At 42.9% G+C, this 72089-nt stretch overlaps 2 protein-coding genes across 7 annotated transcripts; one reads left to right on the plus strand and one right to left on the minus strand.

Moving 5' to 3' along the window:
• Positions 1-17381: 17381 nt before the first annotated feature.
• Positions 17382-25544, plus strand: alg13 (ALG13 UDP-N-acetylglucosaminyltransferase subunit). 6 transcript variants are annotated; one of them, XM_029670185.2, is made up of 24 exons: positions 17382-17663; positions 18005-18088; positions 18336-18386; positions 18492-18538; positions 18696-18768; positions 19141-19222; positions 19391-19559; positions 19744-19813; positions 19947-20055; positions 20287-20351; positions 20463-20563; positions 20799-20914; positions 21046-21277; positions 21512-21601; positions 21689-21845; positions 21948-22092; positions 22192-22227; positions 22488-22543; positions 22766-22897; positions 23067-23244; positions 23328-23447; positions 23554-23594; positions 24688-24841; positions 25040-25544. In XM_029670185.2, exons 1-24 carry the CDS (start codon positions 17544-17546, stop codon positions 25303-25305), a joined length of 2694 nt encoding a protein of 897 aa, XP_029526045.1. In that variant the 5' UTR covers positions 17382-17543; the 3' UTR covers positions 25306-25544. The 6 variants fall into 6 exon arrangements, with proteins under 6 accessions (XP_029526045.1, XP_029526047.1, XP_029526048.1 ...); XM_029670187.2 differs by having other exon boundaries at positions 21707-21845; XM_029670188.2 differs by having other exon boundaries at positions 21512-21595; positions 21707-21845.
• On the minus strand, positions 25512-46640 carry LOC115135473 (short transient receptor potential channel 5-like). Its single transcript, XM_029670191.2, has 11 exons — positions 46234-46640; positions 45694-46011; positions 45149-45352; positions 39518-39854; positions 39042-39181; positions 38580-38902; positions 37795-37990; positions 36873-37082; positions 35542-35583; positions 29789-29878; positions 25512-29628 (listed from the first exon to the last, which is right to left on the minus strand). Exons 1-11 carry the CDS (start codon positions 46621-46623, stop codon positions 28759-28761), a joined length of 3120 nt encoding a protein of 1039 aa, XP_029526051.1. The 5' UTR covers positions 46624-46640; the 3' UTR covers positions 25512-28758.
• Between the last annotated feature and the right edge of the window lie 25449 nt (positions 46641-72089).

A 72089-nucleotide genomic window follows, 5' to 3' on the forward strand; every position in this document is an offset into this window, starting at 1 on the left:
CCTCCTTACTCATCGCTCATTGAGACTCAGTTTGCAGGACCAAGAGAGAGCGGCCATCAACTACAATGAGTACAATACAGAGGAGACAACCTAATATGGACCACCTAACCACAACCTCCCTCTCTCTCCCTCTTCCTCCGTCCCCTCAGAGTCGAATGAACGGAGGACAGGGGTATGAGCAAGGTTCTGATCTCATTGCTCTGTCCTGTGATCTCGGAGATGAAAACATGCAATGGCATGTCCACAGAACATACAGAAGTCAATGAGTGATGAGTAAACAGCATGTGGGGGTGGGAACCCCCATAATTAGCGGGTGGCATATGCCAGGGCTGTCAGGCAGTGTTTCAGCAGCGCATTAACGCCTATCTGCCATCTGTCCCTGAGGAGCGGTGGACAGCGTCTGCCCCGCCCGGCCGTCGCCCCCACCACAACTTGGCTGAGGACGCCTCCAGGTCCCCTAACTATGATGAGCTGTACAGTTCAAATATTACTTGTGTAACGCCAAGGGACTTTAGAAACGAACAAAAATGTTCCCAAATCATTTCCCATACTCTGCTTTGCACCGTTGATCTGCCGTAAGGTCTATCAGACCGGAAGGTGATGCTTTCTCACCCCAGTTCATCTACATTTGGGGTTTTACGAAACAACAAAATGATAAGGAACAATATGGTTCCTTGATAATAGTTCTGGAGCCATGTATTTGGCTTGCTAATGACACAGACAACGCATTAGCCCACCGTCACATTTCCATGAACTCCACTCCACCTTCCCGGTCGACTCCAACGCAGGACTGTTTCCAAAGACTTTCCCGCCCTCAAACTAATCATGGAAAATGCATTAAGAGCTCTCAAGAAGCTTTCTCACGAGATGTATAAAAATACACGTTACAGAGACGGGGGAGGAGGACGATGCTGAGCGCACTGATTTGGCCCAAGAACACTTCCTCTCCGGAGGCACACGAGATGATTTCATGTGCAGCCATTCCAAATATATAAAAATATATTTGGAGAGGAGGCTATTTGAAGGGGGGGAAAATCTTCAGTCAACAACGTGATGTCTGAGAGAAGGACATGTGACAGCTGTCCCTTGAGAGTACCAGCAGCAAAGTAGCAGGGGACAGTTTGTGTTCTGTCCAAGGTAACGCCACTACTACTAATATCCGCATCATACTCTCACCTTGAGTATGGAAGGATGATGGATGATGATGGTTGAATGGCACATCCACCTCTATTTCTGATTCTTGGGCGATATTACAACTCAGTCATCATCTTTGTGACCGGTGCTCAAGAAAACAGTGCAGGGCACCCAATGCAATGACATGTTATCTTTAGGGCCATTTGAGGAGGTGTACATATTCCAGTCTATTGTTCTTGGATGCTCAGTTTCTGCTTTGACTACGTCCACACCATCCGTTTGACTGGAGTATGGGAGTGGATGGGGTGGGGCTTTCCAAAACAAGCGTTTGATGACAAAACGAGGAGCAGACGCTGTGCCTCCAATAAGTGCCTCTGTCTCCTATTTTTAGCACGGTGCCAAACCCATGACAAAATATTGTCCTTAGTTTATTCAGATGACTTCCTTCTTCTAGATAACAGAAGAAGGAAGTGGATTTAAAAGGGCATGCCAGGAGTACAAAAAAGTCTCAGATGTAAGTTTTAGCGTTATACATGATCGTAAGTCAAAAAGCAGGGATTTGACATATTCTGTCCCAGTTGGAGAGTGGGAACCAAGGTGAGTCTATTTTCATCAGAGGAGGTTGGTGGCACCTTAATTGGGGAGGACGGGCTCATAGTAATGGCTGGAATGGAATCAATGGAATGGTATCGAACTCATAAAACATCTGGTTTTCATGTGTTTGATACCATTCTCTCGGAGGACCTGAGCCCTAGGACCATGCCTCAGGACTACCTGGTATGATGACTCCTTGTTGTCCCCAGTCCACCTGGCCGTGCTGCTGCTCCAGTTTCAACTGTTCTGCCTGCGGCTATGGAACCCTGACCTGTTCACTGTGATTACTATTATTTTACCATGCTGGTCATTTATGAACATTTTAACATTTTAGCCATATTTTGTTATAATCTCCACCCGGCACAGCCAGAAGAGGACTGGCCACCCCTCATAACCTGGTTCCTCTCTAGGTTTCTTCCTAGGTTTTGGCCTTTCTAGGGAGTTTTTCCTAGCCAACGTGCTTCAACACCTGCATTGGGGTTTTAGCCTGGGTTTCTGTACAGCACTTTGATATATCAGCTGATGTACGACGGGCTATATAAATACATTTGATTCAATTTTTTGGATTTGATTCCATTGACTCCATTCCAGCCATTATTATGAGCCCGTCCTCCCCTCAGCAGCCTCTATAGTAGAGCTGAACCACAGAAGTCCAAGTGTAGCCAGTAAGTAAAGGAACGGAGTGCTAAACTACACTGCATGAGCGTTTAACAGGGAATAATTTGGCAGGTTTCTTGACGAGAGTGCCCCTTGTGATCTTGTTTAGCTTTTTCTTCTTTTTTTATCATCAGACTAATTAAGATTTAGTGAGGTGCGCTGAGGATTAATAACCTACAACAGGGCAGTAAAACTCAAAACAATCCTGCCGCTTTCAAGACAGTCAGCAGTGGTGCACCTTTGAAGTGCCATTTTACTGTACACATTCCCTTAACAAGACTCTGTAGTAAACCACGTGGAGAGAGCTTTTTTTTCAGCCTTTTGAAGTGGATGTGAGCAAATGGTGTCTGGCCAGTTCTGGAGACAATCCGTAGCTATGAACATTTTGTTTATACAGCCAGAATCATGTACTCTCCATAAACAACACAACAACAACAATAACAGAGGAGTCGCTAGGCAGGGCCAACGAACTGGAGTTTATTTTGCCATTGCCTTCACCTGTAAGCTACACTATTGTCCTATAGGACAGTGCCAGCACAAGTGGCAAATCCAGGAAGTAAAACAACACATTTTGTTCTACTTTTCTTTCCTTTCGATAAAGGCTCTCATGAAAAAAATGAATATTCCAACTTTATCAACCAGCTCAATCATTTTTGGGGAAATGACACCAACAAAGGGAGATGTTAATTTTGCTCGGCGACCACTAAATATCTGCAAAGGTCATCCATTAATAATGGGATAGGACTGTGGGGCACATGCCTGTCCCAGGCCCAACAATATATTACACCATGTCTCACTGACCTGCTCCTTTGTTATCTCTGCTAATTACCCACGATGCCCTGCTCTCCACAGCCTACTCCACAGGCTCTGGCTTAGCTCTGGAAATGCTGACATCCTCACCATGCTGATCTTCCTCTAGAGTGGATATAGAACACGTACATTTGTGTTTTCATTATATGTACAGTATATTACATGTATTTTCTGTGTAATAATGTCTTTCAACATTGTCAACACCATCTGCTTGCATAGTACAATGGTTATTTTATGTAGGGCAAGTGCAGCGTGTATTTGAAATGAAAATGAATGCAATGTGAAACACATGATGAAGTCCTTGTTTTCTTTTCATCTCAGAACAAATGTGAATGTATCTTTTTACGGTACTATTGAAGCTTGCATCTCTATGTCTGTCTATGTCACACTTCTTTCTCTAAAATCAAAGTGGCTTCAGTTTAATTGTTCATTTCTCTGGCCTTAGTGCTTCAGCTCATTCCTTTTGTACATGGGCAATTCCACGGAAATAGAATGATGTTGAGACTCAGATTTTTCACTTTAAAATGTATATGTCAAACGGAAAACAATGATTGCGAAGTCAAACACACCATACAACTCTATGCACAAGGACAACTTTTAACAATTTCCATTGAACATTTTACAAAAACACATTTACTTGAAGAACAGTGCGGATGCAACGTTTGGTAACAGAATGACGGCAGCAACAGCATGAACCATCATTCTGTTACCAAACTTTGCACTGCACTGTTCTTCAAGTAAATTTATCTTAGTAACATTTTCTGTGGAAATTGTTAAAAGTAGTCCTTGTTTAACTTTGCAATCATTGGTTGTTGTTCGACATACATTTAAAGTGAAAAGTCTAAGAATCATTGAGTGGCTGTGTAAATGCCAATACAATTCTGTTAAACCACACGTTTGTAAAGGAGAACGCAACTGGCGTCTGTTAAAAAATTCACTAGCCAGAAAGGGAATGGGACTGTTCAGCAAAGAGTTGGGGACCGGATAAAAGCAATATAAACACATGTCACCAGTGCACATTGAAAGGCTGCTAAATTGTGTTGGTAATGATGAATTTGCCTTAAATAAGTTTTGTACAGTCTGTGAGAAAATGCCAAGCGAACAACATTTCCCGAAATTGGACAAACATGGATACTGCAAGTTAGAGCTATTATTGTAAAAAAGAATGAACACATTGAGTGTGATATAAATACAGAACACTCAGTGGGTATGTGTGTGAGAAGACAGAGAGAGGGAGGGGATAGCTGTGAGAATGTCAGCTCGGTGAACTGTGCCTGGGATTATAGTGTGTGTGTGTGTGTGTGTGTGTGTGTGTGTGTGTGTGTGCGTGTGCATGTGTGCTTGTGGATGTGAATAATTCAAAAAAAGCTAGCTAAAAACATCATTTTGTTTTGTCAAGAATGTATTTTTAATATATGTACAATTTATTCTCTTCACTGCCTTGTGACACCATCTAAAACCAACAAACCGGCACACTCGGTGCCACCCCCAGAACTATGCATGCGTGGGAAAACCTGTTTGAAAAAGTTTTTTAAAAACTTCCTGCCGTACTTCAGCGAATGTGAATATTTCATGCTGATTAAAACTGCCCATCAAAAACCGAGTGTTCTTTTTATGCCACACTTTTTTTCTTTCAGCAATATTCTACTTTTCTTTTATGCAATGAAAACTATTTCAAATACAATACAACCCCTCACTGTCATTTTATTTACTTCTGAGGAGGAAATAAAGGTTTTCACTTTGGCTAAGAGATGTTTGTTCTCTAAATTATTAATTCCCCTCCATTGGAGAGCATGGAGTGGTTCTAGTGTGTCTGATGTCAAAAGGGGAAATAAACGCAGAGTGCTTGAAAGACCACTGTCTAGAGTGATTCTGAGCAGAGAGAGTGTTGGATTGCCGGTCAGGCTGCGCTCTCTCCACAGCACCCTTTAGGCTCAAGTCAACCAGCATACATCACTGTGGTTCAATTAGGCCTATTATATCCAATAGAATAATTTGTGTAACAATCTCACATGTCACCTGTAAAATTCACTCTGTTTCTATAGGAATACGAGACCTCTGGACTGAGAATAGGAGGACTACTGAACGTCCATGCTCTGCCTACAGTATAAGTTAAAATATTGTCATTGTCAGGGATCAATGATCAGACACGGGGCTCCAATGATGCAGTGATTTTGAGGTGTTTCTTTTTCACTGTGGGAGATGCACTGCCTATGTAGCCAAGAGACGTTCATTCCTTCAAATCAAGTGTGCTCAATTTATTTTTTCCTTTTACAGGCGGTGTATCATAATGTTTAACAAGGTTGGAGTGTAGGCCTACCAGCCTAAAATGTATACTATAATTAAAGATAAACTAGAAAAACGATATTGCGACTAAAGACAACTTAATGATGTATCTTCAAATACTCTCCTTCCTATTTTAAACAGTGTACTTTACTGTAGGCCTATTCAATAAAGGGAGCAGTTGACTGAGAGAAAAAGATGGGCGGTTGCCAAACATTTTTTAGATGGCTTGTTGTACGGAGGCAATCTGAAGATTAAAAACATCTCTTGAATTACAATGAAACGCCACAAAATAAAATTAATGCAGTATTTTCATTAAAATAATTGAGTCTTGGAGTGTTTCACTATCCATTAGATAAGGAGGTAGGGGAACACGAGAAAGTACCATGATGCTTGTGTCGGGTACGGCTTTTAGGCAAATACACAGCATCACACCGCGGCCCCGTGCAATTCAATCACACTTCCCTCGCCGAGGGGATGGTGAAGCTGCATACCAATGTGGGAATCTGGGGAAAAGTGTTGGAGCTGCCGAAAGAATAATTCAGTTATCCAACTAATATGCTACAATTGACTTGAGTTCACAAATACAGTAAGATTAATGTAATCTGTAAATTTGCCACAGGAAAAAGAAACAACCGTATAATGTAGACATATTTTATGGAAGATTCTACGCTAAGTTTTAATATAGGCTACAGTTCAGGATACAATTTTGGGAATATTGCAACCTCAATTTGGATTTTATTTTGTTGTCAAAGTGAGCTACTTTTCAAAGGGCACAGGTAGCAGATCAAATCAAATCGTATTTGTCACATGCGCCGAATACAACAGGTGTCACCTTACAGTGAAATGCTTACTTACAAGCACTTAACCAACAATGCAGTTTTAAGAAAAATACCTTTAAAAACAAAGTTATAAAAGTTGCAAATAATTAAAGGGCAGCAGTAAAATAACAACAGCGAGAGGGATATACAGAGATAACAGAAAGGGGAGGGGGGAGGGGGGAAATGCAAATAGTCTGGGTAGCCATTTGATTAGATGTTCAGGAGTCTTATGGCTTGGCAGTAGCTGTTTTAGAAGCCTCTTGGACCTAGACTTGGCGCTCCGGTACCGCTTGCCGTGCGGTAACAGAGAGAACAGTCTATGACTAGGGTGGCCGGAGTCTTTGACACTTTTTAGGACCTTCCTCTGACACCGCATGGCATAGACGTCCTGGTTGGCAGGAAGCATGTGATGTACTGGGTCGTACCCCTCCCAACTTCTCCAAAACTAACAGTGCACAACTCAATGAGGGCAATGAAACAACAGAGCCCCATTCATTTCCAATGGATGAAAGTGAAGTGGATGGAGAGACCATTGGGCGATGAGAGCATGGACGAGGGAGCAGAACAGGGTGGGACCAAAGTTGGGGAAAGCGGAACTTTATTCAAATCCCCTATTTGCGACGCTATTGACCAATGGAAGCTCACTATAGCTCACTATAGCTTCCATCCCCTACTGGATTGGCTGTTGATACCTAGCACTACCTACCTAGCCTGCTTGCTAGCACTCACGAGGGTGAAGCTAGCGTGGCTATCCGAATGATTGTCTTACATGGAAATGCACTGGAAGGCTGCTGTTCACCTAAAGTATATCAGAAACACAGTTGCATCTGAAAAGCTTTGATTTGAAACGTCTTCAATAGAGAACAGCCGGCCCCATTAACATAGTCTACATTTAAGTAGTTTTAATAAATACAGTCACAAGCACCTCTCATTGCAGTACCAGATAAAGGGCTGGAAAAAGCTTTAATTTGTGAATGGTTTTTAATCAACCTCTTTCAGATGGTAAAATATTTTCCAACAATTATTTTGTTCTTTATTATATTTACCAAGTATGCATACTATGTGCATAAGGGAACCAAACCATCTTGATACTCCTACAATTGAATTCACAAACAAACCATTTAACCTCATAATCAGACTGATTAAGCCTTTTACCTCGACATCAAAGCATGAGTTTTAATTAAGCAAAAATAATTATTTGATAAAAGGAAACGCACTGGTCTATACCACAGTTTAACTGTACTTCATCATGAGATCCTTTTTTTTAGGAATATGAAGCGCTATAGGCTATATTCAAATAGAACGGCTCAATATTAAAGTCATAAAAAATAAGGGGCATAAGTTTTATTGAGCTTTTTTTCCCTCCCTCATTTTCTTTTCTCTTTCAATTTGAGCACCTTGTTGCCAGATGTTCATTATCATGGCACAGAAGAAGAAGAAAAAAGATTAGGCAATTCACTCTCAACAAGGCCTGTTTTTTTGGAATCGAGAGACGGATGTATGCATAGCCCAATGCCTAACCTAATGCTTAATAAGAGACCACGTTTATGAAAGAAATACGTTGTGGAAGTACAGAAAACTACCATTAAGCCAACTTCTTGGAACACATGCTCCTTTGACCAGTAGGCTACGCTACAAGATTTGTGTTATTAGTGTCCTCGCAGTTGTTGTTTTTTTTTTGGGGGGGGTAGTCACCAATGACTGCTACATTTGAATATAAAGTATAGCACTAATAACGTTTTTTTTTTTTTAATTAGGCTATACATTAATTTCCTCAACGGTTTGTACAGCAGTAGGCCAAACAAATCAGTTCTCTGGCAATAGGCCTACATTGTGTATAATTAGGGCAATACACTCACAAATGTAAAACATACTTACGTTGTACATTTAGATGAGGTTTTCACTGGATTTGAGTAACAATTGATTTCTGGGTTACATTTTTACGAGTGCAAAATGTTGCACCTTTCTCAAAATGTCCGTTTTTTAAAACCGTATGGCGTTCCCTGAGAAAAAAAAACGAACGAGCCCGCGAAAAGGATGCTGAACCCTCACGAGACGCACTTCGAGGTTATCTTGAGCTTTCCCGCCACCGTGTGGAAATTTCAAGCAACTACCACATATTATTATTGTAATCTTCACGGTCTCTTTCTAATAACATATTATTTAACACAAACTTACAAAAAGCGCTACTTCAACTCAAAATAAAACATATTGACAGTGATTCTAATGTTCTGTTAAATGAACATCAAACTATATTTACTGGCGACACAATCTTCACACAGCAATCCACTATGTTTTGGATGGACCCAATGACCCAGCAAAAACAAAACTGTCACAGACTGGCCACGGCAGACATTATAACATTGTTTAAGTTATTATTTTTTATGAAAGTTCAAACATAATGTATATCCAAAGTATTTTGGTTTTGATAAAAGGGAGCCATGTTCTAAAAAAATCACTTGCGCAAAACAGGATTTAGGCCTGAACATTTTTAAGCTGAATAATGTGTATGGAGGCCACATAAAGTTTGTGAGGTATTCAGAAGTTGCAGTTCAAAGGACTGTACAAAACACAATATTTTGCCTTTCATTCTCATCAGCTTGTTGCCTTTAATTAGCTAGCAGTTGTTAATAAGCCATATTTTGAGCCCTTTAACTCATGTAAAACAAATTCATGCAGCACAGTAAATTGGTCTGCAATGTAGGTCCCATAATAAACACAATAATTACAAACTATATTTTGTAAGAACCTTTAAAATAAAAATGTTTGATCTTTAATGAGCCTTCTCAGCTCCCTTTTAATATTGCTAAGTATGATGAAGCACACAAATTAGTACTTGATATATGGTACACAAACAAGTTTAATTAATGGCTCTGCTTTTAACTACAGGCACCAACCTAAATATTCTGCAGATCATCTTACTCTCTCATTCTCTTTGCCTGTATTCGTTCTCTGTTCTTATCTAATGCAGCTTCCATCCCCTAAGGTAGCCCCTTACAAAAACAAAAGCCTATGTTATAAGCTAATTCCAAAAACTTTTAGTAAGTCCCTTTTAGATGCATGTTAATGTTTGTTGGCTAAATTTGTAGGCCTTAATTTGCCTTAATCGTCTCTAGACGGTGTTGTAGAGACACTGCTTTCTTTTCAATGATCAATGATCTCCCATCTTAAGGTGAAGGAAATTCATGAAAACGAAAAAGGCATACAATCTGAGTTTAGTAACCATAGTACACTTGTTTTATCTTTATAATAATCCAAAATATGAGGTTGTATTACTCAATTGCTTGTTTTTATTGTCATTTCAGTCTTTGTAAACAATCAATGTATAGCTTCAAAATACCTGTACTGTCTGTCCTTGCACCCAGAGCACTGTGAAGAATTTCAGTAATTTGATTGTCCAGTGATTTGAATTTGAGCGACACCTAGCCTCTTTTAGAATCTGAGAGTGAAATAATGACACATTAGTTTCTAACATGTAGGCTCAGCATTCCAGAACATTCCCATTCCAAATTACATGTTGAACAAACTTAATTTCAACTTACTTTACCTGTTGGCCGCTGCTTTTGTCCCTATGTCGGAGGTAATCTGATACAAAATATCCACATGGAAGTGTTATCAACCCGACATTCAGTATGCTGGTTTGTATATCGGTTGGTATTTCCATTTTTATTTTCAATACTGATACAATTCGCACGTGACAAACACTTGCACAATATGGCCGAACCCAACCAAACCACAGACCGAACAGCAAACACTTCCAGCTGGTTACCTGGAAACCTGCATTCAGCTATTGTTAACATATTGTGAATCACATGCAATGCATCACGGCATTGAAAATACAGCCGACAGAATCTACAGGAGTCTCAAAAATTCAGGGAAACAACCCTTTCCTGTGGATAACCTACAGTGCCTTCAGAAAGTATTCACACCCCTCAAATTTTGTTGTGTTACAAAGTGGTATTAAAATGGATTTAATTGTCATTTTTGTCAACAATCTACACAAAATACTCTGGAACGTAAAAATGTGTGGGGGGGGAATCTAACATTTATCAAATAAAATTTGAAAAATTATACACTAATACATCTTGATTAGATAAGTATTCACTCCCCTGAGATAATACATGTTAGAAACACCTTTGGTGGCGATTACAGCTGTGAGTCTTTCTGGTTAAGTCTCTAAGAGCTTTGCACACCTGAATTGTATAATTTTCTTTTTAAATTTTCAAGCTCTGTCAAGTTGGTTGTTGATCATTGCTAGAAAGCCATTTTCAAGTCTTGCCATAGATTTTCGAGACAATTTAAGTCAAAACTGTAACAAGGCCACCCAGGAATATTCAATGTCATCTTGGTAAGCAACTCCAGTGTAGATTTGTCCTTGTGTTTGAGATTATTGTCCGGCTGAAAGGTGAATTTGTCTCCCAGTGTCTGTTGTAAAGAAGACTGAACCTGGTCTTCTTTAAGCACAAGCACAGTTTAGTTAATTTTTATACTAAAAAGATACTCCTTAGTCCTTGCTGATGACATGCATACCAATAACATTATGCATGAGGCCAATGGAGAATTTGACACATTTGTTCTTTGCAGAAAATGTGGCAAAGAAATTAACTTTTTGTCCTGAATACAAAGAGTTATGGTTGGGGCAAATCCAACATAACACATAACTGAGTACCACTCTTCATATTTTCACGCATGGTGTTGACTGCACAGTGAAATCCCTGAGTGGTTTCCTTCAGTGCCTGTATCTTTGTCGTGACTGTGTGTATTGATACACCATCCAAAATGTAAATTATAACTGCACCATGCTCAAAGGGATATTCAATGTCTGCTTCTTTTTTTTAACCCATCTACCAATGGGTGCCCTTCTTTGCGAACCATCGTAAAACCTCCCTGGTCTTTGTGGTTGAATCTGTACTTGACATTCACTGCTGGACTGAGGGACCTTACAGAGATAATTGTATGTGTGGGGTACCGAGATGAGGTAGTCATTTAAAAATCATGTTAAACAATGTTATTGCACACAGAGTCCATGGAACTACATTTTTACTCCTTAACAGATTTAGGCTTGCCATAATAAAGCGGTTGAATACTTATCAACTTTTCATTTTTAAATAATTCCACTTTGACATGGGTATTGTCTGTAGATCAGTGACACAAAATCTAATTTTAATCCATTTTAAATTCAGGCTGTAACACAACAAAATGTGGAAAAAGTCAAGGGGTGTGAATACTTGAAGACACCGTATCTCCACCTCCTACCGGCAAAAGGACCAACAGCATGTGCAACCGGTGAAGTAAGTGTAAATATTATTTTAGCCATGTATTTTTTTTAGGGCAACTTCGGTCGGACTGAAAATCCATGGCATAACCATGGTAACAATCTGATGTTTAGGCTAAGTGATACCCAGCCCCATCCCTCGGCTTTAGGTTACCAAATGAAGTGGTGGGGCTGCCATTGGGTTGACACACAAACTCAGGATTGTGGCTTTAACCCCGAGTTAAACACGCAATCTAAGGCCTACACACTGGTAGGCTACAATGATCTATTAATATTTTATACATACAGTGCATTCGTAAAGTACTCAGAACCCTTCACTTTTTCCACATTTTGTTATGCTACAGCCTTATTCCAAAATTGATAAAATAAAAATTTTCCTCATAAATCTACACACAGTAACCCATAATGACAGAACAGAAATACCTTATTAATTGCCTTTAAATTGTTTAACTTGGGTCAAATGTTTCAGGTAGCCTTCCACAAGCTTCCCACAATAAGTTGGGTGAATTTTGGCCCATTCCTCCTGACAGAGTTGGTGTAACTGAGTCAGGTTTGTAGGCCTTCTTGCTCGTACATGCCTTTTCAGTTCTGCCCTCAAATTTTCTATGGGATTGAGGTGAGGGCTTTGTGATGGCCACTCCAATACCTTGACTTTGTTGTTCTTAAGCCATTTTGCCACAACTTTGGAAGTATGCTTGGGGTCATTGTTCATTTTGAAGACCCATTTGTAACCAAGCTTTAACTTTCTGACTGATGTCTTGAGATGTTGCTTCAATATATCCACATAATTTTCCTTCCTCATGATGCCATCTATTTTGTGAAGTGCACCAGGCCCTCCGGCAGCAAAGCATCCCCACAACATGATGCTGCCACCCCCATGCTTCACGGTTGGGATGGTGTTCTTCGACTTGCAAGACTCCCCCTTTTCCTCTAAACATAACGATGGTCATTATGGCCAAACAGGTCTATTTTTGTTTCAGCAGACCAGAGGACATTTCTCCAAAAAGTACGATCTTTGTCCCCATGTGCAGTTGCAAACCGTAGTCTGGCTTTTTTAAGGCGGTTTTTGAGCAGTGGCTTCTTCCTTGCTGAGCGGTTATGTCGATATAGGACTCATTTTACTGTGGATATAGATACTTTTGTACAGGTTTCCTCGAGCATCTTCACAAGGTCCTTTGCTGTTGTTCTGAGATTGATTTGCACTTTTTGCACCAAAGTACGTTCATCTCTAGGAGACAGAACGCGTCTCCTTCCTGAGGGGTATGACGGCTGCGTGGTCCCATGGTGTTTATATTTGCGTACTATTGTTTTTACAGATGAATGTGGGACCTTCAGGCGTTTGGAAATTGCTCCCAAGGATGAACCAGACTTGTGGACGTCTACAATTATTTTCTGAGGTCTTGGCTGATTTCTTTTGATTTTCCCATGATGTCAAACAAAGAGGCACTGAGTTTGAAGGTAGGCCTTGAAATAGATTCACAGGTACACCTCCAATTAACTCAAATTATGTCAATTAGCCTATCAGAAGCCTATAAAGCCATGACATAATTTTCTGGAATTTTCCAAGCTGTTTAAAGGCACAGTCAATTTAGTGTATGTAAACTTCTGACCCACTGGAATTGTGATACAGTGAATTATAAGTGAAATAATCTGTCTGTAAACAATTGTTGGAAAAATTACTTGTGTCATGCACAAAGTAGATGTCCTAACTGACTTGCCAAAACATTAGGTTGGTAACAAGAAATTTGTGGAGTGGTTGAAAAAAAGAGTTTTAATGACTAAATGCATGTAAACATCAACTGTAGAATGCTCAATCTTCTTCAAATTACTAAAATATTGCATTATTAGAATGCTATCTGAAAGCCAATAACCATTCACTTTGTTACTTTCACTAGTCTCCATAATCTGTTTCCTTCAACTAAGACCCTTCTACTCTTTCCAGTAGAAAAAAAACATTCTCAATCCCTACTCCTAATACACACGGATCACTCTCAAACAATGTTCTGCTTTACCCCTATTGCTAGGTTTAAAACAAAGCAAAACAAACATGATAGTTTGCTCCATATTGGAAGGCATTGTTAAAATATTTGCCTACTCTAACAATGTGTTGTAGTATCTGGGATCTACATCTGTTTATATTAGTTACTATGCTGTTACTAAGCAGTAATGTATTACGGCAGTGTTACGTTACTACACCTAATAGGAAATGCACATGCGCACTAGGGTCCCGAGAACTGTAGAGCACGAGGGGTTTGGACTAAACTAAAACTATCTGTCCCGTCTCCTGCCTGGTCATTTCTCCACAACACAAATATTACATGTTTCACGTTCTGACCTTAGTTCCTTTGTTTTGTCTTTGTTTTAGTATGGTCAGGGCATGAGTTGGGGTGGGCAGTCTATGTTGGTTTTTGTGTTCGGCCTAGTATGGTTCTCAATCAGAGGCAGGTGTCGTTAGTTGTCTCTGATTGAGAATCATACTTAGGTAGCCTTTTTCCACCTGGGATTCGTGGGTGTTTATTTTCTGTCTTTGTGTATGTCGCCAGACAGGACTGTTTCGGTTTTCGTTCATTCCCTTTATTGTTTTTGTATTTTCAGTGTTCAGTGTGATTCATTAAATATTTCATCATGAACACTTACCACGCTGGGTTTTGGTCCTCCGATCCTTCTCGCTACTCCTCCTCAGAAGAGGAGGATGAGATCCGTTACACAATGTTACTCAATATATTTATTTCAAATTTCTGTTGGATATTCACTTTCTGCTTCACACTTATTAAATGTTTAAAAAAATAAATAATTAAAAGATGAATATGTAACGTGCCAAATTTATCAAATTCATTAGTCAATTCAGAAGGGGAGAGATAAACAGTTATTATAACTGGGCTAGCACTGCCTATCAGTCCACTGTCATTGGAATGTTCTATCCATAATATTTCTGGCGCCTGAGACAAAATAAACTGGGAGGCAGTGTCAGACCCCCACTCCTCCTGGGGGAGTGGTTCAATTTGCCTGCTTACTCATTGGTTTAATATCTCATCGTTTGGGATATCAATAAAAACTACATCAGGAGTACAATAAATTGTAGCCTTAAGTTTAGTTAACAGACAACCATGTTCAACATTCATTGGTTCTATTTATAGTTTTATTGGTAAGTCAAGTCCCGTACAATGCTTTAACCTTATCATAGAAATTATCCGTAAAGGGACCACTCTGAACAATCCTCAGAATACTTTGTCACCACTCGTGGTATTATTATTATTTTTCTCGTCTTACTTCATCAGATCGCCATAATAACACATTATACTCCATATTATGGTACTTTATCTCTAGTAACCCATTATACACTTGTGTTACATCACAAATTCCTCCCCCTACACCAGTATTCTATTCATACAGTAGTTTGAATATCCACGCTAATGTTCTATTTAACAGCATATTCGGGAATAATACTCTCTTTTTTCATATCTCCATACAGAATCCCTTTATAACATTATACACCTTTAGGTTTTCACCTCCACAACGCAGCAACGATCACAGCGCAGCAGCCCGAGAGGTACACATTTTCATGCTCTTAAGGAAGTCTCAGTGTCCGGGGGCATCTCAGACCTTATCCATCTCAGCTGTTACCCTTTGAAACTTTTCAATGTCTTTTCCTGTCAGTGCTCACTACCTGTAGACCGATGGGCTGTGGTGGACAGAATCCTAGGTAACGTAATAGATGGGAAAACTCAGCTCACAAAGAACTGGTTGGGTTATCCATTATTTTCCCTATATAACTATACCTAGTTATTCACACCCACACCACTCCATATGCATCTATGCACCACATGCGTCTTCAACAATTCTAGTCTCCCAGCGACAGTGGTCCCAAACCACTTCCTGATATTACCTTCCAACAGGACAACGACCCTTAAGCACACAGCCAAGAACACGCAGAAGTGGCTTTGGGACAAGTCTCTGAATGTCCTTGAGTGGCCCAGCCAGAGCACGGACTTGAGCCCGATCGAACGTCCCTGGAGAGACCTGGAAATAGCTGTTAAGCGACACTCCCCATCCAACCTGACAGAGCTTGAAAGGATCTGCAGCGAAGAATGGGAGAAACTCCCCAAATACAGGTGTGAGATACCCAAGAAGACTCAAGGCTGTAATCGCTGCCAAAGGTGCTTCAACAAAGTACTGAGTATAGGGTCTGAATACTTATGTTAATGTGATATTTCGGGAGGGGGAGTTGTATACATTTGAACAAATGTCTAAACACCTGATTTTGCTTTGTCATTATGGGGTATTGTGTGTAGATTGATGAGGGAAAAAAAATAAGGCTGTAACATAACAAAATGTGGAAAAAGTCAAGGGGTCTGAATACTTTCAAATCAAATCAAATCAAATGTATTTGTCACATACACATGGTTAGCAGATGTTAATGCGAGTGTAGCGAAATGCTTGTGCTTCTAGTTCCGACAATGCAGTAATAACCAACAAGTAATCTAACTAACAATTCCAAAACTACTGTCTTATACACAGTGTAAGGGGATAAAGAATATGTACATAAGGATATATGAATGAGTGATGGTACAGAGCAGCATAGGCAAGATACAGTAGATGGTATCGAGTACAGTATATACATATGAGATGAGTATGTAAACAAAGTGGCATAGTTAAAGTGGCTAGTGATACATGTATTACATAAGGATGCAGTCGATGATATAGGGTACAGTATATACGTATGCATATGAGATGAATAATGTAGGGTAAGTAACATTATATAAGGTAGCATTGTTTAAAGTGGCTAGTGATATATTTACATCATTTCCCATCAATTCCCATTATTAAAGTGGCTGGAGTTGAGTCAGTGTCAGTGTCAGTGTGTTGGCAGCAGCCACTCAATGTTAGTGGTGGCTGTTTAACAGTCTGATGGCCTTGAGATAGAAGCTGTTTTTCAGTCTCTCGGTCCCAGCTTTGATGCACCTGTACTGACCTCGCCTTCTGGATGATAGCGGGGTGAACAGGCAGTGGCTCGGGTAGTTGATGTCCTTGATGATCTTTATGGCCTTCCTGTAACATCGGGTGGTGTAGGTGTCCTGGAGGGCAGGTAGTTTGCCCCCGGTGATGCGTTGTGCAGACCTCACTACCCTCTGGAGAGCCTTACGGTTGAGGGCGGAGCAGTTGCCGTACCAGGCAGTGATGCAGCCCGCCAGGATGCTCTCGATTGTGCATCTGTAGAAGTTTGTGTGCTTTTGGTGAAATGCACTGTATTATGCACTGTATTATTAACAGTAGGCAACAACATTTTAACTCACAATATTGATGTAGCCTATAATCTGTCTCCATTCCAGATGGGTGCTGTAGGTTCCAATCCAAGGCGGGGAAAAATAGGAATTAGAGAGGGGGGGAGAAGGAAGGGAAATACATTTGAGGCAAGACACTGTCTAATGTGACAGCATATTGTTTTCAGACTATAAACTGTTGTTCTTCAAATTTACCTTGACTAGTGATTAAATCAAGAAAACTTTGCTTTACTATGTTGTACCGCAGCCACATGTTGCCAGTTTGACAACATGTAGAAATTGTTTACAATTGTGTTTCCTCTAAATCAGGTTCATAATTCTCTTCCTACTGTGGAGTAGCCTTTTTTTTTTTTTTTTTTGTACTCATGGGAGACTACAAGTATATAGACACAATGGGCAATCATAATTGAATGTAGGGTACTATTTCGAGGATAAAGTATATATATATATATATATATATATATAAAGTTTAGTGTAACCAATCAAATACAAGAATGTTCAATAAGTTTTTCAACGGTTTGGCCGAGTGACGGCGAAATGACCTCGGCAATCAGGCTCATTTGTAGCAGCTGTTTTCTTATTGCGATTCGAAAGGAAACTTTCGACCGTCGTGTTCTTTATCGTCTACGCGTGAAGTTATGAAGCTTTGCAAAGCTATCGTTTTTTATTTGCAATCTCTTTAAAAAGATGCAGAAAGCTCTGAAGAAGTATTTTGTCAACATGGACGAGTATCTAGCCAGCATCGGTCTCTACCGGAAAATGATGGCAAGAGACGCGTCCTGTCTATTTCGAGCCGTCTCTGAGCAGGTAGGCTAAAGCCAATTTCGCAAACGTTACTCTACACTTTTTAAAAAACAAACAATTGCATTGCATTTCACGTCCAACGTTTTGAAAATAAAGAGAAAATATTACTGTTCATAACTTCGACTGAATTCATGGTGTGAAAATAGAAAAGTTGTATTTTTTTGTTGTTGGAATGTGTCGTTTGGGAACTCATGGGTTCATTAGGTTGACCGCTAAATTATTGATACTGATGAAGTGGCCAGAGTTGAAACATGGAATGCACACTAATGCTTCACAGGGCGCGAAGTGACCAAATACAAAAACATGTGGTAATAATGTACCGGTATTTCTTTCCTTTTCTCAAGCTTTATTACTCACAGAATTTTCAACAAAAGATAAGGAAAGATTGTGTCACCTTCATGAGGGCAAACCGATGCGATTTTGAACCTGTAAGTTGCAAGCACAATGTAATCACAGTACAGAACAAGTCTAGTTAAAAAAAATCAGTATTTAATTACATTATCGTGACATGCTTTATCAGTAGGCCTGGGCTGTGGCTTAGTTGGTAGCACATAGTACTTGCAAAGCCAGGGTTGTTCGATTCCCACGGGAGACCAGTACGAAAATGTATGCACTCACTATACTCTTAAGTCGCGCTGGATAAGGGCTTCTGCTAAATTACATGCTTTCTCTCAGTTTGTTGAAGGGTCATTCGAGAAGTATCTGGAACGTCTGGAGGACCCCACGGTATGTTTAAAACTACTATACAAGTTCATTGCACAATACATGGGTCAGATTCAGACCATGGACTGTATGAAAAGGGTCATACCCTTTAAATATATTTTTCTAAAGGAAACTGCTGGACAAGTTGAGATAAAGGCATTGTCGTTGTTGTACAGGTACGTGCTCCACAATGTATTGAGTTATACACCCCCAGGTTGTACTACCTTTGTTGGCTGACAGGACATTGTAAAATGAGATTTGTGAATTGCATTTTTTTGTTGCTTTTTATGGAACCTGAAATGAGTGTGTTCTCACATTTTCACTGTGTGGAAGGCGGTGCTTCCTCATATACAGGTACCCTGGAAAGCCACCAACTGAGATAACTGAGAAAGAGTACGTGGAGAAGGTAAGAATGTGTGTGGCTCAGCACCGCCCACTTTAACCCAGGCCCTGGCATCTCAAATGCCTTACTAGTGAAGTAATTACCAGGAAAAACTTAATCACATTGCTAATTAAAGCAGGTGTGTGAAAGGTGAGATGCCGTGTGAGACTTTGGTTTGTCCGCTAGATGGTGCTGCTCTCATTTTATCCTTTGAAGAATACCGTCATTTCAAAAAGTCCAATACTTCTACATTTTCAGTTTACCAGCTTCTATCTTTTCTTGCTTCCATCTCTATGTAGACAATCTGCGTCTATCATTTTCACCATTGAATGGTTAAACGAGTGATGGGGATAAAATGCATTACACTCCTGGACTCTGCTCTTGACTGTATTACAGATTTTGCTGTGTTGCTCCAACAATGGCCACTACGACATTGTGTATCCCAGGAACTACCCAATCGATGCAGCGCTGTGTCAGGGTCAGTACTCTCACAGTCCATCAGAATTCTGAGGAACCAGTGGATGTCTTCACTCTTAAGTCTTATAACTAGCTACTCATTGATTGTAGTCAGTCAAAATTGTAATGAGCAATAGTTCCATGTGTGGTCTAAAAGAAGTGTACTTTTCATTTTTTCAATTGAATCCAGCTCTGTTGTATGAACTGCTGTACACGCAAGTCCTTGGTGTTGAGGAGGGGGAGTTGCAGGGATCTTTGGAGGGGTTCCGTGGAGGAGGTCGTCGCTATAGGAACAGCCTATCAGTGTGCAGTGAGGACGCAGGCTATGACACCCCTGAGGACAGGGGTCAGGCTCAGAGGTGAAGTCTTGTTCTGCACAATCCTTTTGAATTACAGAAAGTCCTCCTGACTAAACCTGCCTTATGGTCTTCCAGTTACCTACAGTATGTATAAATTGCCCCTGAATCTATATATTGGAATAGTCATTGTGAATTTTTATTTTTACTTGCAATTTTTGTCAAGTATAATTGTTTACTCTTGTAGGGACGATTGGGAGCTCAATGGGTACAATCTCACAGAGGACAAAGCCAGGCCTGGAGCAGAGGAAGCAAAGGTGACAATGTTTTCTATGTTTTAGAAAGCGGTCTGGTTACCACCTCTGAGGTGTTGTAGTTTATAACATTACTGAGATAGACAGACTAGATTCTAGGAGCACATACAGTCTCTCCTCTCTTTCTCTTCCCAAGACTCCAGATGGACCAGCAAAACTTTCTCTCCCGTATAAGGTGCTCAAAGCACTGGATTCTGAGATGTACCGAAATGTAGAGTTCGATGTATGGCATGACAGTCGCAAAGGTATGCCATGTTGCCCCTTTTGGGATAACTTGAGTTGGAATTCTTGTGATAAAGTAGAACTGTTAAGGTGACATACTTTAGTTATAAAGAACATGTTTCAAGATCCATGCAGTGCAGAACTTATCTGTGCTGAATATTCACATGGGGTTGATATGCTCATACCACATGGTTTTTTTTTCACGTATAATTGGGCATTCTGGAATGGCATATAATGTCTTGTCTCTGAAACAGAAATGCAGAAGACTGATTACATGGTGTTTGCTGGAAGACAGTACTTCTTGGGAGATAAGTGTCAGGTAATCTAATTTATCCACTCATTTAAGATTCTTAGTGAGTTTTTTTTTTTGTGCAGACCGTACTCCGAACATACTCCATGACCGTAAGGTTAGCCCATGTCTCCTATGTAGGTTCGTCTCGACCCCAAAGGGAAGTATTACAATGCCTTCATTCAGGAGGTGGGCACTCACCCCAGTGCTGTGACAGTGTTCATCGAAGAGCTTGGAGAAAAGTGAGATACCTGTCTCTCTTTTAAAACACCCCAAATTGACTTACAAACAGGCACTACTGCACAGCACTCATCAATGTGTGCTTATTTTAGTATTCTGGTACATGAATGATTGCCAATGGCCTTGCATCATCCTATTGTCAGTCATACAGTATAGTGTATATATGGTGAATTACCTTCTACACAGTGCTGTTTTTAATATTTGATTTGAGACTTCTCTCTACCCCACCACTTTCAGACATCTTGTGTCTCTGACTAACTTGAAGCCTGTGAACCCTGTCCCTGCCTGGAACATCACCCCAAGCCGCAAGGGACCATCATACAGCAGGCCTGAGCAGTATCCTGGAGAGATGGGTCTGTATACCCTTTAACCTTTTTAGATGGTTTTAGCTAGTGAACTTCTAATAGCAGTGACATGTATTGGCTTCAGACCATTAAAGTTGACTTGTACAACTTTGTCTGTTACCTCTTCTCCCCTCCCCCAGACTCCGAGGTGAGAGGCCGGCGGCGCTTCTTTAAGAAGCCCAGAGGGAAGGAGATGCTGATGGTGACTTACAATCGATCCCAGCCTCCCCGCTTTCGGCCAGGCCCTGGCGGCATACCCCCTGGGCGTGCCCCTGGCATGTATGCCCCCGCACCACCACCAGGGACACTGCCCTATGAACAGTATCACCCACATCCTCCACCTAGGCCCCCGCGAGGATATGGCCCACCCAGGTCTGTGTGCTTGCTACTTAAATAGTAAAACAGCAGGTTTGAGAACTCATTCACACGGCTGCTGTTATACACAATTGAAAGTTCCTGTAGTGCACCATTACTTATTTTGATTCTATATACGCTTTTTTTTAAAATAAGGCCATGTTCCTTACCATTGATTTATCTAATTTTGGTATCTACTGAATGATGTTGCCAATCTGGGTTCTGTTCAAACGTTTAGTCTTTCTTGAACAGGCATCACTTTATTGGGCCAGAGGCAGCATACTACCCTCACCCAGGAAAACGCTGCTACCAGAGCTTCGACAACTACTCATTCAGGTCACGGTAATAGACTTCATTTAATCATCTCCTAAGCAATGCTGAGCAGTGACTGAGTGTTTGTGGTTATAAATGTATGTGTATTCACTTGAGCTCTTGCAGCCGAAGCAGGCGCCAGATGCATGCTGTCAACAAAGAGTGCCAGTTCAGCTATGTCCCCGAGGCTGACGAGGAGGCACAGGACATGGAAGGAACAATCACCTTCTACGAGATTGAGGAGGGAGATGAGACCCCTTTCCCTCCCTTGCCGGTAACGAAGTAGCACATAAGCCCTCAGGTTTCGGACTTCGATAGTTGGGAGCATGCGTATTCCACAGTCAACCTGCTGTCTGCTTTGTAACTTTCTCTTTAGGGACAGGCTGTAGCAAACCCCATGGTTCCAGCACCCCCTACCTACTGGATGCAGCGGGGGCTGAGCCCCATTCCCATGTCTGGCAAACAGGCCATGAACTCATCAGAGGAGGACGCTGATGAGAGGAGCAATGGTGGCGACCAGGGTAGGCCTGTCCGGTGACGCTGTCTTGATCAAATGTATTTGTTCAACTTGAAACCGGATTTGAATGTAAATGGAGAAAATCTATGTTTATCTGTCTCAGGTGAATATTCGGAGGAGTACATCTATACTGCTCAAGGTGAGTGACTTCACCTGCTGTGGAGTTTTCCATGAAGTACTTGGAGAGCCCTTAGGAAGAATTGGTAGGACAGTCCTTGTTAACCATTTTCATTATGATCTGTAGATGCATTATTTTAACTGGTTATGTAGAGACAGATTAGGCTATTCCATTTCCCAACTGATGCAATTTGGCAGCAGTAAAGGCTCATGATATGGAGACCCCTTGTACAATGTGGATAAAAGTGCACAATTATCTTTTGAAGTCTCTTCATCTTGCAGACCCAGGGTTCCAGAGCCCGTCTATGTATGCTGCGGCAGAGTCCACTGCCAACCTGGTACTCAAAATATCCATTGTACTCAATATGCCCATATATATCTCAAATTGCCCTTCACTTTTTTGTGGGGGTTGAAACTAAGGTTAATAAAAGTTCATTTCACACGTGGGATGATTATATGTATTGTGTAATTTCCAATTAATGTGCTTATTGGAGCTGATCTGTTTTGACTGCGTTCCTGTCTTTACATTTATTTATTTTTTTGCCTGCCTGCCTTTCTAGACCATTGAAGAGGGAGGATCTCGTGCCGGCTCGCCACAAGAGGGCGTAGCTACCTACAGCTACTCACAGCAGGTACTGGATCCCTCACCATCCGCTTTACAGAACTGTTGTCACATTTTGGCGGGAGAACAGGTGTTTAATTTATACGCAGCTGCTTTAAAACATTTTTATAAACTGTAGAATGTACGTCTTTGGATTAGGCAAAACTATTCTTAAATTATTATTTTTTAAACATGACATTGAATTTAAGCATGAATTGTCTGTTGTAGTCTGAGGGTTATTTAATGTTTTGTTTCCTCAGGTGGTGGTGAAGTCCGCAGTTATCACCTCTTCACAGGCTGTAAGCACAGCTCCAGCAGCTATCTTCACCACCAACTCCTCTTCCGCTAGCAGCTCTCAGATCCCCCCAGCACCAATGGCTCCACCCTCAAGCCATCCAGAGGGGGCTCCCATGCCCCCACACACTATGGGCAGACCAGGTACCCGCTCTATATAAGTTATGGTTGGACATAATGAGTTGGTTATGAGTTGTCTAACGGATATCTATTTTGCTTGTTTTTAGTTTTATCCATGCAGTTTCCTCCTTCCTCTCCCTGGTTTGTGAATGACATGGGGGAAGCAGTCAGCACCTCACCCCCTCCACCATACTCCTATGACCCCAACGGCAATGACCTTCCACGAGGTCAGAGAAACGCTGCCCCATAACTTTTGTGTTCAAGTTGTAAACTTCTAATGGTTGAATTTGAAAATGTGACAGTAATTGTAACTAAATGTATTTCTTTTTATAGATTGCAAGGTCATCCAATATTACTTTAATTTAGGAGTCCAAGTAAGTAAAGGGGATCAAATTAATATTTATTTAACTAGGCGAGTCGGTTAACAAATTCTTATTCACAATGACGGCCGAATATAGATAGATAGCAGGGTTCTCCAACCCTTGTCCTAAAGTCCTGTAGTTTTTTTTTTCTCCAACCCTAATCTAGCACACCTGACTCTAATAATTATCTGGTTAGTAAACTGTATCAGGTTGGAGTGAACCTACAGGAGGGTAGCTCTCCAGGAACAGGGTTGGAGGGCCCTGTATCATTTACTGTACAAAAATATAAACTCAACATGCAACAATTTCATAGATTTTTACTGAGTTACAGCTCATTTGAGGAAATTGGTCAATTGAAATAAACTCATTATACCCAAATCTATGATTTTCACATGACTGAGAATACTGATATGTGTATGTTGGTCACACATACCTTAAATAAAATGGGCCTCAGGATCTCGTCACGGTATTTCTGTGCATTGAAATTGCCATCGATAAAATGCAATTGGTTTCGTTGTCCGTAGCTTATGCCTGCCCATACCATAACCCCACCACGGGCTACTTTTTTTTCTCACAATGTTGACATCAGAAAACCGCTAGCCCACTCTAGACCATACACGTGGTCTGCTATTGTGAGGCTGGTTGGATGTATTGCCAAATACTCTAAAATGATAGCGGTGGCTTACGGTAGAGAAACATTAAATTCTCGCAACAGTTCTGGTGGACATTCCTGCAGTCAGCATGCCAATTGCACGCTCCCTCAACTTGAGATATCTGTGGAATTGTGTTGTGACACAGTTTTTGTGGCCTTTTTCCCCCAGCACAAGGTACACCTGTGTAATGACCATGCTGGTTAATCAGCTTCCTGACAGGTGTGGCATATCATGGATAAATTATCACTGAACGGCATGAAAACAAATTTGAGCAAAATAAGCTTTTTGTGCGTATGGAAAACTTCTGGGATCTTTTATTTCGGGTCATGAAACCTGGTACCAACACCGTTGTTGCATTTTTATATTTTTCAGTGTAGTATGGGTAACTAGTCATGAGACAAGACATGTCTTTTGAATGAAAACAGTGTGCCTATATTTCTGTGTTGAAACAGTGGTACCAGCAGAGCTACTGGCAATCCGTGGTGCAGATGCAGCAGGTGTATCAGCAGCCCGCTGCCTCCCCTCCCTCTGATCACACAGTCTCCCAGTCCTACCCAGAGCCTGGGAGAACTGGGCCTGATGGCCAGGGAGACATTCCTGCCAACGGTCAGTGCCACCCCTCTGCCTCAAACCTCTGCATTATGAAATGGCACATCTGCATCGAGTAAGATCTGACTTCAGTGTCAGATTTTGTCACGAGGATGTTAAGACCTCAAGTATCAAACGTGACTCTATGATCCATAGTTTTTTTTTTTTTCTTAATCTCACATTTGTCCTCACCCCCAACCTTTTCCTCCCTACCAGGCAACCCCCTGGTCATGGACCCTCCCTCAACAGGAGCCCCAGGCATAGTGTTCTACCCCTTGGTTCAGGACCAGTGCAGCCAACCCCCCCTCCACACCTACGAGCCTTATGTTCCGATGCTTTCTGCCACCTACCACTACCTCACACCCTGGAACTCAGGCCCTGCCCAACCCCGTGTGCTTGCATCCTACTGCCCCTCCAATCACCCAGTCAACTATGTCACTGCACCCACACACCAAGGGCACTTTATCCCTCCCAGCATGTAACCAAGCACTGGGGATGCGGGGAGGGAGTCAGGGTCCCTCTACTATTTACCCACTCACATTCACCCTATGCCTGTAAATGTTAATTTGTGTCAAGTTTATTCCATTGTTCCTCTGTTGCACTTTGCTAGTCAGTGGCTGTGTCTGAAATGGCATCCATAGGGCTGGTCAAAAGTAGTGCACTACGTTGGGAATGGGGTGTAATTTCAGACACAGCTGCGGTTCCATCCCCACATTGTTCAGGGATGTTTATGTTAATATTAATGTTTTTTTTTTTTTTTTTTTTTGCTTAATTAAAAAAAGTTATGTTACCCAGAAGTTGTAACAATTTGTTACCTTTTTAGAGCAGGGCTCCCCAATTTGTTCCTAGAGAGCTACACTCAGTCTAGGTTTTTGCTCCAACCCCTGTTGTAACTAACCTGATTTCATCTTATATATGAGCTGGTTATTAGAATCATGTGTGCTAGATTAGGGTTGGAGAGCCCTGCTTTAGAGAAGTCATTTGGTATGATGGTGGTATCTGAGGTTCCAGAACCCTGGCCAGCACAAGGCTGATGTTGCTACCCTTTGTCATGATCAGCACCATGGAAAGTGCTCACTGGTACTTGGGTAGTGTTAAAATGTGTAGTTTATAACTCAGTTTCGGGAGGAGAGCTGGCAGGGCTGAACTGAGTGCCTTGTTTTCAGCTTTGTCATTAAAGGCCCAGCGCAGTCAGTGTGAAAATATAACACATAGGAAAATCACGAAGGTTGGAATACTGTGAACATTATAATGTGCTAGTGTAATAATAATTTAGTGTAAGGGCTGTCGGAAAAGACCGCATTAAATTTCAGCCTGTTTTGGTGGTATGTAGTTTTGGCCTGCCTGGTGATATTACCAGATATTAGTTAATAGACAAATAAGAAAGGGTTCACTCCACCCTTGCATTTGATCGAATAATGTTCCGGAAGTAGTAATTAACTTCCCTCACTTGGTTGTCTAGCTCTTAATTGGAAGGGAAAAACTACAAACCTCCAGACAGTCGAATTTCCGTGGATTGAGTTTAGACACCTCTGCAGTATAGTGTCACCTACTGTATCCTAGATAATTTAACAGGTCTTGAAGTTGCCCAGGCTAGCCAATTTATTTCGCCAATTAGCTTCACTTGGCTGGTGTGCAACCCTGGCAGATTTGGTTTGACATAGGCTATCCAGTCTGTGGCGCTAGTTAGGGACCGTCAGTATATTACACAATGTAAATGGGACTACTTTTATGTATTTCTACAATTTTTAGTTTGAGGCTTAAGTCATTTAATTGTGGAGCGATTGACATTTTAAAATATTGTCCTGTGTACTTTGTGTAATTTACTGATTGTCCCTAACTAGCCCCATAGGGATATCCAATGTCAAATCAAATTGACCATGGGCATTACGATTGGGTCTTGTGCAGCTGCGCTCCGAATTGATGGTTACTTTGGTGCTGTGGGCAGGCGTGAAAACACAACCCAAAAACTGTTACGGTACATTTAATTCCGTTACATACAATATTTTCCTATCATTTCACAAATCTCAATTTTGGGACGATTCACTTTATCCTATTTACACTTTGTAATGGCAGTCATATTTTAAGCTTCAAAGGACTAGTCTAATCCACAGCATGAACTTCATTGTACTGTATAGGAATAGTATTTTCTGCATTGGAACTCTGTATGGGCCCAGACACCTATATCGTAATGCGGCATATCAGCAAGGAACTAGAGCCGTATATAGATTTAGCGCTGTTACCCACCTGAACTCCATGGCTTATTCAACCACCCTCATAGTATTTAATAAAAGCATGGGAACAGGTTAACGTTATTTTACGTTCCAGGCATTTTATTCCAGTCCCAGGAAAAAAAACGCAAAAAACCGTTCCAAGCTGTTCTTGACTTTATTTTGCTGGTCAGAACAGTGAAAACGGAACGATAATTATGGTTCTGTTCAGAACGAACCGATTGGAAAATATACTGAACAAAAATATAAACGCAACGTTCAACAATTTCAAATATTTTACTGAGTTAGTTCATATAAGGAAATCAGTCAGTTGAAAGAAATTCATTAGGCCCTAATCTATGGATTCCACATAACTGGGAATACAGATATGCATATGTTGGTCACGGATAGATACCTTTAAAAAAGGTAGGGGCGTGGATCAGAAAACCAGTCAGTATCTGGTGTGACCACTATTTGCCTGATGCAGTGGGACACATCTCCGTCGCATAGAGTTGATCAGGTCCGGATCCATGACCGGGGGCTGGCTTCCCCGACCACCGTCCACGCCAAAATACCAAACTTTTATCAACTACTGCTTCCTCAGATGACGAGAATCCGAACTCGTAAAAGTGTTAATTTTTAATTGATGAGACGGCACATTAAGGTAAACCATGAATACTGCAACTAGCGAATGCATTGCGCTGTCACAATTGCCCAGAGTATAGCTATTTTTGGACATTTCAGTGGCGTTTTGTGTGACCACAGTTAGACGCCATCATATTAGATGGCCCAATCTTGGAATCCTAGTTCTAAGAATCAGTCAAATGTAATGTATTTTAGATCATTCTCATTATCAAATAAATGTATTTGTATACAAGCTTGTTTTTGACAGCAATTAAACATTGTTTTCGTAGGTTCTCTCATAACTTGATCTTGAGTATTATAATTCACAGCCATCTTGAAAAATAAATTAGATTAAGAGTAAACATAAAACCATGGATAAATGTTACTCTGCTAATATCGTGCATTACCTGTCTCAATAGCCCAAAACTGGTAGTGTCTTATTTCCAAGAAAATATAGAAAAATACAACTTTCGTAGAAAAACAGAGAACAGTATTATTAGTTAATTGTCCAAAAACAACTTGTAAAGATTCAACCTGCAAGCCTGAAATAAATGACCTTGTCTACCATGATAATAACCGTTCATGTTTAGGTTATATGACATACCAAACAGAACACCCTGTAGGGGAAATTTGGCACATGAGGAAAACATGTGCATATGGATCAACACTGCAAAACAGTCTGGTAAAAGACAAACTTGCAACGAGATTAAACATATGTGTAAGAGAGTAGAAGTTTGGACAATGGTGATACCTCTGCTGTGTATATGAACCCATTTTAATCTCAAGTGATATTTTGATGAGTAAAATATAAATAACTGGGTCTGAACTGTATGAAAACAAGTGTTAAGAGAGGATGGTGAGCTTACAGACCCAATGATCTAAGGATCACAGGTAGGTGGCAGTATGCAAACGTAGTTATATTGCAATAGATAAAAGCTTTTTTTTTTCATTATATGTTTAGAATCTTCCTACTTTGCTATGATATCTTTGTGAAAATGAGTCCTGGGTTTTGTATACTTGGGTCAGCCACTTATTCTTTCTGTCCTTTCAGCAGAGTGACCTGAACATAGTAGTATTCTGTCATTATTCCTGGGGGGATCTCTAAAGCTGTGTTGTGATGGAGTCCTCTTGCTCAGCCCCCCCCTCAGAGGAGTCCAGCTCGTCACAAGGTCCTATCCAGCCCTCAAACATGTCCTCACTAGAGCCCAGGAGGACAGCCCGGGAGCTGGAGGCCGTGATGCTGGAAGCACAGTGCAGGGGTGGCAGGGAGTGGCCTGGCGGTGGTAAGGAGTGGCCCGCGGGTCGCAGGAGCAGACTGTCACTTCCGTTAGCCTGCTGGGGTGACCCCAATGGCAGGGCCTGGGGAGGGCCATGTGGTAGCTCGTTCAGGTTCACCCCCAGGTGGAACAGGCTGTGTGTAACCGGGGGATTGGGGGGGATCTGGATGTCCGGCCAGGTTGTGGGCTGCCGAAGCAGACCGCCTGAGATGCTGTAGGTGGGCTGGTGCATCCTGGGAGGAGGGGACCTGGGCTCTGGGACGTGTCCGTTCATGCGGGAGAAGAGCAGGCCCAGCCGCCTGATGGAGTCTCTTTTGGACTTGGAGAAGCGTTGCAGCCGGCCACTACTGCGGGTTAACGCAGCAGAGGGCGGGGGGGAGGAGGAGAACCTGAGCCCGTTGCACTTTGGTTTGTTGTCCACTGCCCCCTCTGCCCCTGACATGGACTTAAAGAGGGCGGAGACGCTGAACCCAGAGTCCTTGTTCTTCCTCTCAGCGATAGACGTGCTGAAGGATACCCCCTTAGCCCCTTGGTCCCTGGACTGACCCTGGGCCTGTCCAGCCCCTTCTTCCTCGTTGGCCTCGTCCTGCTGGGTAGCCTCACTGCTGGATGAGTAGGTCCTCCGCGGAGGCTTCCTGTCCCCCAACAGGTCTAACACCTCGTAGCGGAAACTGGAGATGTCCTGCTTGAGCTCCTATGGATCAGTTAAGAGGGGGTTAGAGGCGAAGGACAGATCCACAACAAGGGACAGTTAGATATTGCTCAATGACTATGATATATATATATATTATATACATACATACAGGCACATTTTGGGGATGAAAGCTTAAGTGCACAACCTCTGAGATACCGACCTTAAAATTCTCCTCTGTCAGACCCTCGTCTGTCTTAGCACTGCGGATCATGGCTGCTACATACCTCTTTACCAGGTTCCTGATCACCTCCTATACACAAAGACACACACAACAGAGAAACAATCACATGAGATACACCACTACAGTATGAAATGAGTGGTGAAGTCCTGGGCACATTCTAGAAACAAGCATATTTTTTCTTGGTAAGCTATTTTTGTATACTTGTACCTCCTTAAGTAGGAAATGATCTAAGATTTGGGGGAAAATGCTCTTCCTTCCATGCACGCACACATTTGCATGTTGTGTTTAATAAGGAAAAACTGTTTAGGCATATTCATGACATTTATAGTCGCTTGAGTTGAAAATCTGGACGTACATAACTTTGCATTAATTTGCATGTTTAGGACACAATGGACCAATGGTTGAAATAAAACCAGACTTTTTCTTTTACAGAACAATAATTTGGTGTAAAAATAACAATTTAATGAATTGTGGAGGTGTTTGTAGATCACATCTAATAGTTTGCACTGGAAGGGTAAGAGATACTTTTATATAGTGTATGTTGACACCCCTTCAGATTAGTGGGTTTGGCTACTGCGGCCACACCCGTTGCTGACAGGTGTATAAAATCGAGAACACAGCCAGTGCAATCTCCGTAGACAAACAAAGGCAGTAGAATGGTCTTACTGAAGAGCTCAGTGACTTTCATGGCACCGTCATAGGATGCCAGCTTTCCAACAAGTCAGTTCGTCAAATTTCTGCCTTGCTAGAGCTGCCCCGGTCAACTGTAAGTGCTGTTATTGTGAAGTGGAAACGTCTAGAAGCAACAATGGCTCAGCTGCGAAGTGGTAGGCCACACAAGCTCACAGAACGGGACCGCCGAGTGCTGAAGCACGTAAAAAATTGTATGTCCTCAGTTGCAACACTTACTGCCAATTTCCATACTGTCTCTGGAAGCAACATCCGCACAATAACTGTTCGCCGGGAGCTTCATGAAATGTTTTTCCATGGCCGAACAGCCGCACACAAGTCTAAGATCACCATGTGCAATGCCAAACTTCAGCCGGAGTGGTGTAAAGTTTGCCACCATTGGACTCAGTGGAAACGCATTCTCTGGAGGGATGAATCATGCTTCATCATCTGGGTTTGGCGGATGCCAGGAGAACACTACCTGCCCCAATGCATAGTGCCAACTGTAAAGTTTGGTGGAGGAGGAATAATGGTCTGGGACTATTGTTCATGGTTCGGGATAGGCCCCTTAGTTCCAGTGAAGGGAAATCTTAACGCTACAGGATACAATGACATTGTAGACAATTCTGTGCTTCCAACTTTGTGGCAACGGACTGGGGAAGGCCCTTTCCTGTTTCAGCGTGACAAAGCCTCTGTGCACGAAGCGAGATCCATACAGAAATGGCTTGTCGAGATTGGTGTGGAACAACTTGACTGGGCTACACAGAGCCCTGACCTCAACCCCATCAAACACATTTAGGATGAATTGGAACGCCGACTGCGAGCCAGACCTAATCGCCCAACATCGGTGCCCGACCTCACTAATACTCTTGTGGCTGAATGGAAGCTAGTCCTTGCAGCAATGTTCCAACATCTAGTGGAAAGCCTTCCCAGAAGAGTGGAGGCTGTTATATCAGCAAATGGGGGACCAACTCCACATTAATGCCCATGATTTTGGAATAAGATGTTTGACGAGCAGGTGTCCACATACTTTGGATCATGTAATGTACAGTGCCTTGCGAAAGTATTCGGCCCCCTTGAACTTTGCGACCTTTTGCCACATTTCAGGCTTCAAACATAAAGATATAAAACTGTATTTTTTTGTGAAGAATCAACAACAAGTGGGACACAATCATGAAGTGGAACAACATTTATTGGATATTTCAAACTTTTTTAACAAATCAAAAACTGAAAAATTGGGCGTGCAAAATTATTCAGCCCCTTTACTTTCAGTGCAGTAAACTCTCTCCAGAAGTTCAGTGAGGATCTCTGAATGATCCAATGTTGACCTAAATGACTAATGATGATAAATACAATCCACCTGTGTGTAATCAAGTCTCCGTATAAATGCACCTGCACTGTGATAGTCTCAGAAGTCCGTTAAAAGCGCAGAGAGCATCATGAAGAACAAGGAACACACCAGGCAGGTCCGAGATACTGTTGTGAAGAAGTTTAAAGCCGGATTTGGATACAAAAATATTTAAACATCCCAAGGAGCACTGTGCAAGCGATAATATTGAAATGGAAGGAGTATCAGACCACTGCAAATCTACCAAGAACTGGCCGTCCTTCTAAACTTTCAGCTCATACAAGGAGAAGACTGATCAGAGATGCAGCCAAGAGGCCCATGATCACTCTGGATGAACTGCAGAGATCTACAGCTGAGGTGGGAGACTCTGTCCATAGGACAACAATCAGTCGTATATTGCACAAATCTGGCCTTTATGGAAGAGTGGCAAGAAGAAAGCCATTTCTTAAAGATATCCATAAAAAGTGTTGTTTAAAGTTTGCCACAAGCCACCTGGGAGACACACCAAACATGTGGAAGAAGGTGCTCTGGTCAGATGAAACCAAAATTGAACTTTTTGGCAACAATGCAAAACGTTATGTTTGGCGTAAAAGCAACACCCTGAACACACCATCCCCACTGTCAAACATGGTGGTGGCAGCATCATGGTTTGGGCCTGCTTTTCTTCAGCAGGGACAGGGAAGATGGTTAAAATTGATGGGAAGATGGATGGAGCCAAATACAGGACCATTCTGGAAGAAAACCTGATGGAGTCAGCAAAATACCTGAGACTGGGACGGAGATTTGTCTTCCAACAAGACAATGATCCAAAACATAAAGCAAAATCTACAATGGAATGGTTCAAAAATAAACATATCCAGCTGTTAGAATGGCCAAGTCAAAGTCCAGACCTGAATCCAATCGAGAATCTGTGGAAAGAACTGAAAACTGCTGTTCACAAATGCTCTCCATCCAACCTCACTGAGCTCGAGCTGTTTTGCAAGGAGGAATGGGAAAAAATTTCAGTCTCTCAATGTGCAAAACTGATAGAGACATACCCCAAGCGACATACAGCTGTAATCGCAGCAAAAGGTGGCGCTACAAAGTATTAACTTAAGGGGGCTGAATAATTTTGCACGCCCAATTTTTCAGTTTTTGATTTGTTAAAAAAGTTTGAAATATCCAATAAATGTCGTTCCACTTCATGATTGTGTCCCACTTGTTGTTGATTCTTCACAAAAAAAATACAGTTTTATATCTTTATGTTTGAAGCCTGAAATGTGGCAAAAGGTCGCAAAGTTCAAGGGGGCCGAATACTTTCGCAAGGCACTGTATGTAGGCATACCACTCACCTCACCACATGCACTAAGAGTTGCCTCAGTGCATCCCTTTCTGCCCTATTTCCCCAAACTCCTTCATTTGGAGTGGCAGCTGTATTTTTTGAGCAGTTTTATTAGACAGCGCAGGCTCCAGTCAATGCATTCGGTTTTACAAGTCAGCTGAGGAGCCCCAGCAGCACAAGGCCTTAACTGGGGGAAATGAAGGGGAGGGGGAGAGGAGAGGAGGGCCGCCAAAAGGTTGAGCTAATTGCAGTTACTATGGTGAGCACGGACTAATAAACAAATGAACATCCCACTGGGCACACACTGGTTGAATCAACATCATCTGTCAACCTATTGTAACGTGGAATCTTCATCTTAAAGACGATGACTTAACCTGACTAACAAGTTGTTACATCAATCTTATTTCAACATGATTATCAGAACTGTGTAAAACGTTGAAATTGTGTTAAATTCCGCTTAGAAACGTTCAAAAATGTTCATCCTATCATCATTGCCTAGTTAAATAAAGGTTAAATACATTTTTTTAAATATATTTTTTATAACATTCAATATATATATATTGTTGGGTGGTTGAAATTGTTGATTAGACGTATTTTTACTGTATTTCAATGTCGATAGTAAAATGGTACGTTCGAATCGACGTCATTGTTTCAACAACATGCTGTATGTGAAAGTAAATTCAGAGTGAGGTTGGGTTTAAGTAGGCAACTTTGACATCTGATTTGCCCAAAGGACACCATCATTTCAACGTGAAGCTAGGAATATTATCATTCCTCCATTGCTGATTGGGATCTTTTGAAGTTTAGAAGTTGTGAATGTTAGCCTTTTAAATGTTACGCTAAATACACAATATCAATAACACATTTACCTTTGGATATTGTCTTTTATATGTGTTATTCATAATATCTACTGTATATACTATCCAAACAGAAGATACCTCTCCTTCAAAATGTTGATCTTTTGGTTGCGTTCACAATTAAATATCCAGTTTGTCTACAAATTAGTTATTGATATGTTGGATTCACGTCTCCATCTCAACCAACAATCTAAGTTAAAGAATAGCACTAAATCGAATCAAACTTGAAATGCACTTCAAATACAGTTTGATTTGATTTAGTCCTATTCTTCAACTTAGATGTTTGGCTGAGATGGAGACGTGAATCCAACATATTAATGATTAACTTAGACATTTGAAACCAACCAATCATCCTTCATATAGAAGACAATATCCAAAGGTAAAAGTGTATTATTAATATAATGAATTTGGCATCCTTTTTATAGGCCTAATGATACTTATAAACTTCCAAAGATCTAATTTAACCATGTTTGAATACCATACATAGTATAACATACATGTTGAAATTGATGGTGTCCTTTGGGCAAATCAGATGTCAATGTAGCTTACATAAACCCAACCTCACTCCAAATGTACACTCACCGACAGCATGTGTCAAATTTTTTTTTTTTTTAAAGTGATTTACTTTCAACTATTCTGTTATTTAGGGTGTCTACGCAAATGAGTATGGAAGCTGATAAGTGGTTAAATGTGTTGACGTAGTAGCTCAGCAGGGTACAGAGAGGCAGGTATCTGGATGGTAGACTTGTTCTCACTGATGTGCATTACCCCTCATAAACCTGCAGGAGTCACTGTTCAGGCAGGAATCGTTGGACTGTGGCTTTGTATTTTATTTCAAGATACCTCTTTATTTAGGTTGAAGACATGCCATTGAAACAATGACGTTGATTCAAACATTCCATTTACTATCAACATTGAAACAAGATCTAATGAAATATAAAATACAACAATTTCAACCAACTACTGTATATTGAATATGGGATGAAAAAGATTAAACATTTCTGTGTTGAATTTTAATTTAATTCTAATTTAAACATATACTGTACATAGTTCTGTGATTATGTTTAAATTTGATTGTCACAACCTGTTAGTCATGCGAAGTTATTGTGTTGAAATTTGACCCTAATTTCAATGTTTAAATTAGATTAAAACAGTACTGGTTGATTACTTTTTTTTCAAATCCAAATGTGTTTTTCCATGTAGATTCCACATCACAATTGGTTGAGAAATGATGTTAAAACAACATTGATTCAACTAGCGTGTTCCAATTGGGGCATGCCTGGGATCAAAATGAAACCTACCGCCAAGCTCACCACCACCATAACGACAACACATCCAGTAACTGACACCTGTTCCCCACTTTGCTGAAATGTCAACAGCGTAGTAATAGATTCTAATACACAGTGTGCAGTGCAAATGTCCTTCATGCAGCTCAATAATGAGGTGTCAAGAGGGTGTGTTTGTGCGTGCGTGTGTCTGTGTGTGTAGACATGCATACACTCTTGTCCATAGTTTTTAATGATAGCAGCTTTTTTACCTGATAATGCTGGTTCTGAATCAGGTTGTCAGCATGCCGCTCCTAGAACAAAATGAAAAAGCAGAAGAATGGAACTACTTTTGTTCGTGCGCTGCATTTATATTAGCCACACAAATGTATTGGTATCACTCTTGTGGTGTCTCTGCTGATGCCTGTTGCATTTGTACTGTGAGAGTGACGCAACACACATGTTCTAAACAGTGGTTAAAGAGCTAAGGAATTTATTAAGGTCCAGAATTATTTGGACAGTAATGTTTTTGTTTTGGATCTGTCCTCCAGTACTTTGGATTTGAAATGATACAATAACTCTGGGGTTGAAGTGCAGGATATTTTCATTTAGACATTGCTGCACTTTTTGTATATAGTCCCCCTCATTTTAGGGAACCAAAAGTATTTGGACAAATTCACTTATGTGTATTAAAGTAGTCAAAAGTGTACTATTTGGTTCCATATTCCTAGCGCGCAATGACTACATCAAGTTTGTGATTCTACGAACTTGTTGGATGCATTGGCTGCTTGTTTTGGTCGTGTTTGAGATTATTTTGTGACCAATTGAAGTGAATGATAAATAATGTATTGTGTCATTCTGCAGTCACTTTTATTGTAAATAAGAATATAATATGTCTCTAAACACTTCTACAGTAATGTGGATGCTACCATGATCACAGATAGTCATGTATGAATCTTGAATAATGATGAGTGAGAAAGTTAGAGGCAAAAATATCGCACCCATATAACAATCATTTCAGACTTTGTTCCACTATATTTTCTCCTCTTCAAACCAAACTTCTGATTCAAAAGAGTGCATATCCATTATTATCCAACGTTATATCCCAAAACATGTGTCTGTTGTGTTTGGTGAGTGGGTGAAGGTAACGCGAAAAGCCTCTGTGTAAAGCAGGAGTGTGGAGTAGAGCAGTAGAACGGTAGAACAGGCGATTGCAGCTGGTAGAGGAGAGAAGTTTAGCTGACTGGGAGACATCCAGTGAATTTGGAGCCTGATGAAGGGTTGCTTGGCAACATGTGCCTGCCCACTGCAGCTGGACAACCAGGAAATACAGCCCCTTGTCAGTAAATTCACAGCTGGGGGAAACTGATAGCCCTAACACTATTCTCAAGCTCTCCATAACATTTACAGGGCAAGGATCCCATAAAACGTATACGATTGTGTTATTATATAGAAATAGAGGAAGCAAGGCGATGATTGTAGTAAAGCAATCTCATGTCTTTCACTGATCTGACACAGCAAAAAGGAAACTGCCAGGTGAGAATTTAGTGAGTGTGTGTACACTATATACTATATTGACTGTACAGGTTTGTAAATGTTGTACCGTGAACTCCTTTAAGTTCTCGTGTTTCCTCGGGTTGTCAGGACTGGGATGGTCCCGTCCACACAGGCGGTTGTGCGTCCACACACACAGGTACCACACTGACTTGGGGCTGGGGACGATGTTGAAGGGCGGAGGGAGAGTTCCTCCCTCGTCAAAATAACTCATCCACAGCTTGGTGCGAGCAAACTTCCATTCAATGTCCGCATGATCCTGTGCAAGGGTATTTAGATATTAAAGGAGGGCTGCACCATCAGAATTACATTTCTCTTACATCCTATGCGATCACATTTACTATCACTGAGTGTGATGAAAAACCCACTTAATAGCAGGGCTAAATTAACATTTGATCTGCTTGAAATAAATGGTTTCTTTAACATGTAGTTACATCCTGTCTTCCCTTTCCCTAGATGTGCCTTAGGCAATGCGCTGTTCTCTGACGGGAGGGATGGGGTTTGGTTGGTGGATTGTAGGATCTGTGTGTGTGTGTGTGGTGTGTGTGTGTGTGTGTTTTGTCCCTGGGAGCTGTGCATTTTCACACAGTGAAACATGGGCGGGAGGCCCTCTACCATCGGCTTAAATAAGCTCTCACTGAAAGGTTAGTTGGAGGAAAATAAACAGATATAAATACGTCTCTGTGTGATGCCTGCAGCCCCATAACTACAAACTCTCAGAGATGTGTGACCTGCCTTTCATGATCTACAATACATTTTATCGCAATGACTCATTCCGGTTCTTATTCCTGCTGAGATTGAGAGACACTTTGCATAACTTCTTGAGATCAACTGCAAGCGCCGCTTGATCATTAAGCACCAGCAAGAGCTCCAGGAAAAAGATGGAAGGGCCATGTGACTTCCCCTGATAAAGGAGCTAGCAGACAGCTGAGAGAGAGCTGGACAGAGAGAAACGACGCCACGTGACTCACAGCGATGAGCTGATAGGAGTTGTTCATCATGGCGATGAGCATGTTGAGCAGCACCACCAGGGAGATAACGTTGTAGGTACCGAACATGGTGGCTCCCACAAACTCCGTGAACTCATGGCGTGCCTTCACGTTGGTCACGTACAGGTTGAGCAGGCCGAATATCGACCAGAACAGGGACTGTAACGTCTCAAACAGCCTGGGAAAGAACAAGATAAACCGATGTATTTTTTTTTTAAAGCCAAACAGCAGAAGCCTTTGAATCCTAAACAGATGTTTTGCATTACGGTTACTCAATGTAATATTAAAACCTAGAAAACAGATGGAGGCAAGCGATGCAAACTACTCAATCTCCAAAATGAATCAGGGGCTGGAGGAAGCAGGTGAGATTTAGTACACAGCAGTATCTTTTATTCATTACGGGACAGGGAGAGGATTATATGCATACTGCTGGTCTCTGTGTGAAACCTCGGGGAACACATGAAAAAGAGCTTTTCAATTCAAATAGGCATTGGAGTATCAGACCCTGTGTGGAACCTGACACCTATTCCAAACCTGCCACCCTCTTCCCGAACAATTCGTATCTCCTCATGTTCCGTCTCTGCTCCCCTCCCAATATCTTTCAAGCTCTTTCCTTTACCCTGCCCTCTACCTCTTCACTCCCCTCCTTGTCTCAGAAAGTGCTCGTCTCATTCATTTCTCCATCTGCTCTTCTTTCTCTGTCTATCCAAACCCCTCCTTTTGTCATGACACACTCTTTCTAGGACAAGGGCCCTCAAACGACTTACGTAGAGAAGGCGTTGTTCTGCTTCTCACAGCGGATGCCCTTGCAGTTGTTGGGCTCATCCGAGGCCTTGGTCTCGTAGTAGAAGTACAGCTGGTTGAGCCCGTTGGCGAAGGCCAGCAGCACCAGGCAGTAGATGAAGAGGAACTTGAGGATGTCCAGCAACATGCGTCCCAGGGAGATCTGCAGAGGCCCCAGGTGGGAGTTGGCTGTGAACAGGGAGATGAGGCGCAGGGAGCTGAAGATGTTGGCGATAGCAAACAGGCCCTCGGCGATCAGCGTCGGGTGCCACATCTCCCACTCCTCCCGCGGCCGAGAGCTGTTGTACTGTTGTTGAAACGGAGAGAGGCTGTTAGCTACCTGCCAGAAGGCCACGGTTATCATATTGCAACGTGTAAAGCGGGCAAAAAAGAAACAGACAGGGATTCCGTAGCCCTCATCTTGAAAAGATAAATGTGGGACTTACCTTGAAGTAAGCAACTATTTTGAGTGAGATGGTGGCCAAGTAGAGAGAGTTCATGGCAAAGTCCATCAGGTTCCACCAGTCATGGACGTACTCAGTGAAGCCGCCGTCCCACATCTCCTTTATCTCAGCCCAGATGAAGCCTGAAGGGCAGACAGGTGTCAAGTCAGTAAGACACATGGCACTGCACACTACAATTAATGTCACCTGCCATGATATTTTTTTTTCCTATCAGCACAACTAGTCCAAATCAGAAACAGATTAATGGCAGCAAATGCAGCATCCTATTTCTCAATATCCACCCAGTTACCAGTTAGATCCTGTTCGAGATGGATTATAATGATAAGGCCTGTGTGTGATCATGTAAAAAGGTACGACACTGACCGTTAAAGGATATCTCTCGAGCCCTACTCCTCTTTACAGTGCTGGACGCTATAAAATCTCCCCCATCACTGGCTGCCACCCCACCCCCTGCTCACCCAGCACCCAGGGAAGGATCATCCACTCCACCACGGTGGGCGGCGGGCCCTGGACGTGCAGGTCTGTTCTCACGATGTGCTGGGAGGCCAGGAGGAGGAGGAAAAGAAAAGTCAGGTAGGAGGCTGTGTGGCAGATGAACTTGATGAAGGGCTTCTTGATGAAGAGGCCCAGGGCACTCCTAGGGGCCAGCAGGTAGACCAGGGAGAAGATGGGGAAGAGCAGGCCGATGGTGAAGCAGGTGACCAGCTTGACCGCCCAGTGGCGTCTGCGCCACCCGGGGAAACCGTCGTACCACAGGGTGGCCAGAAGCTGCTGACAGTTTGGCTGGGACACAAACTGGAGAGGAAGAGAGTATCAGAGATGGAGGGAAGAACATCGGTAAGGCAAATCGAAACGGCAGTATCACCCTTGGCAAGTACTCAAGACTCAACCTATGCCACAACTCTCCTTCATTGGTAATAGATAACAGTTAAACGCCAGCCAACACGGGTCAAATTATTAGGTCAACAAATAGAATAGAAGTGCCTGGGGTAAGAATACCACGATGGATCTTGTACACATCTCAAATAGGCTTCTTCCAGTGCTTCGGATATAAAGTTGATGTGTGCTACAGATCATAAAGTTCCTGGCTCTTGCCAGCTTCCGTGCAGTAAAACTAACTTCCCAGTGTTAGTCCCCGGCGCTATCCTCCCACTGATGACCCCTGAGGTTGGCACTGCAGCTTATATCCCCAAAATACCCAAACAAACATCCCTGCAAGCTGCACAGGGAATAAAAATGAACAATACCCAAACAAACAGCCCTGCCAGTTGCACATGGAATGCAGCCGTGTGCAGAACTACTTGCTGTAGTTCGTATTTCTGATATCTGATATGTTATAAACAGCATTGGCTTGCTCATTCAGTAGTACTGGAAACAGGCTTGTTTCGGATAGTTTACTGTATCACAAATTCATCAGGACAAGATGAATCTATAACCCATCTACATTAACTCATATATAACCCATCTACATTAACTCATCTATAAACTCATCTATAACCCATCTACATAAACCTTCTATAACCCCATCTATAAACTCATCTATGACTCATCTATAACCCATCTATAACCCATCTATAAACTCATATATAGCCCATCTATAAACTCATCCATAACCCATCTACCTTAACTCATATATAACATTGATAAACTCATTTATAAGCCATCTATATTAACTTATCTATAACCATATATAAACTCATATGTAGCCCATCTATAAACTCATCTATAATCCATCTACATTAACTCATATATAACCATCTACATTAACTCATCTATAACCATCTATAAACTCATATATAACCCATCTATAACATCTATAAACCCATCTATAACCATCTACATTAACTAATCTATAACCATCTATAAACTCATCTATATCATCTATAAACTCATCTATAACCCATCTATACCTCAACTATAACCCATCTATAACTCATCTATAACCCATCTACAATAACTCAACTATAACCCATCTACAATAACTCAACTATAACCCATCTATAAACTAATCTATAACCCATCTATAACTCATCTATAAACTCATCTATAACCCATCTATAACTCATCTATAACCCAGCTAGAACTCATCTATAACCCATCTATAACCCATCTATAACTCATCTATAACCCATCTATATCCCATCTATAAACTCATATATAGCCCATCTATAAACGTATCCATAACCCATCTATAAACTAATATATAACCCATCTACAGTAACTCATCTATAACCCCATATATAAACTCAGCTATAACCCATCTATAAACTCATATAACCCATCTACATTAACTCATCTATAACCTGTCGTGGAAATTTCCTTAATTACCAAATGATGAGAGAGCAAATTACACACCAGTCAGAGTTATGCTTAATCTTCACCTTTAATAATAATTAAGCTTTTGCAATAGCATTTTGACTTTCAACAGTTCAGTATCTCTAATGAAAAGTTGAGAGTGGTCAACATAATGGCAACTGAGATCTTTTATAGCAAAGATCCACCCCCCCCTAGTCGACATGACAAACCACAGGTCTTAGGAACTTACACAAAGAAAGACTTTACTTCAGAGAGGAGTATCCCATAGCCAGACAGCATTGGCTATAAATTATCGTTCAGTTTGGTCTCCTAAACAAAGCTCTTATCTCGTTCTTGGTACATGGTTTAATATATACGTTTACACATGACGACAAGCTTGACCTCTCCCCTCTCTGCGGCCCAAGTAACTGAACCCTGACAGAGAACAGATAACTGCAAATGGCCACCACTATAGTACAACAAGATACATTCTGATGAGAAGTAAATCACAAGCATATAATGAAAATAAAACATCTTATCTATGTTACCCAACTAATTCTGATTTATCCCCAACAAACCCCATCTATAAACTCATCTATAACCCCATCTATAACCCATCTATAACTAATCTATAACCCATCTATACCTCATCTATAGCCCATGTATAATTAATCTATAACTCATCCATAACCCATCTATATCCCATCTATAAACTCATATATAGCCCATCTATAAACGTATCCATAACCCATCTATAAACTAATCTATAACCCATCTATATCCCATCTATAAACTCATCTATAACTTATCTATAACCCATCTATAAACTCATCTATAACCCATCTACGATAACTCATATATAACATCTATAAACTCATCTAAACTCATCTATAACCATCTACAAACTATATATATATAAACTCATCAATAACCCCTCTATAAACTCATCTATAAACTAATCTATAACCATCTATAACCTCATCTATAACCATCTATAAACTCATCTATAATGTCTATAAACTCATAAATAACCCCTCTATAAACCCATCTATAACTTACCTATAACTCATCTATAACCCATCTATATCCCATCTATATCCCATCTATAAACTCATCTATAAACTAATCTATAACCCAACTACATTAACTAATCTATAACCCCATATATAAACTCACCTATAACCCATCTATACCTTATCTATAACCCAGATATAACTCATCTATAACCCATCTACATTGGCTCATCTATAACCCCATCTATAAACTCATCTATAACCATCTATAACCATCTATAAACTCATCTATAACCATCTATAACCATCTATGAACTCATCTATAACCATCTATGAACTCATATATAACCCACCTATAAACTCATATATAACCCATCTATAACCATCTATAAATGCATATATAAACCATCTATAAACCATATATAAACTCATATATAACCCATATATAAACTCATCTATAACCCATCTACATTAACTCATCTATAACCCATCTATAAACTAAAATATTACCCATCTACATAAACCATCTATAAACTCATATATAACTCATTAATAACCCATCTATGGCCTATAACCCCTCTGTCTGTCAGATTTAAGAATGAAGAACCTCAACTTACTTCGAAAGTATGAAAATATATATTGACAAAATGTTTTGTTTAACTCCTCCTATTGTTCCATTGTTCTGTGTTCCTCTTTCCAACTAGATGTATTATTGAGTGTCACTTGGGATGAAATAATCGAATATTACCATGGAGTCTCCTGTCAGACCACCAACAAAAAAAAAGGGTTGACATAGACATTGAAATCCCTGGAGAGGGGATCCTGAGGGACCACTGAAAAGATAACACGGGAACTCTTTGTGAAGAGCGCTTCCCCCCTGCCATTTCTGAAGGTAAAGGGTATGAATAAATTACATGAGCCCTATTTTTACTTTCCGGAAAATAAATAAATTAAAGGTGGTTCTATGCATAAATGCCTGTGCGATTGTGGATGCATACGGATGAGGGACCAAGTACAGGCTTTTAATTACTTTACCTACTGTAGCATGCAATTAGGTAATCAGTCCCAGCAGAAAAGCTGGTTATAAAAGCCCAAACAGTAGTTCCCCCTTCTTCCTGATGTGTGAATATTTGATGCATATGCTGAATTAGACTAGTTTAAACCTACTGTCCTCTCCCCCTGTGTCCCCGGCCGCCATGTCCCCGGCCACCATGTCCCCGGCCGCCATGTCCCCGGCCACCATGTCCCCGGCCGCCATCTCCCCCGCTCGCTCTCTGACAACCAGGCCCTCATCTCCCACGTGACTGTGCTGTCCTGTTCTGCACAGAATCTCTATGCATCTCTACAAACCTACTATCTCTGGAACGATTGCTGTTTTGAACAAGGTAACTTTAGCCAATCATAAAATGTCAGAAGGCTGACTGAACTGATTGTTGACTGTAGTGGTCTGAGGATGAAGGATGAAAGGTCTGTACTTAATGACCGAGCCATGAGTATTCTACCTGGCCTTTTCCCAGGTTCGGTTGGTTAGGTTGTCTGAACAGCCCCGCAGAGCTCAAGAAGACTGAGTTAATTACAGTGCAGGAAAATATGGAGTTTTCAGCTCACAACAAAGGAGCAGCAGAATGCCAGTGTTCAAATCAAGACGAAGATGAAAGGTGTGTGTGTGTGTGTGTGCTATTGTGCGTGAGCACATGTACAGAGTATGTGTTTGTGAGAGTGTGCATGCATGCGTCAGACCTCTCCAGAGGGAGAACAAGGAGACTTTGTTATTTTTGTATTTTGTCGTGTTCAGTTTGTTCTATTAAATATGGACACTTACCACGCTGCGCATTGGTCCTCCTCTTCTCCTTCTTACGACGACCGTTACACCACCTGATCACCCAAACCTTTGACCTGCCTGTGTCTCGCACTTCATTGACACTAAATGCTGCCCTCAGTTCACCTCTAACCCTCTCAGAAAAAATCTCAACACCACTAAGACCAGTTGTGACTCACTTCTGGACTGGGAGACAAGGGGTTCATTTGAGTCATGGCTTGTGACGTTTCTATTGGTTTTGTTTGACCCAGAGACGATAGAGGAAGCAAGGCATCCTAATCCCTAATTTCTTCTGGTTCAATGGAAGTCAATTAACTAAGCAGACCAGACCAAGCTGCTATCTCATTGGTGTCTATGGCAGACCCACCCCGTTAAGAAGACCGGAACTGACCATTTTTTTCAATCGAAAAAGGGCCTGAATTAACTATCTTCATTTATCCACCATCTTTGGTTTGAACTGTGATTTCTGTTGCTAATTGTCCATTGCTTTGATTGGTTTCAGGTGTGCCTCTACCTGGAGTTTAAAAGAGCTGTGCATTTCCTGCTCTGGAAAATTGAGGGAAAGACGGGGGGGGGGGCTTTTCTGAATTGGTTTGCTCAAATCCTGCATCCTCTCTCGCCTCCTTTTGAAAAAACTCAAAGGAAATCGAGAAGAGGCGGCGAGGAGCGGCAAATTACGTTTACAGGGATGGGATCCCAAAAATAAACGTGTAAAGTGATAAAAACAAATTAAGTTAGTTGTGCAATACCTTTTGTAGATAAAACTATAAGTCACCTTTAGCCATGGCTTCATCCGTGTTCATATGCTATCTGGGAATGGGGGGAATGACAGGTTATTAGCTGTAAAATGTTATTCTTTTTCATTTTTGGAGACCCGTGGGCCCACCTGCCTAGGGGGGGGGCTGGGGGGTTTACCAGTGTTCACTATACTAGACCCCTTCTGCTCGGCCCTCTCAGCTCACCTCTTTCTGGTGGTACTTGATAGCTAGTTTGAGCTTGGCCAGGTCACGGCAGTCCTGTGGGTCTAGCTCCTCACTGAGGTCATCGCGGTGGTTGAGGATGGTCTCCAGCTCTCTAGAGCTCCTGGCCTGGTCCAGCAGGTCCTTGGCAAACAGCTTACACTGCTGGGACAGCTCCTCGTACTCCTGACGGAACTCGTTCTCCACCTGGAAGAGCAATAAACTTGTTATAAGCCCTTTATAAACCCTGCTGGGACAGCTCCTGGTACTCCTGACAGAACTCGTTCTCCACCTGGAAGAGCAATAAACTTGTTATAAGCCCTTTATAAACCCTGCTGGGACAGCTCCTGGTACTCCTGACGGAACTCGTTCTCCACCTGGAAGAGCAATAAACTTGTTATAAGCCCTTTATAAACCCTGCTGGGACAGCTCCTGGTACTCCTGACGGAACTCGTTCTCCACTTGGAAGAGCAATAAACTTGTTATAAGCCCTTTATAAAACCCTGCTGGGACAGCTCCTGGTACTCCTGACGGAACTCGTTCTCCACCTTGCTTAGCTCCTTCAGCTCCCAGCCCAGGCGGAAGGCAGTCAGGATGGGGTCTTCGCTGGACAGGGCGATGAGGGACGGGCTGGCCAGGGTCTTGTAGACGTTGAGGCGGGAGCGTGAGTGACGCAGGCTGTCCACCTCGGAGCTGGACACACAGGCCACGCAGTCGCAGCGGATCTGGTGGGGCCGGGGGATGGTCACCTTGCGCTGGACCAGCAGCTTGATGATCTCATAGTTGTTGGTGTGAGCTGCCAGCATGATGGGTGTGATGTCAGGGGTAAACTCTGAGAACTGGGTATCCATCATCAGGTTGGGCACCTGGAGAAGAGAACAGGGGGGTTGGGGAGGAGAGGGATTACTGAGTGGGCCCAGAGAAGAGCATAACCTGTACAACTTTACATCACATGTACATAACCGTGCTAACCTATACATAACATGTACATAGCCTGTCTGTCAAATCATGCTTATTGAGCTACAATAAGGACCGTGTAGGCCCACTAGCTGAAATATGCCTGTGCTATACCTAATGTCTTTACATACCTGTTTCTCTCTGCTGGACCTGCGATGGGACAGCAGCAGCTCCACGGCGCCCACCACCTCCTTGCGGATGGCGTAGAGCAGTGCGTCGCCCACGTGCACGCCGTGGTTGAGCAGCAGCTCCATCACCTCCAGGTTCTCGTTCTCGATGGCGATGAGCAGCGCGCTGCGCCCCAGCGGGTCCAGGCAGTTCACGTTGATGTTGTAGTAGATCTCCGCCTCCTGCAGGGCCAGCTTCACCCCGGCATAGTCGCCCTTCTCCACCGCCGTCAGGTACGCCCGCTCCTCCGCTGACAGCTCCGCTTCCGCCCGCACGATCTGCAACGGGATGCGGTCGCGGTACGGCGAGTAGCTCGCCTTCTTGTAGTACAGCTGGGCCATGGGATTCATCATGTGCACACGGTCAGCGTCACTCACGGCCTACTGGGGAATTGGAATCTGGGGCGAAAGAAAAACAGCATAGTTTTGTTCTCCACAAATTACACCTGAATCTAGTGTTGATAGCCTAATGGTGTTGAATTGCCAAATTAACAGCACAGTGAGCAATGTTTTTATTCCTGTGTTGAACTTCTATTCTATTAACATGACAATAGAGGGTTCCACTCCTGTTCCAAGCAGGCTATTGGACCCATAGTAATTCTGTCATTTCTTCAGCCTCCTCCTTTGATGTCACTCCACACAGCTGAATGTATTAGTAGGATAAACATTGTACGGGGTTCTCTGTTTGATCATTGCAAGCAGTGTTTTTGTTTTCCCCTTCAGGAAACTGACAGCCGAGGGGAAGAAGCCCATATGTGGCAGATCTAGTTTAGCCCCTCTGCCAAACCTCATCACCCTGGTTCTCATTAACCACCCACCCAGCCAGAGCCATTGCTGTGGTCCCACACGGCCCTGTAGGGCCTGCCATTTCTGAGACACATCCATATTCATGGCACCATGGGGAGGGAATGGAGGCACTGCGGCAGGGTAGCCTAGTGGTTAGAGCGTTGGTCTTGTAACCGGAAGGTTGCAAGTTCAAACCCCCGAGCTGACAAGGTACAAATCTGTCATTCTGCCCCTGAACAGGCAGTTAACCCACTGTTCCTAGGCCGTCATTAAAAATAAGAATTTGTTCTTAACTGACTTGCCTAGTTAAATAAAGGTAAAATAAATAAATATATAAAAAACACCATGGATGGAAGGGAAGTTAGAGCACATGAGGACTGTGCTTGCTTTTCCCTCAGCCTGTCTTACACGAGTGAGCCCTCTGCTTCAGGGGCTCTGCAGGAGATATGGGTCCGATCCAAGCTGAGTCACGGGTGATAAAACACTCTCCCACTGTATTTTCTGCAGTGTGTGGATGGCTGGGTTTAAGTGCTGCTGGTGGGAGCTTAATCTCCTGGGGATGGCCTTGGCAAGATGGTCACTACCTCTGATACCCGGGGACCTTCTCAAATCACTTAGATTTTTACAAACGCAGCAAAGGGATTGGTCAGCCAGAGAGGGTGGATATGTCCACACAGAAGCCAAACTTGCTAGCCCCCTGATCACTTCAAGTGGTAATCGAACCAACCATTGACTTAATCAATACAACTGTGTTTGACCTGCTGGTGTTGACTCTGTCCTCGTTACGCCAGTACTACATTCCCTGCATATTGGACCGGACCACTCCACATGGACAGAGACGTTCTTGGTCAAGGCATCTTGAGGAGGCACGCAAGAGTTCGATCTTGTTCGCGAACAAATTGCCCCCTTGGAAATGCGTTCCTGTGTCACCGGTCAATGAGGAGGGACGTGTATAGTATCACCTAGCAAAGACAAGCCGCAGAATACCGACATCAACCTCCATTTACACAAACTGGAGATTGTAATAAAACACAGCTATCAAATCTAATGCTAAAGCACTGTTCTTTCATGATAAGAATTGATATCACCCATTCCAGCATGGCTGTTTACTGTGCTGAAACGCCCATGCTGGTCTCCATCTCTTCATCGGACCAAGCTGGCAGCTGCAGTGCACAGACCGCACAGTTTTTCAATGTGAGTACTAATTGGCATTAAATGCGAGTAAACCAAGCCAACGACAACCTTCTGTCCATCTTTAGCACATATCCCCAATCTGTCCCAACGGAGAGGATTGAAGCCTCTCGAAACAATTACATCAATCGCCCCCTTTACAATGTCAGTTAACATCCCATATAAAATATGAACTGCTTAGTCCATGATGTCTATTGCCCCCCCTCCCCCTCCCAGGTCCATGATGTGTCCAACATCATTTTCTTTTACTTGAATTTGACAGGGCTTGGGGGGGCTTGGCTTCCACAGTGATTTTGCCCACGCACCACTACCGTGATGGAGAGTTTATTTTTTTTATTTTACTAGGCAAGTCAGTTAAGAACAAATTCTTATTTTCAATGACGGCCTAGGAACAGTGGGTTAACTGCCTGTTCAGGGGCAGAACGACAGATTTTGTACCTTGTCAGCTCGGGGGTTTGAACTTGCAACCTTTCGGTTACTAGTCCAATGCTCTAACCACTAGGCTACCCTGCCGCCGAGTGAAGGAGTCGGAGAGAGAATACACAATCACACACACACACACACACATGCACACACTCAAACACAGATACAGTGCCTCAAACACAGATACAGTGCCTCAAACACAGATACAGTGCCTCAAACACAGATACAGTGCCTCAAACACAGATACAGTGCCTCAAACACAGATACACAACCCTTGACTTTTTCCAGATTTTGTTGTGTTACAAGGTGGGATTAAAAAATGTTTACTTAAAAAAAAAAAATCGGACCGATCTACACAAAGTACTCTGTAATGTCAAAGTTAAAGAAAAATTGTAACGTGTACATTTTTCCCATAAATAAATAAATATCTTGATTAGATGCTGTAAATATTCAACTCCCTGAGCTGTGACTCTTTCTGGGTAAGTCTCTACAAGCTTTGTACAATTTGGCCTTGTGTTTTAAGTTATTGTCCTGCTGAAAGGTGAATTTGTCTCCTAGTGTCTGTTGGAAAGCAGACTGATCCAGGTTTTCCTCTACTATTTTGCCTGTGCTTAGCTATATTCCTTTTCTTTTTATCCTAAAAAACTTCTTAGTCCTTACCGATGACAAGTATACTGATAACTTGATGCAGCCACCACCATGTCACATGTTTTGCAGTTTTACTTTAGTGCCTTATTGCAAACAGAATGCATGTTTTGGAATATTTTTATTTTGTTCATGCTTAATTCTTTCCACTCTGTCATTTAGGTTAGTATTGTGGAGTAACTACAATGCTGTTGATCCATCCTCATCTTTTACCTATCGCAGCCATTATCGTGAAATCCCTGAGTGGTTTCCTTCCTCTCTGGCAGCTGAGTTAGGAAGGACACCTATATATTTGTAGTGACTGGGTGTATTCAAACACCATCCAAAGTGTAATTAATAACTTCACCATGCTCAAAGGGATATTCAAGTGCTGCTTTATTTGTTTGCACCCACCTACCAATAGGTGTCCTTCTTTTCGAAGCAACCTCCCTGGGCTTTGTGGTTGAATCCATGTTTGAAATTCACTGATCGACTGAGGGACCTTACAGATAATTGTATGTGTGGGGTACAGACATGAGGCAATCATTCGACAACCATGTTAAACACTATTATTGCACATCGACTGCACATTTAAGAACCTTTTTACTCCTGATCTTATTTAAACTTGACAAAGCAAAGGGGTTGAATGCTTACTGTCTCAAGACATTTCAACTTTTCATTTTTTTATTCATTTGTAAAGATTTCAAAAACATAATTCCACTTGGAGATTATGGTGTGTAGGCCAGTGACACACAAATCTAAATTTAAACCATTTAAGACTCAGGCTGTAACACAACAAAATGTGGAAAAAGTCAAGGGGTGTGAATAATTTCCGAAGGTACTGTACACTCGAGATCAACCAGGAGCGACCAAACCGTGCTCTGTGTTAATATGCTGACAAAAACACAAACGATTTGGACCTTTTCAAGTTGCCCATACAGGTATTGTCTTTGTTTTAGAGCCTCTTGAGCATCGCTGTGAGCATCCTTGTGTTTAGCCCATTATGCTTTCGTCCCTGGGAAGAATCTAGATGATGTCTGCATTATATAATCTATCCTCTACATCAATTGTAGTGTTGAAGGCAAAAGAAACGTGTTAGTCATCGTAAAAACGAAAGCAAATGACTCCTCGTCATCTATTGTGTGTCATCTTATAGCATAGTGGACCTTGCATAACTCTGCCACATTCATCTTGAAGGATGATTGTGTCCACAGTAAATGTTCAACTCTGCGGTTAGTGTTGTGACCAGGGTGGTAAAGTAATGGGTGATATTAGGCTACAGACTGTGAGGTATGTTATTGATCCTCCCTGTCCATGTGCACCAGTGACATGCAAGTCAGGGTTGGCAGGGTATGCCGTGCTTACCGAGCAATAATCAGATTTTTTTTAAAGCTGTTATGAAAAGCCAAATAAAAAACATTATTATATAGAAAAGTTTCTGTTATCTAATGTTTTTTTTTTTAAATCAAGGATTCTTGCGCTTTTGGTGTTTAAAATCTCAAATACTTCTATATTTAGTACTTCGTTTCAGATGTGATGGCCTAACCGCCGAACAAATCCAACGATGGGATTTCAAAATAAATGATCTTCTTAATTTTTTTAACTTATTTAACCTTTATTTAACCAGGTAGGCTAGTTGAGAACATGTTCTCATTTACAACTGAGACCTGGCCAAAATAAAGCATAACAGTGTGAACAAACAGCAACACAGAGTTACACATGGAGTAAACAGTAAACAAGTCAATAACACAGTAGATTTTTTTTATTTTTAAAGAGTCTATATACATTGTGTTACAAAAGGCATGAGGAGGTAGACAAATAATTACAATTTAGCAGATTAACACTGGAGTGATAAATGATCAGATGGTCATGTGCAGGTAGAGATACATGTGTGCAAAAGAGCAGAAAAGTAAATAAATAAAAACAGTATGGGGATGAGGTAGGTAAATTGGTTGGGCTATTTACCGATGGACTATGTACAGCTGCAGCGATCGGTTAGCTGCTCAGATAGCAGATGTTTAAAGTTGGTGAGGAAGATAAAAGTCTCCAACTTCAACGATTTTTGCAATTCGTTCCAGTCTCAGGCAGCAGAGAACTGGAAGGAAAGGCGGCCAAATTAGGTGTTGGCTTTAGGGATGATCAGTGAGATACACCTGCTGGAGCGCAGATGACCTGGAGCCAGTGGGTCTGGCGACGAATATGTAGCGAGGGCCAGCCGACTAGAGCATACTGGTCGCAGTGGTGGGTGGTATAAGCGGATGGCACTGTGATAAACTGCATCCAGTATGCTGAGTAGAGTATTGGAAGCCATTTTGTAGATGACATCGCCGAAGTCGAGGATCGGTAGGATAGTCAGTTTTACTAGGGTAAGTTTGGCGGCGTGAGTGAAGGAGGCTTTGTTGCGAAATATAATTAGATTTTGGATTGGAGATGTTTGATATGAGTCTGGAAGGAGAGTTTACAGTCTAGCCAGACACCTAGGTACTTATAGATGTCCACATATTCTAGGTCGGAACCATCCAGGGTGGTGATGCTAGTCGGGCGTGCGGGTGCAGGCAGCGAACTGTTGAAAAGCATGCATTTGGTTTTACTAGCGTTTAAGAGCAGTTGGAGGCCACGAAAGGAGTGTTGTATGGCATTGAAGCTCGTTTGGAGGTTAGATAGCACAGTGTCCAAGGAAGGGCCAGAAGTATACAGAATGGTGTCGTCTGCGTAGAGGTGGATCAGAGAATCGCCCGCAGCAAGAGCAACATCATTGATATATACAGAGAAAAGAGTCAGCCCGAGAATTGAACCCTGTGGCACCCCCATAGAGACTGCCAGAGGACCGGACAACATGCCCTCCGATTAGACACACTGAACTCTGTCTGCAAAGTAGTTGGAGAACCAGGCAAGGCAGTCATTAGAAAAACCGAGGCTACTGAGTCTGCTGATAAGAATATGGTGATTGACAGAGTCAAAAGCCTTGGCCAGGTCGATGAAGACGGCTGCACAGTACTGTCTTTTATCGATGGCGGTTATGATATCGTTTAGTACCTTTAGCGTGGCTGAGGTGCACCCGTGACCGGCTCGGAAACCAGATTGCACAGCGGAGAAGGTACGGTGGGATTCGAGATGGTCAGTGATCTGTTTGTTGACTTGGCTTTTGAAGACCTTAGATAGGCAGGACAGGATGGATATAGGTCTGTAACAGTTTGGGTCCAGGGTGTCTCCCCCTTTGAAGAGGGGGATGACCACGGCAGCTTTCCAGTCCTTGGGGATCTCAGACGATATGAAAGAGAGGTTGAACAGGCTGGTAATAGGGGTTGCGACAATGGCGGCGGATAGTTTCAGAAATAGAGGGTCCAGATTGTCAAGCCCAGCTGATTTGTACGGGTCCAGGTTTTGCAGCTCTTTCAGAACATCTGCTATCTGGATTTGGGTAAAGGAGAAGCTGGGGAGAATTGGGTGAGTAGCTGCGGGGGGGGGGGGGGAGCTGTTGGCCGAGGTTGGAGTAGCCTGGAGGAAGGCATGGCCAGCCGTTGAGAAATGCTAGTTGAAGTTTTCGATTATCATGGATTTATCAGTGGTGACCGTGTTACCTAGCCTCAGTGCAGTGGGCAGCTGGGAGGAGATGCTCTTGTTCTCCATGGACTTTACAGTGTCCCAGAACTTTTTGGAGTTAGAGCTACAGGATGCAAATTTCTGCTTGAAAAAGCTGGCCTTTGCTTTCCTGACTGACTGCGAGTATTGGTTCCTGACTTCCCTGAACAGTTGCATGTCGCGGGGACTATTCGATGCTATTGCAGTCCGCCACAGAATGTTTTTGTGCTGGTCGAGGGCAGTCAGGTCTGGAGTGAACCAGGGGCTATATCTGTTCTTAGTTCTGCATTTTTTGAACGGAGCATGCTTATCTAAGATGGTGAGGAAGTTACTTTTAAAGAATGACCAGGCATCCTCAACTGACGGGATGAGGTCAATATCCTTCCAGGATACCCGGGCCAGGTCGATTAGAAAGGACTGCTCGCAGAAGTGTTTTAGGGAGCGTTTGACTGCAGACCCGTAGCGGATACAGGCAATGAGGCAGTGATCGCTGAGATCCTGATTGAAGACAGCAGAGGTGTATTTGGAGGGCCAGTTGGTCAGGATAACGTCTATGAGGGTGCCCTTGTTTACAGATTTAGGGTTGTACCTGTTGGGTTCCTTGATGATTTGTGTGAGATTGAGGGCATCTAGCTTAGATTGTAGGACTGCCGGGGTGTTAAGCATATCCCAGTTTAGGTCACCTAACAGAACAAACTCTGAAGCTAGATGGGGGGCGATCAATTCACAAATGGTGTCCAGGGCACAGCTGGGAGCTGAGGGGGGTCGGTAGCAGGCAGCAACAGTGAGAGACTTATTTCTGGAGAGATTAATTTTTAAAATTAGAAGTTCGAACTGTTTGTGTATGGACCTGGAAAGTATGACATTACTTTGCAGGCTATCTCTGCAGTAGACTGCAACTCCTCCCCCTTTCGCAGTTCTATCTTGACGGAAAATGTTATAGTTGGGTATGGAAATCTCCGAATTTTTGGTGGCCTTCCCAAGCCAGGATTCAGACACAGCAAGGACATCAGGGTTGGCAGAGTGTGCTAAAGCAGTGAGTAAAACAAACTTAGGGAGGAGGCTTCTGATGTTGACATGCATGAAACCAAGGCTTTTTTCGATCACAGACGTCAACAAATGAGGGTGCCTGGGGACATGCAGGGCCTGGATTTACCTCCACATCACCCGCGGAACAGAGGAGGAGTAGAATGAGGGTGCGGCTAAAGGCTATCAAAACTGGTCGCCTAGAGCGTTGGGGACAAAGATTTCTGGGCGTGGTAGAATATATTCAGGGCATAATGCGCAGACAGGGGTATGGTGGGGTGCGGGTACAGCGGAGGTAAGCCCAGGCACTGGGTGATGATAAGAGAGGATGTATCTCTGGACATGCTGGTTGTAATGGGTGAGGTCACCGCATGTGTGGGAGGTGGGACAAAGGAGGTATCAGAGGTATGAAGAGTGGAACAAGGGAGTCCATTGTAAACTAAAACAATGATAACTAACCTGAACAACAGTATGCAAGGCATATTGACATTTGAGAGAGACATACAGCGAGGCAAAAAGTAATCACATGTGTTGATTGGGAGAGCTAGCTAAAACAACAGATGAGACAACAACAGCTAATCAGCTAACACAACAACAGCAGGTAAAATGGCGATGACTAGGCAGAGAGTGTCGGATTAACTACATACAGAGCCTGAGTTCGCGGCTGGGGCCGACAGATAAAATAAACAGAATGGAGTACCGTGATTAATTAACGGACAGTCCAGTAGGCATCAGCTATGTAGCCAAGTGATCATAGTGTCCAGGGGGCAGCAGTAGATGGAACAGGGGAGCCCCACTACACTAGCGACCCAGCGTTTAAAGTTAGTAGTGTCTGCTCCGACGGAGGCCGGATGAAGGCACAGCGGATGGAGTATTTGTTGGCAGACCAGTTGTGGTGTTGCGGCGGGTGCCGTGTCGACAGAGAATCCAAGCCAGATGGCGAAAGAGGTATTGTGGAATTTAGTTTGCTAGCCGGGAGATGTGCCTGGCTCACGGCTAACTGGTGCTAGCTTCGTGGCGTTAGCCACTATATCCAATCGGTAGCAGCAGTGATCCGGTGCCAAGGTCCAGCGTTTACTGCAAGGATCCAGTGGAGTTTTGGGCTCTAGCCGTGTATGAGTGGGGTTTGGGTGAACAGCTGAGTAGGCCGGAAGGTGGGCCTCGGGGAATAGCTTCGGTACTAGGTGCCACGGTGAGTGAAAGCTAGCTGTGAGCTAGCTAGCTAGCTGCAAGCTAGCTGTGAAGATCAGAAGTAGTGGTCCAGGGATTATGGCAGGAATCCGGCGTTGTTGTGGAGAGACAGTCCGATATTGGTAGACAAGCGATATTGGTAGACAGGCGAGTATTATCCAGGCTAAAAACAGGGCTGGTATCTGTGCAGAAGGTAAGAGCTGCTAGCAGTGGCTGAAAATGACTAAATAGCTTGTAGCTTATTAGCTGGTTAGCTTCTGGAGATTCTTGAATGGGTTCTAAAATTGAAAATAATAGCGATTCCGTATCACATTGGGTGAGGCAGGTTACCAGAAGGTATAATCGCATAAAAAATCGAGAAGAGATTGAAAGTAAATAGAAATATATATACAAAAAATACGAAAAAATACAAAAGTACACGAGAGGACAAAACAAACACGTCTTCACTGCTACGCCATCTTGGACCCTGCTTTATCTCCGGAAAGGACTGAGCTCTATAATATATACACAACGTTTGGAAAGCTCGTTTCCTGAGCTAGCCATTACTTTGGCATCCTGTAATCTGAGCAATCAATTGATCCATTTTAAGTTTGTTCACAGACTGTATTTAACACAAAGTAAAAATGTTATGATGAAATCGTTGGCTCTTAGGTGGCCCAACTCTCTCCCAATTCGACAGGGGATACAGTTACTATTAGAAGTTGTAACATTAGAATTATCGACAGCGAGAATGAATGGTGCTAGTCAAGGAACAAGGGGATAGGGGATAAGTGGTGAGGGGGTGAGAAGGGTGGTGTGGGCAGAACTTTGGAGCGAAAAGTGCAAGTCAATCTCAGAACAACAGCAAAGGACCTTGTGAAGGAAGGAAACAGGTACATCTATTTTTCTTTACATACCAAGTTTACTCTTACAAAATCATTTTTGATCAGTATGATCAGTTCTCTGTATGTATTTCTTATATTTATTTTCCTTTTTGAAGTGCAGCCCATGTGTACATGTTATATAACTGCATATTTGAATTGAAATTGATATTGGACCTGTAACCAAAAAAAATGAAATAAAGGGTATTCATTCCTTTCTTTCAATCCATTCGAATGCATTAAAATCCTTGACGCATGCAGCCTTTCCTGCGTCGCTGCTTTGCCTGTCTTGAAGTAGCCTGAGCCGATTTCATATTTTGTGCATGCGTATTGACTAAACATGTTGTGTGGCTACCGCCTGGGGGAAGGTCCACATGATTAAGGCGTATCCTCCTAATTTGGGGCTTGCATCCCTTGGACTGAACAAAGCCAGCTAGCCAGCAAAAACAACCCGACAAATGGACACCACTATGCTCCAACCCAAACAACTCTCCAAGTTGGAACTATCATGCAAGGAGCTGTTTGGAGGCCTCGAAGAATGGAAGGTCAACCACAATGAAAGTCAAGACCAGACAGCGGCATCACACAGCATTCAAGATGTGACTTTATTCATGACAGGCAAGGCAACCACCATCTCCCTCACTGCCAGCCGTCAGGCAGGCAAACAGCCAGCACTGGACTGTCCACCCGTCCAAAATGTCACCACCAATCAACACTCTCTACTCAGACTTGGGGCACAAGTCTATTTTTGATTTACATTTGGTTGAGTTGTCAACTAACACGAATGCAACGTGAAAATCAACAAAAGACGTCACCATGACATTGGATTTAGGTTAAAAGTTGGATGAAAAAAAGACGAAATTCTGTAACGTGAACATTCTGTTAGAACCTTATTATATATGTGTGTGTAATAATATTTCACGTAATAATATTATGTGTGTGTGTGTGTGTTTGCGCGCCACCCATTGGAAGAATTGTAAATCCGTTGTGAAAGGCTATGGCGCTTGCATTGCGAATTATTTTGATTAAATTAGTGCCACATCAGTCGTAACTATGGATGCTACATTGGTTCTATGGCTGAGCTGAGTTTAGCAGTGTGTCATTTTGTCAGACGATATGAGATATGCCGCTATCAGAGGTTATCACTTGTTTATCTTGGCGACATTGGTGTTTACATTTGGTGAACGTTTATTTGTGAGCTTTGATAATAGCCGGTGCTTATCCAGTCAACGCCTCACCTCATGTCACTGATTTGCACAGCTTCTCATTGCTCTGCTGACTGTTGCACACATCTGCACCACAAGAAATTATATTCACCGCAAGACAAATAGCCTACAATGTATTGGTTTTGTATTGGTTATTTTTTCACTCTCTCGTGCTTTTCAACCAACAACAAGACTGAGGGGAATGCTGCTTCAAACATGTCAACTATATATTTAATCACTAAGAGCTCTATATACCTATACACCGCAGTTCCATATGAAAATGACTTGATTGTTTAAAAAAACAAAAGGATATTATATTAGCTGTGCAGGATGTGTGAAGCAGGGGGAGATGAAAGAGATGATGGAGTGTAATGGAACAAGCTGTGGGCGTCCAAACCTGTGGGTGCTCTGTAATGTAATGGTTAACACCACGGATTCAGTGCGCTTCTGAAGTCTTGTGAGCTGCTAGAGTGGCCCTGCCTGCCCGTACACTCACTGCTCGGGCTCGGGGCTCTGTATGTGGGTAGTGCACTCGTGTTGTGTGATATAAGAACTAAACATGGAGTCATTTGAAGATGGAGGAGCGATGAAACTTCCACTGCTATGAGGGGGGGGGGGTGAAGGGAACCCATGGAGAGGACATGGATATTTCGTGCCGATGCTTCATTGCTATGCCCAGTGATAAAAGCAGCATCGCGCTCATTGATTAGCTTGCATAAGAGCCTTCTCCTGACATTCAAACTAACATCCATACTTAAGATGAACACTTGGACCCTGCGGTAGTTCTTTATTTCTCTGTCTCCTCTTGGTCTTCCTCTGCGAGGCAAGGTGAGGGGGAGAAGGGAGGGAGGGAGCCCGCTGGCCATGCACACACACAGGATGAATAATGCAGAGATACTCCGGTTCAGCTCGTTCCGTCGGGGGGGGGGGGTCTGGATACCTGGTGCTTCATCAACCTGTTGCCGTAGAGCAAAGGCCTTGGAGCTGCTGAAGGCTGGAGCATCCTCCACTGCACCAGTACGGTAGAGCTGTAGGGAGGCTCAGGCTGATTGGAAATCCAGCAGAGTGTGACAGAATTAGGGAGGTTTGGTTTTCTGTTCAAAGAACGCATCTGCAACTCTATTTGCATGTAAGGATTTCTTCACAGGCTGTCATTTTAAACGGTGACCTAAGCCCGAAGAGGAGAGGCTGGTGAGAAAAGCAAGTCCACAGGTGGGGTGTGGACAGGTCTGGTGCGGCAACACTAACCTCAGTACTATAAATACAATTCAGGATGTGTCACAGGAGCCGAGCCAATCAAAGACGTGAACATCACAACAGTTTTAAAAAATGTGAACCTGTTTTCCAGGTACTGCCTTCGATTGTGTTCAAGTTTGTCAATCGATGGTCAACTGGACAGTTGGAGAGTGAGACTTGTGGCTCTATCGCCATGGTGAGAACTACACATCTGGGAGTGAAGGAGATCTGTTGTCGATGTCTGTGCCCCGAGTGGCAGTGAGGTTGACAACTACTGTCCAAACGACATTCCTTTTAAATTCAGCAAGTCAATACGATGAAAATATCCTCATGATGTTAGCCTGATGTCATTCATAAAATGATCAAATCAGCAATAAAATGAGAAAAAACACTAGTGGTATAGGGACCTATCATATACATCAGAATGTGCAGCTTCAATGGCCATTAGTTGGAAAGCTGAGCAAAAGACAGGCGTGTTTGTACTTTGACTCGGAGTCTGAGAGAGGCAACAACACTAGGCAACAGCATGTACACCTCCACAATAGGGAGCCAGTGCAGAAGTCTAGCAATCAGTTCTCTCTCTGTGTGTGTTTGTGTCTCGCAGGCAGATGTGCACCAACACTGACTGTGCTGTTACTACTGAAGCAGACACAGAAAACACATCCACTTAGAGGAAATGCTAATTGGAGGGAAGGTGATTGTTTACTACAGCCCAGACGTGATGAGAGAGAGAGAGAGAGAGAGAGAGAGAGAGAGAGAGAGAGAGAGAGAGATGGAATCCACCAGCAGCACTGTGAGAAATTGTAATCTCCCACTTGACTACATGTGACTCGTCCACACTCCCTACACCTGGGATGTTGTGTCTCCCAGCCCATCAACTGTGTGAGAGACACAAAGCTGCTATTTAGCCAGATTATATCCTCTGTGCTGTCAACAATGACTCAAATGATTATTACCACAATGCTAATACACCTCCTCAGACAGACATGAGTTATTCTAAACACTCCTTTCTCTAATCGTCACCCACCGTTGGGTTCATTTGCCATCCACAAACCCAGAACTCTGTGTGGTGCATCCAACCCCGACAGCGAATTATGACAGAGGATTGTTTCTTTGAAACACTAAAGCCTGAACATTTGATTCCTCCCGCACCACCTACCGTATTCACAATGAGGAACTAATTACAGTACGCGGCATAATCATTGGTTTCTAACACGCGTCTTGTTTTGAGGGTAGGATTCAAAGTGGGTCTCAGGTGCGGAACCACAGGTGTGACTTCAAAGCGCAGCCAAGGCACACAGATGGATGGAGGGAAGACTGCAGCATTGGATCGTACAATTTGCGTGATACGACCCTGAAGCACATTGCTGTTATGTCTCTTTTGACGGGTGACAGACGTGGATATTTTACTTTTAGTCTGCTCCTCTTTCTGACCTGTTCTCCGTGCTGTGTGTGAGGGCGTGCGTGCATGACTGCATTTCCTGTGGAATCATCCAGAAGATACCATGGCATACGTGCATTGTGATCATTAAAGCTGAATTTAGACATCGTCCTAACAATACACAGGAAGGAAAATCGGAGAAAATAAACCATATGAAGATATAGATGTATATATTTATATATATTATAATTTACACATAGTGATGAATTATGTTTTATTGTCACATCAGCTAGGTACTGTCAAATGTGTTGTTTTACCTGGTCAGCCATAGTAGTACCGCACCCCTGGAGAAAATGCGGGTTAAGTGCCTTGCTCAAGAGCACGTCGGCAGATTTGTCCCTTTGTTTCCTCCTCGGGTATTCAAACCAGCAACCTTTCGGTGACCGTCCCAACACTCTAATTGCTAGGCTACTAGCCGCCCTAAAATAAACAGCGATGATTCATACATTCACAATTCTACATCTGTTCTGAGAACTTTGAATATCCTGCACTGAAGGAAGAGATTAGGGGAAGAAAAATACATGATGTGGGATTGGTTGTTTTTTTTCAGTGCTGCGCAGCGATATTAGATTAGGGTTTGCTAAGGGCACACTGCCACACCTCCTAGTTTGGTTATGTGCATTAGAAATGAGGAACACAGCTCTTCTGTCTGCCCCTCTGTGTATATCTTCCATCTGTCCATAAATCTACGCGGTGTCTCGGTGGCCTTGAACAAATCATAACAAGCAGGTCCAATCGCTGTGTCACAGGCCAGCACTCTGTTGAATTGCGTTTCTGTCCATTTAAAAGGTGGAGGACAAGCCATGTTAAAGTTCTTGGGAGGGACCGTGTCCCTGTTGAAATAAGCACAATGTGCCGAAGCCTGGCTGAACGCTTTGCTTCAAAACCCCTCAACACATTGTGCTGTTTTTACAGTGAGTGGGATTCTTGTCTGTGGTAGGAAAGGCTCACTGCTAAATGAGTATAGATGACGCCCCTTTACTGTATATCTCAGCAATTATGTGATGTACCAATAAAACAGGGGCTGATGATTTCCACAGAGATACACACTCCATTTCAACTAGAATTGCACCCCCCCCCCCCCCCCATTGCAGATGGGTGTTTTCCGCATGAATTGTGCATTTAGTTCAAACACAGCTGACTTATCTCCTGCAGACTAAATATGTACAACTGTGCCATCGTCTCCAGTGTGTCAGAGAGAGAACGGCACACACAAATCCCACCGTCCACCCTGGAGTCTGGCTCCTACTTAGTTTGACTATGGAGATGCAATGTTTACGTTGAAAAGATAATGGAAAACTTACCTGATGCAGATTTTTGACATGGTCTTTTTCTTTGCGTTTCCCCCCCCCCACCAGTCTGGTAACTCCTAGCTTGTAATAGTGATTGGGTGGTCCTGTTAGAATCAGTATATCCATCCTTACACTCCTCCCCACTGTGGGGGAAAAGAACAAGAGCAAAGCTGATTATCCAAGAGGTTCTCTCTGGCATCCAGTGTTCAGGTAAGAGGCAGAGAAATGACTGGGTATCTTCTCTCTGTGTAAGTAGGAGGGTCTGGGGTGTTCTACCTCTGCTCTGCTATCCTGTGCTGCGTCTCTCCCCTCACAGCTTGCCGCGCGCCACTCTCTCCCCTCTGATTGGTGGGGCAGCAGGGCCGGGGGCTCGCCGTGGATTTGCTACGGTTGTCATGGTGTCGAACGGAGTGTAGTCACGGTGGCGGCGGCGGGTGCCCTTCTCCAACCCCTCTCTGTCTCTCGCTGCGTTTTCAACACTGCCAGCTCCTCTGCTCTTCACATCACACTCTCTTCTTTGGCTCTTTGCATTCTCTCTCTCTCTCTCCTTTCTGCACCCTCCCTCCTGCTCTCCCTCCCACCCTCCTCCCAATCTCCCCTCATTTATCTCCAGCACCAGCCTTCTCTCCCCATGCACCCATTCTTCTCAAGTATCTACCTGTTTCGTCGCTGTTGATGTCAGCCCTTCCTCCCCTGCTCCCCAAATTGCAGGTGCAATTTTGTCATCCGAGGCTAATCAAGGATCAAGGGATTTGACATGGCCTACCCCTCCCCACCTGTTATCACCAACCCTGCAGAGTTACACTGCTGCAGTCTCCCGTTCTCATGCATAATCAATACACAAACCTGTCTGGAGTTGTAGTGTACCTTGAGTTGCAACTAACCACATTTTGCTACCCGAATCATGTTAATTGAAAGGAGGCCCCACGTGTTCTGGTGACTCTCCACATGGATCCAGTCCCATTGCGGGGGTGAATGGAGCACCCTTGGAATGACAACAGGAGAGATGATATGTGCCAGCGATGTGCTCAGCCTCATGGGAAACAAGAGTGACGTGCGGGGAGCGGGGGTTAGCATTGATTCACTGTGGTGTTCATTTTCCCCAGTCAGATGACGTTACCTGTACAGGGATGGCTGGCTTGTGGCACTGCAGATGAAGCACACAGGAGACAAGGGGCTCTAGAAATGCTTTGGCACGCACGCACGCATGCGCGCACACACACACACACACACACACACACACACACACACACACACACACTTGCTAGAAACAATAACAGGCCAATTTAGATTCAGTATCTCACTGACATACCATTATCAGTTTCTGCTGTTTAAATACATTATCTGTCTTTAATAAGAATGCAAATGTGCTGCCAGCGGGGATTCTTCAACATGAAAAGATTGCATTGCTGCCGTTCAACAAAAAGTAATAATTTTGTCGCTCTTTGAAGGACTCCATCCTAAACCCCTGATTGATTACCCATATTAACAATTATCATCGAATATCCATCACACTTGGGGATTATTCAGTAGCATAAATATATATCTCTGGTTCATCTGCAATCCAGCCAACCACACCCAGTCAAGAGTGATTAATTGAATTACTTGATGAATTAGACAATCCTGTAATTAGAAATGGGAGATGTGGGTTAGTTCTCAAAACAAGATTCAGCCTGGCCTGTGACTAAGTTGTCTTCCCCATGGTGCCGTTTCCTCATTAATATCTCTGCGTCTCGACGGCTTGTGGGTCTGGACATTCATAATGTATGGGTCTGTTCTCTAATTTATTCCTGTAGAAATAAATCCCGCATGATGTGGCTTTTCCATGGCTCTCGTTGTTAGTCTGACGCAGGAAAGACTTGTTTCGGTAAACAAAGAGATTTAAACAACAGACGCATTAACATCAATAACCCTTGTATCTTTTGCTTCTTCAATGCTGTCAACTCCGACTTATTATTAGATTATTAGTTTGACTGTTATTTTTTTTTTAAAGACAGGGATCTAGGGAGGAGGACAAAAAGAGTGAAGAGAGAAAAAGGAAAAGAGACCGAGCTCTTCTCAATTGTAAGAGGGTGGAGACACGAGATGCTAACACAGTGTGGCATACTGCGACAAATGGCTATGCTGTCATGGGTACACAGAAGCTTTCCTGCATTCTCTCTAGTCTACGCTGGTTTAGAGTGGTTTGTACACGAGTATCTGAAAATGTTAAGCAGCTTCTGGCAGAGAGCAAAGCACACACACACGGATTTGAGGAGGATGAGATGAGAGCTCTATCCCAACCTCCCCCCCCAGTCACTATTTTGATTGATCAATTATCTTCTTATGCCGGACAAATGTCTATGGTAGCTATCATGGCTAAGTCTGATTAGAAAGTATTAGGTTTGTGCGCTGTATCCACGCGTGAGCATGCAATGACAGACTTTTAGATAACCATTCCAAACCATTGTACAATGAACTATACCACAAGAGAGAATAGCATATATATGACATCATGTAACTACAGTGGCTTGCGAAAGTATTCACCCCCCTTGGCATTTTTCCTATTTTGTTGCCTTACAACCTGGAATTAAAATATATTTTTTTTTTGGGGGTCATTTGATTTACACAACACTTTACCACTTTGAAGATGCAAAATATTTTTTATTGTGAAACAAACAAGAAATAAGACAAAAACACTGAAAATTTGAGCGTGAATAACTACTCACCCCCCTAAAGTCAATACTTTGTAGAGCCACCTTTTGCAGCAAATACAGATGCAAGTCTCTTGGTATGTCTCCATAAGCTTTGTGTATGTCCATTACATGAAATCCAAATAAAAATCCATTTCAATTACAGGTTGTAATGCAACAAAATAGGAAAATCACCAAGGGGGATGAATACTTTTGCAAGGCACTGTATATAAACCTGCTAGTTAGGTCATAACACTGCCCCTGGCTCAATATATGTGAGAAAATTCCACCAAACCCTCCATCTTGTTGATTTATAATCAACAGATTACATGCCTCTTTGAGAGCCTGCTGATATTACAAAGGAAATTGAGGAGTGATGGAGCATTTGGGTGTTGGGGGAGAGGGTGAGTGTAATGGAGAGAATAAATCTAAACCGAACGGTGGCAATGATGTAAACGTAATTGTGCTCTGCACCACCTAACGGCCACGATAACGTGTAGAGCAAATGGACAACGATGGTGCTATTCAGTAACACCTTACTCTCCGCCGTAGCACTTTTAGTGCCATGATACAGTACGTCCTATCATTTATTCAACATGATGTCACTAGTACTCTCTATTATATCTCCACGTAAATGACCCGGCAACAACATGAAATACCATAAAGCTGCTTCTGGTTCTACTTCAGGTCAAAGTCCAATAGACTTTGTGGGAAGTGTCTTGAAATGGCATTTGACCTGGAACGTGCACCGGTTATCACACCAGGTTTCATACACAATTACAACGCAAATACAACCCAAATGGCTGCAACTTCCGTGCAAATAAAAACAAGAGATGTGTGTGTGAGTGTGAGTGTGAGTGTGAGTGTGAGTGAGTGAGTGAGTGAGTGAGTGAGTGAGTGAGTGAGTGAGTGAGAGAGAGAGAGAGAGAGAGAGAGAGACTCGGTAGATGCGTGAGTGTGCACTGATCAGATAGGACCCTGGGAGTACGGAAGGATACCCAGGCAATGTGGGCCTGGAATGACAGAGGTAAGGCAGCGACACAGGCCCCAGAGATCAATAAAGCCATTACACACTCAGCTGTGGACAGCAGCCATCGGACAGCAGCAGCAGTCTCACTCTGACGGTCCCTCTGAACACGCACTACCTAAACCACCGAGAGCTTTCTGAGATCATCAGCGGGAAAACAAACGTTTCAATTACAGTCTTAGTCTCAGGATGAATTTGGCCATGTGAGAGAGGAGGAGAAGATTGATCAGTGAGGCCAGGTCTTAATCTCTTGTTTTGGTCTGCCTGTGCCCTTGTCCTGGTAACCTCCCACACGCCACTGGGGGGAGTTGTCCAGTGGAGGCTGCTGAGAGGAGGACGTTTGATAATAATGGCTGGAATGGAGTGAATGGAATGGTGTTTGATACCATTCCATTGATTCCATTTCAGCCATTATTACGAGTCGTCCTCCCCTCAGCAGCCTCCACTGGAGTTCGCATATGGCAAAAGGTTGTCGTTGATTGATTAAAATCTTGTGGCGCTGATATCGGCTAGCAGTCCTTTGGTTCACTTCGTGCTGATCGCAGCGCTGTCCATGGTCCTGAATTTTCCAGCGCCAATATCAGCACACAAAAAAGGATTTCCGCAGACTAGTAAAGGCCAATTATACTCTATAGAAAAGGACCCTCCGGGAGCGTGTAACAATTGTACCACCTGTCTCCACTCTCCTGGACGCAGGTCCCTAGTGGATGTGGAGTGGTTAAATTTTTTTGGGGTGGATGTACCGTGTTGATGACTCTGTGTTGTCAGTGTCTGTGATGCAAAGGTATTTTTGGAGGGCCACGCAGGCCTTCGCCGTGGTCTCAGCTTTCTCTGGGGCAACCTCTGGGTCTCATCTCAGGTTCCTCCATCTTGCAGCAAGGATCCCAAAGCAGTTCTCTGAAAGTATTATGGCTCGTGAATGGCGGTAGTTGTAAATCTTCTTGGTGGCTTCAAGGCCAGAAGAAACTTTTGAATGAAAGAAGTGTTTCCATTAGTATTGAACAGGAACATGAAGGCTATCGAATGTGTACTGTAACAACTTGTGTAGCCTATGCTTTGGACATAGGCCCCCATCCTGCCAGATCACTTTTACTGTATGTCAGGCATATAATTACAACATCTATATTGGTATACTTTTTACACCATGTGGATATAGTCACATGTACAATATTTAGCTATCTTACCTGGATATGGTCGCATCAGGTTTACCCTCAGAGGGAATGCCTCGTCTCCCACAAAGACATGTGGTCTCGATGTTTGGGTACCCGGCAAGCACTCGCCTTGGTAGAGGCAGCTGGCCTGCAATGAGTTGGGAGTCGAACTTGTTTCGTGAGAAGATACACGCATCTCCCTCCTGCACACATTAGGGCCTCGCCCTTTATACCAGTCAAGAAAGTCTATACTCTTTCAAGTGAAATCATCAAACAGACAAGAGAAAGTGTATCAGACATTCATGTGTAACAGTCATATCCCCAACAGGGACATTTCTGTGGTAACATTCGTGGGAACTGTTGGGTTATATGTGAAGATGTACGGTATACGCCATAAATTGTAACGCTACAAGACTTATCTGTACGAAATTAACACGTGTAGCTTCTGAGTTTGCTTTTGTTCATTGAAGTTTCTCGCAACGTTTGTGTTCACAATGCAGCAAATGATAACAGAAAAGTAGTGCCTGATATTTGTCTAGAATTACGAAAGTAGACAAGTTGGAAGTCAGAAAATGTATTGAGGATGGTAATTGGTGTGTTATTAAACGGCCTGCAAATTACACGAAAAGTAAAGTAAAAACCAATTGGTGTGAATATGGGGGGGAGCCCAGAGCTGGTGTTTATAATGGAGATTACATATGTATTCTCCATCATCCTCTCTTGCAGTGTTCAGTGGGCGAATTTTCTCCGTTTGATTTATTTTTCACCTCCTGAGTAGTAAGAGCTCCCCCTAGAGGATATCCACTACACAAGGCCCTATCTTGCTTGATCAGCTACTCTTGATGCCCCTAGTGGATATCCACTACACAAGGCCTATCTTGCTTGATCAGCTACTCTGGATGCCCCTAGTGGATATCCACTACACAAGGCCTATCTTGCTTGGTCAGCTACTCTGGATGCCCCTAGTGGATATCCACTACACAAGGCCTATCTTGCTTGATCAGCTACTCTGATTCCCTAGTGGATATCCACTACACAAGGCCTATCTTGCTTGATCAGCTACTCTGGATGCCCCTAGTGGATATCCACTACACAAGGCCTATCTTGCTTGATCAGCTACTCTGGATGCCCCTAGTGGATATCCACTACACAAGGCCTATCTTGCTTGATCAGCTACTCTGGATGCCCCTAGTGGATATCCACTACACAAGGCCTATCTTGCTTGATCAGCTACTCTGGATGCCCCTAGTGGATATCCACTACACAAGGCCTATCTTGCTTGGTCAGCTACTCTGGCTGCCCGAGCCCCTAGTAGATTTACACTACACTAGGCGGACTTCCTCTCTGGGTGGAAATACAACAACGATATGGACAAAAGTGCGCACGCCGATCAACGGAGTGAAGCATGTAGCAACCGTTAGACAACTTCATCTTACCTGCGGCTTCTATAATGTAAGTTACAACAGCATGCATTAGTGCAGGCCAGGGATCATCAACTAGATTCAGCCCATGGGACAATTTGTTCTTGAGTGGATGGTCAATGGGCAGAACATAATTATAAATCGTTTGGAGATTTGCAAAAATGGGACAAGCAAGAAACCCAAACAGATATAATAATATTTGACTAAAACATAATCGCTTCAATCCATGTTTACATTTGTATACGATCACATATACCTCTCTATAATGCGTGGGAATACCTTGGAACACATTTCCAAAATTAAAATCACTTGTAGATGATTTGCTTGTGTTTTTAGGTCTTACACCAACAACAGAATCGGCCCGCCAGTTGGAGACCCCTGGTGGAGGCTAATACATTAGTTTCGCATCACGACAAGTGACCATAAAACATAAGCAGAACTTGAAAGATGAGATTCACCAAAAGGTATTCCAATACAATATTTGCCCAATCTAGGACAGCTACAGTGACGAAGACCAGGTCAGCATACTCAATGTTCCCAGAACCAGCAACATGGTGAATAGCTCAAGTCCTCCCCTTGTTTCACTGATCATCTGCACTGATGTTTGGATGCATAACAACGATCTGAGGAAAAAAGACGCATCTATAGTGATACTGAATGCTGAAGCATCATTACCATAAATCAATGCGGGTAAAGTGAATGACTTGGACACTGTCGGCTGCTCGGTTGTTGATTGATCAGAACATACCCTTGAACCCTTCTACAGGCCCATAGGCCAAACAGTATGTAGGCTACAGATTGTATCTTTTGGCACCGTAGTCAATGATCACACCAAACACGATAACATGCTGCACACTTTGATCATCTGTGATTTATATATGTACTGCGCTTCACATCGGGAGAGACCCAGTGTTTCTGGTGTTGCAGTGAAATGGTTTTTCAGAGAACAAACAAAATTCTGCAAAATTCTGCAGGCACAGAGTGAGAAAAAGAAGATTCAAATGATCAAAATCAATTCTGAGGTTGATGCCGTTTCTGCCCCAGCCTGTTTCCCTTCTCAAATTCAGATGCTAATAGGCTGCTGTGATAGATTATGACACAAACAGGATATTTAATGCACTGTGACTTTTGAGCGTCTACGTTGGATTGTTCTTATCACAGAATGGAAACTATGCTATCACTGTCGCCGGGAATGCAAATAAGTTCCGCAATATCTAGAGTAGCTACAAGGGCTAACATTAGAATGATTTCCAACCTCACAATGACTCACTGCAAATGGATCCAGCATACCCAGGCAGACAGACTGTATGTCATCTAGGGATGAACGGCTTCCTTTTTTTTCCTCACGCATGTGCCGTGTTCACGTTTCGAAATACGTTTGCTGTGCCAACCTATTCACAAGAGTCGTGTGTTCAATAATAGATATTTTTAAATGTAACCTTTATTTAACTAATTGGAGTGTGAAATCGCACGTATTGTCACAGATCCCTCGGGAACTTTCATTACGCACACCTGGCCCCTATTCCCACTGATTGTATTTGTGTAAAGACTTACAGAAAACGTTTGACCTATTGAGATAAACTTTTGTTATTAACCAAATACTTATTTTCCACCATAATTTGCATATAAATTCATTAAAAATCCTACAATGTGATTTTCTGGATTTTATTTCCTCATTTTGTCTGTCATAGTTTAAATGTAGCTATGATGAAAATGACAGGCCTCTCTCATCTTTTTAAGTGGGAGAACTTGCACAATTGGTGGCTGACTAAATCATTTTTTGCCCCACTGTATGTGTCATTTGTTCACCATGGTGCGGTCGATTATTGTTACTATGTCCGTTGGTGCATGTGAGTGCCTGTGCTGTTGTGTTCTGGCTTTCTTGCCATTGTCTATTGCGCAGATGATTCCGGGTCTCGTCCCGTGTGTCATTAATCATTGTGCGTGTGTGTTATTTATTTGAGGTACGGCTCGCTCTTTTGTTTTGGGTTACTACCCTCTGTTTTTGTTACATGTCTGTTTGCTCTTCGTCCCTGTGCCTTTACACGGCACGTCGTAATTCGGGTGAAATAAAAACCCATATTACGCATTCCTGCATCTGTCTCCCGAATCACTCATACCAACATGACACGTATGCTACCAATAAAGCATGTGCTAAATTCTCACACATAACATCTATTAAGCTCGTCGACCAATGATATACTCTAACCCAAATTGAGAGGTGACATTACTCTGTGCCTCTCTTTCTACTCTCGATTGTGCACAGGTGAACGAAATGAACAGGACTCCCTAAAATACGAAAGTGTGTAGCCAGTGAGCCTCTCTCCCTGTATCCAACGGTGTGGACATACAGCTGTCAGGTTAGGACCCCCACAGAGACCGCATTCACTCCGGCCTCTGAACACTCTTCGCTCCAAACACAAATAAATCAAACTAAAGTGTAGGTACTCTTTTCCTCTCACTCTCGGAGTTATCATTTGCGTATCAAAGTCACCGGTGTAATGATTATGCAGGATATGAGCTAACAATGTGATGAAGATATAGAAGTAAAAGGGAATTCGTATGGGGAAACTGTGATACCTACCTGACTCGGATACATTTTCCAAAATGATTCTTGCCTGGTTGTTGTTCACCCTCTCCAGAATGGCACTGGGGCACAAAAAGTTTTCCCATATCTGACATGTGGCGTAGTTGGCAGGATGCTCAATACTTTTTGGATGAACGACCGAGGTGAACAAAATAATGCAGCCCCCCAAACAAGCACTCTGTTAATACCATCGGTGATGGAAGCGCCATGGGTTCCTAAATTTAAAGGGTCAGATAATGAAGATTCTTTATGAAGAATGGCAAGGCCAAATTCAGTTTATGATCCGAACACTAATGCTGACTCCACAACAACAGCTGGAGTGTCTAACGCGTGCATTGAAAAGGGATGCAAAAAGAGAATTTACTTATCTTGCCCGCTGTTGACAGACATAATTTGTCCATTTTTTACGTTCCTCGTACACCAGGTTCACCAGTAGAACGTTTTTGGGAGAAATGGAGGCTACACCTTTCGCCTGAATGAGCTGGAATTAAGAGTGGAGCAAAAGACAAGGGAATCCTTAGATCCTTAGACATCCGGTTAGTCAAGAACTTCACAAACAACTTTGTCATAACCATATATGTCATTTTCAGATGCCACCCAGGAGGGCCATACCTTGGAAGGAGGTGGCCAGACATCCATGGGGAGGCTCAGTGTGCTGCGGTTGGATACCACCCAGAGAAGGGCAACCCCCGTGCCCACTAACATGGGGCAATGGGAGAAGGAAGTATGAGCAGACACGGGATCTCAAGTACCACTGTTCAGTGAATCTTTCATTCAGAAGTGGATCCAAAACCAGAAATGGTATTACCGAGGGCATCGACTGGTTGACTTAGAAGGCTGCTAATGGGCTGTCCATATGTGGGGTACGCAGTCTTGAATTTTGAGGTAGGAGGGGTGGAGATACTCAAACGGGGAGTGATCCTGGTACAAGATGACTAAGAATGAATGTGCTAGGAATGAATGCGATAACCGCCTGCTGGCGAGAGCTCTTTGGAGCGCCTCCCATTCAACATGTTCAGTTTTAAACCGTTATGAGACCAGAGACCTGGAAGGAGTGAGATAAAGCCTTCACCCTCTGCAACAAAGTCCAAGTGGCAGAACGAGGGGAGGGAGTACGCCGCACTGTCCGCCACCGGCCGCAATCACTAGTCCTCAAGATGGTGGTATGGACTGAGGTGTGTGGCCCCTCTGTGATACAACCATTTTGTGGCCTAGTGGAAGGGATGGAGGATGGCAGATCATCCATACCATCAATCCAGAGGATATCAGAGGGGAAAAGGACATCAACCTTAACCCAAAAGGGCCCCACACCATAGAGGTGGAAGTGACCAGTGCTACCCCAGAAGTAGCTGTGTTAGCAGACACGCTGCCAGCAGATGTCATAGAAGGGAAGGACTTGACCCCAGCTCAAGCTGAACAACTCTCAGACCTGCAGAATTGGCCCAGGTGTTTTCATGTCACGAAGACGACTTTGGCCATACAGGCACTGTCCCACTCAGCAGAACATGGTTCCAGCCCAACCCCCAGCACTCTACCAGGAACTGTGCAGCTTTTTGAAGCAGATGCTGGATGGAGGACTGGTGTGTGAGAGCACTAGCCCTTGGGCTGCACCTATTGTCCTGGTCAAGAAGAAGAATGGTACATGGCGTTTCTGTGTTGACTACAGAAAGTGCAACGCAGTGACTTACAAAGTTGCCTACACCCTCCCCTGGATCGAGGAGTCCTTAACCACCCTGAAAAAAGCTGCCTGGTACTCCACTCTTGACATCACCAGTTGCTACTGGCAAGTGGAGGTGGAACCCGGAGACTGGGAAAGGACTGCGTTCACCACTGTTTGAATATTGAGTGGATGCCGTTCGGGCTGTGTAACGTGCCACCCACATTGCAGAGACTGATGGAAAGGTGTCTGGGGTACCAGGTAGAAGAATCATTGCTACCATTGCTACCTTTTCTACCTTTGACAATGTTATTGTCTCTTTCCCAGACTTCAAAACCCACCTGACCTACTTGGAAGAAGCGTTTGAGCACCTCTGGGGCCATGGATTGAAACTACAACCCATTGAAGTGTCACCTGTTCCAGAGGCAGGTCACTTACCTTGGGCACA

This window comes from Oncorhynchus nerka, linkage group LG10 (assembly GCF_034236695.1).
Source record: "Oncorhynchus nerka isolate Pitt River linkage group LG10, Oner_Uvic_2.0, whole genome shotgun sequence".
In the NCBI taxonomy this organism is placed as follows: domain Eukaryota; kingdom Metazoa; phylum Chordata; class Actinopteri; order Salmoniformes; family Salmonidae; genus Oncorhynchus; species Oncorhynchus nerka.

Coding starts and splice junctions, on each gene's coding strand:
- LOC115135473 (XM_029670191.2), bottom strand. CDS start 46,623: ATGATGAATCCCATGGCCCAGCTGTACTACAAGAAGGCGAGCTACTCG. Junction 39,855..45,148: donor TCAAGTACCACCAGAAAGAG/GTGAGCTGAGAG, acceptor CTTCCTCTCCAG/TTTGTGTCCCAGCCAAACTG. Junction 29,879..35,541: donor TTCAGAACCAGCATTATCAG/GTAAAAAAGCTG, acceptor CTTTGTGTATAG/GAGGTGATCAGGAACCTGGT.
- alg13 (XM_029670185.2), top strand. CDS start 17,544: ATGCAGAAAGCTCTGAAGAAGTATTTTGTCAACATGGACGAGTATCTA. Junction 20,352..20,462: donor TCTTGGGAGATAAGTGTCAG/GTAATCTAATTT, acceptor TCTCCTATGTAG/GTTCGTCTCGACCCCAAAGG. Junction 23,448..23,553: donor CGGCAATGACCTTCCACGAG/GTCAGAGAAACG, acceptor TTCTTTTTATAG/ATTGCAAGGTCATCCAATAT.